This window comes from Lactuca serriola, chromosome 9 (assembly GCF_051521515.1).
Source record: "Lactuca serriola cultivar US96UC23 chromosome 9, Lser_US96UC23_V15, whole genome shotgun sequence".
In the NCBI taxonomy this organism is placed as follows: Eukaryota; Viridiplantae; Streptophyta; class Magnoliopsida; order Asterales; family Asteraceae; genus Lactuca; species Lactuca serriola.
In genome coordinates, this window is record NC_136416.1 from 133,189,261 (window position 1) to 133,261,349 (window position 72,089).

At 38.0% G+C, this 72,089-nt stretch overlaps 1 protein-coding gene and 1 pseudogene across 1 annotated transcript; both read right to left on the reverse strand.

The window, feature by feature from the left end:
* Nucleotides 1-26,299: 26,299 nt before the first annotated feature.
* LOC145076752 (GATA transcription factor 25-like) lies at nucleotides 26,300-30,202 on the reverse strand. Its single transcript, XM_079022544.1, has 7 exons — nucleotides 29,844-30,202; nucleotides 29,327-29,410; nucleotides 29,112-29,242; nucleotides 28,169-28,291; nucleotides 27,955-28,063; nucleotides 27,528-27,602; nucleotides 26,300-26,579 (listed from the first exon to the last, which is right to left on the reverse strand). Exons 1-7 carry the CDS (start codon nucleotides 30,153-30,155, stop codon nucleotides 26,526-26,528), a joined length of 888 nt encoding a protein of 295 aa, XP_078878670.1. The 5' UTR covers nucleotides 30,156-30,202; the 3' UTR covers nucleotides 26,300-26,525.
* A 4,858-nt stretch (nucleotides 30,203-35,060) lies between these two features.
* LOC145076105 (uncharacterized) lies at nucleotides 35,061-41,350 on the reverse strand (annotated as a pseudogene).
* Nucleotides 41,351-72,089: the final 30,739 nt, after the last annotated feature.

Below are 72,089 nucleotides of genomic sequence, written 5' to 3' on the forward strand. Positions count from 1 at the left end.
ACCCACCTTCGCAATCAGAATCAACATATACTTACTTTAAGCTTCCTATCTTTTCTTTGATTCTTAAAAACATCAGCATGTGACCCATTCACATTATGTAATAAGAATCTCCAAATAGGAACTTAATAGAGTTAGACAGTGGACTTTACCCGAAGTAGAGTCAAACCTCTTGACTTGATCAACCTTATGACCTTTAAGGTGAATAGGGCAGCTTCGCAACCAATGCCCCTTCCTTTGGCAACAAAACACATGGAACCTTTGGTAATGGCACATGAGACTATCTCAGACTTAGCCTTTCTCTTTACCATTTGGTCAACCGAGTTGACTATAGCCGATCCCTTTCCATTGGGAAGAATAAACTTTTTTTTTAGATATCCAATGCTACCATTGTCAATGTCCATTTAAGACTTTGGGAAGTTGTTCTTTTAATCAAATTTGCTTTACTGGTGTTCCGAATCATTGCTGATTCCACAACACCAAGCAAATAAATAACATCATTAAGGGTCATGTCATAGTCTGTCTCATAGTAGTCCCAGAGAGACTCACTATGTTACTAAGAAAGTGATTGAACATCCAACTTTCAGGAGACTTTGACACCCAACTCTCCCGGCTTGTCAATATGTGACTTTATCTCCAATATGTGAGCACACATAGACTACGCTTGCCAATAGGGATTGAGTGACTTTAAACTTTTCAAGAACTTGTGGGTGAGGGAGAATAATTGGAGGAGGTGGAGGAAGTGAAGCATGATGTTGAGGGACACCATCTTCAAGAGATTTGGGAAGATCATAGTTGTCTGAACCAGACATCTATAATGGGAGAAAATCAAGTTAGTTGATTTAAAGTCCTCAATATAACACCCAATATGAAATATTAAGGCTAGGACCCAACACAATATTTTATAATTTGGAAGAGGGATGCCGTAATCCAAGCTATAAAATATTTGAAGGTAGGCGAATGACGATTCACCAATTTCCACCATGAAAAACGAAATAACTTATTAGGTTTTAATTGGATTTGAAATTCCTAGATCTTTTGAGATTCATTGAACTTTTCAATGGCATGTTTCAATCTCGAGTGTGCCCTCTCAAATTTTGTGACTGGGATGCCGAGGATCACAAAACAAGGTGTGAATAACCATACCAATTCACTTGGTACCCTTAATATTATCACCCAATCAATGTGCCGGTTAACCACACACGCTCCATTGATCTATGACAAACATTAAGTCACCCTTCTTGATCCTTACTAGTCCAAGTTAGTGTGTCGGTTAACCACACACGCTCCACCAATGACTTGGTAAGGTACAAAGTGTGAATTCCATGGGCTAGCACCAAATTCACATTTTTCCTAAAGTAACTAAGATTGGGAATTAAATAAAAACATTTAGTTACTTTATAATAATCATTATACTTTTAATGAGAATTTAACGTCATTGTCCTACCCGTTCGGCTAACGACCCTCCACCAGTCAAGCAAGCGGTGGGTGAGAGTGGACACCCATTAAGTTGCCATTTTATAGGCAACAACCTTATACCCACCTTATAGACCGGCTTCGTGAATGAGGCCTACTAACGGTAAAACGACTTATTCTTATACATATACATATATATAATAATTAACCATTAATGTTATAAATAGTATAAGTGTCGAATTTTAACTTTTAAAACTCTCGGATGTGGAATGAAAGTTTGTGTGAGACTTTACAAATTCCAAAACTTGAGGGCAAGTTTTGAACAATTCATAAACTTTTGGATATTCATAACTTATGAGTTTTAATTAAGTGTTTTAAATCTTTTAATGAAGAGTCTCTTGGAAATCCATAACTTGAGGACAAGTTATGGAGTCCATAAAACATTTATGGGAAAAACTCTTCAAGAAAATGTAACCTACAACTTCTTAAAAAAACATTTGAAAGAAAACCTCTTGGAATTCCATAACTTGAGGACAAATTAAGAATTCCATTAAAACACATTAAGATCAAGAATTAACTAACAAACAATTTGCAAATAATTCCTATGATCTAACAAAACTCATATGAACATGAACATCCTTATCAACAATTTCAAGAATCATATGAACACATATAAAATTGAAATTTTGATTATAACTTTGAAATTGGTCCACCATCATCATTACCACATCAAAAACAGGTTTTATGAGTCCAAAATAGTTTAAGGTAATGATTCTAGACCAATTCCAGCACCAAAACTCGAAGATATGTTGTCTGGGGTTCCAACTCGTCGAGTGCATGAACCAACTCGCCGAGTTGGATGAGTTTTGCCTTGGACTCGTCGAGTCCCTTCATGGACTCGGCGAGTCAGCTGTGCAGACAGCATAAAATCTTCGATTTTCAACAATTTGCATCAAGTATTCAAACAAGCAAGCCTAGGCTCTGATACCACTGTTGAGTTTTGAGCAATCTAACACTTCCTAAGTGTGCATGCAACCCTAATAAACCTTGGATCTATGTTTGTCTAAATACATGCAAAATAATAATTTTCCAAGGTTCATAACCTATCTAACATGGCATGGGGTACTTTTAAACATAAAAGAATTAGATGAGATTACATACCTTTTGGTGATGAGTTTAATTCCTAAGGAGTTTGAGGGCCAAGCACCAATAGTGTGAATGCCTCAAATGGAATCAAAAATCGCCACAAACATTTGGAAAACTTTAAGAGAGTGTATACACACATAAAAATCGGCCACACACAAAGTCTCACACAATTAGTGCCACTAGTGGGTATTTCATGCAACATAAGCATGCTTATATAGTGTACATGATTAGGGTGAAACCCTAATAACCCATGACCTTTCCTTTTCCAAGGATCCATGGATCATCCATGGACTTCCATACAAGCCTAACCCATTAACAAATGAGTATTAGCCCACACCATATAAAACAATAGCCCACAATTTAATTAGTCTTCCTTTTAATCTCTAAATTAATTCATAATTAATTTAAGACTAAGACTAATTAAATAACATGACTTCATATTAATATATTATAACTTATAATATATTAATAATCATATGTGTATAACTCTCATAAAATTATCCATAAATAGTTTGGATGAAATGCAACCCAAATGGACCATGCCGGGTCGGGTCAAGTATATACCAAATAAGTTACGGACTTAGACACCTTATCCAACACATTTCCTGGATCAGCTTCAAACCGGCCTTCATTAACTTGGTTAAGGAAGTACAAGTTGCCGTAGGGATGGAATTCAGCCATATTATCTATGCGAGAAAAGAGATATAAGAATCTAGCACATAACTAGCTTATAGTATCACAAAATACTCCTATAGTATTTTAGATTTAGGTTCTATTGTTCTCGTTGTGGTATTGTGGGTAAGTTTTTAGACTTGTTGCAACCTCACAACCACACTTAGGCACATGCTAGTCAACCCTCGGATAATATAGTTGATCAGGCTATATCTTTTCAGTTTTAACTATATGTCTCTAAGTCTACTTGTGCTGCCCAACAATCGTAATACTTTTGTATTGTCCTAGTGACACTGATTTTAGTATGAATGCAGGCACGTATACTTAACTAAATATTTTATTATTTAAAGTATAAACTCTTGGTAAGAGTATTTTAATCCCATTGTATTTATAGTTTGTATATCTTTTATGGGTTGATATACTTAATTCACTATAAACAATGCTCTGATACCAATCTATCGCACTCCAAAACCAGGAACGGAGGAAACGTTCTAGGGCGGAGGACGTCATGTACAGTATCACAACAATGAATAGTAGTAAACAAGCAACAACATCATCCATTACATTAATAATATAATTTTAATACAAGTATGTTCTGACATGTTTAATAGACACTAAAGCATAAATCAAAATGAAAGATGAGTCTTGAACGAGCTCCATCTTCTCTAAGCCTTGCATTGGTACCTGTCTACTGTTGACCTGAGGATACAAGTTATTTTGAAAGAGAGTATCAGCTTTAAAGCTAGTGAGATCATAAGTATTTTAGTGTCTGAATTTGTAAGAAAGTATTTGTAAGTATGTGAAGTGGAAGTATGTAAAAGTGTTGAACCTCCTAGAAAACCCTATGTTTCCTACTAAAAGTAGCCTTCTACCAAAGCATCTAGTATTTGTGTGTGTCTCTTGTAAGAGTGCGTATTTTCCCAAATCCGACTACCATTAACCAAAACCATAGCTTTTACATTACCGTGCATCGTGTGAATGTTCACGAAGTGAATGTAATGGGAAATATATTATAGTACTGTAGTATTGTAATAAGTAACTACTGCTGTACTAACTACCTTAAACCAATTGTAATTTAAAGTACCATGTGATCGGCCTGTATCCTGCTACCGACACTAGTAAAACGAAGATGTAAGATGCCATAAGAAATGACATTTGGCACCCGTAGACTTGCAAGTCCCACTGAACCGAGCAGCAAGGTGTAGGATAGTCAATCCAGTATAGATCTATACACAAACTCATACGCTCCCCAATTAAGGAGATTCTGGATACAAAAACGGCCATGGCAGGTAGTGCCATGCCCCGTTTAGTGGCTCACATAACTGCATGAATGTATATGTAATGAATGTTCTAGTTATATTGTATATTCTCCCTCTGTCTAGCATGTATGTATTGTAATGTTCTGTGTGTACTAGCTGTAATGTGTGTTCTCTCTCTATCTAGCAAGTATTGAAATGTACTAAGTGTACTAGTTGTAATGTGTGTTCTCTCTCTATCTAGCAAGTACTGAAATGTACTGTGTGTACTAGCTGTAATGTGTGTTCTCTCTATCTAGCAAGTATTGACTCATGAATGAACTGACTCATTGTATGATTCTTTGTTCTAGTAATAGTATTAGTAACTTCCTAAACTACGCCTATTGTAGTTTACTAGTAATATGAATTGTACGTACGAACATGAACGTATACCCTTGTTACCCAAGGGTATTGAACTGAATGATAGTACTTTTATGTCTATATATGTATACATAATATATAACTAATATTTAGACGACTTTCTGACGGATAATTGATGCCCTAAAGCCACATCCCAACGAGGAAAAGGAGATAAAACTAGCTAGCCTTCCTAAGTCCTTTAAACATTACTTATATAACCATACATACATAGGCATGCATTTGACAATATAAAAGTATAAAAGAAGTTTTGTAAAACCATTGAAAAGTTTAGCAACTAAGAAAAGATGACTTGATGTCAGTTTGTAAAACGGTTGGAAAGCAGTTTTTTGATAAGAACAGTTTTAAGTATAAGGAAAACCTTTGTTTTGAAACACAATTGTAATAGGGTTTGAAAAGAAACATTCAGTATGTAAGACAGTTTAACAAAGAGTTTTAAATGAGTAAAAATGTTTTGGAAAGCCATTTGAAGTAATCTGTTTGGTAAAACAGCTAAAAGTGTAGTAAATCCATTTGTATGCTAGTTATTAATCACATGTGATTGATATAATAACTAGCATGATTCAACTTGTATCCCCCCATAAAAGCATTTAAAAACAATTAAAAAGTTGATTAAGGGGTATGAACTCATCTGTAGTGAGTGGTTTGGCTGAACGGACTGTATAGGATGCTAAGTGTCAAGTGAAGACTCGGACACGTACAATGATCCTAGTTAACATATAATAACACATATATGTATCCAATTAGTCTTTAAACAACTAATTAAGAAATTTAAGACATCCTAAGACATGCAAAACACCTTATATAGGTGCTATAAGTCCTAAGGATTTCATCTAAGTGTAGGAGGACATTGCTATTGAGGTTAGGGTTCAAGGGAGCCCTCTATTTGAGTTAACGGTTTTTAGACCATAACTCATTGAGTTTAAGGTCGTAAACCCATGAGTTTACGGACGTAAACTCATGCTTCTGTGACCACTTTGAGTTTTGAAGCCTTATAAGTCCTTAGAAGCAATTCTACTTGAAGCATAAGTCTATGGAAGTGTTTGTGGCATCAAATAACTCCTATATGTAGTTTACGGCCCATGGACCACTATTCCCTGTGTTTACGGTCTTAAACACATATGATCTAAGGTCTTTTGATATTTTCAAGTCCTAAACACATCAAGGAAGGGGTCTAAACTAGTTTCCAAAGCTTGAGAAGGGACTAGGGTCACTTTGGCACACTTTTTAGGGTTTACGGTCCAAGAACATTTTGGACCGTAAACAACTTTGATCTTCACTTTCTTGGGTGTTTTCTTGATATATGGAAGTATAAGAAGCCTTAAGATACCCTAGGATAGAAGTACTTACAAGATAGAGGCTTGAAATGGTACCAAAAGGCCAAGAACACTAGTGTGTGTTCTTGGTGAAACTTGAAGATCTAACCTTTTGGAACATTTTTATGGATGGAAGTGTGTTAAAACACTAGATTAAGTGATATACCAACTTAAAAGGGTTAGAAACACTTACTAGGTTTAAGATCTAGAAGGAAAATTTGAAGCTATTTGAGAGAGAATTGAGTTTGGATCTTTAAAAGTGAAAAAGTGATTTAAATGGCTAAGTGCCATATATATACTCTTGGGGTTTACGATCCAAAAGCCATTTGGGCCTCCAAACTCTTGGAGTTTTTGGAACTTTATTGTTGCACAATAAACCCTAGGGCATCCTCTCTCCTGATATCTCCTAAAGGGTTAATCCTAACATACTCAAACTTATTCCAAAAAGCTTGAAAGTTTGCAGAAATTGTTCTGACTTCTATTTAAGTGAAGAGTTTTACAGAATAGAAATTTCGGGTTGTCACAACCGAGTCTTATGTGCTTCATTCATGGCAACGTCTCGGAACCCACCAAAATTCGGTGTCCAGATCCGAGTCTCGAGATAACGTGTTCCATCATCCTTGACTTCTATGTTTTTATCCATCCCTCTTAATGCCTCACCTGTCACATTTTCTGGTTTCAAGGCTTCTAGTTGAGCTTCCTTGATTTGCGTGGCCAGGTGGGAATGGATTGTCATGGTGAAGGATTTTACTCGTCAGTCCGAATATTCCTTCCTGCTTAGGGCATCGGCCACTACGTTGGCCTTGCCCAGGTGGTAGCGAATTTCGCACTCGTAGTCATTCAGCAGCTCAACCCATCTTCGTTGCCGCATGTTGAGCTCTTTTTGTTTGAGGATATGCTGAAGACTTTTGTGATCGATGAAGATAGTGCATTTTGTTCCGTAGAGGTAGTGGCTCTAGATCTTTAAGGCGAACACTACTGCTCCCAGCTCAAGGTCGTGGGTAGTATAATTAACTTCGTGTGTCTTAAGTTGCCTTGACGCGTAAGTGATGACCTTCCCTCTCTGCATGAGCACGCATCCGAGGCCTTGATTTGAAGCATCGCAATATACCACGAAGTCATCAGTTCCTTCTGGAAGAGACAAGACCGGTGCGCTGCACATGGCTTGTTTTAACGTTTGGAAGGCGGCCTCTTGTTTATCTCCCCACTTAAAAATCACACCTTTTGAGTCAAGGCGGTGAGTGGTTTAGCGATCTTGGAGAAGTTCTGTATGAATCTTCGGTAGTATCCAGCGAGTCCTAAAAATTGTCGGATTTTTGTCGGCGTTGTAGGTGCTGACCAGCTTTCGATCGCTTTGATTTTTGAGGGATCCACATGTATCCCTTTCTCGCTAACTACGTGGCCAAGGAATCCCACTTCTCGAAGCCAAAATTCGCATTTTGAAAATTTAGCATAAAGCTTCTCAGTTCTTAGAGTCTCCAATACTAGTGGTAGATGTTGTATGTGCTCTTCTTTGCTTCGCGAATAGACCAGGATATCACCGATGAATACGATCACGAATTTATCTAAGAAGGGTCGACACACTCGGTTCATCAGATCCATGAACACCGCATGTGCGTTTGTTAGACCAAAGGGCATCATCACAAATTCGTAATGGCCGTAACGCGTTCTGAAAGTTGTCTTAGGAATATCATCCTCTTGAACTCGCAGTTGATGGTAACCCGACCTCAAGCCGATTTTCGAAAAGTAGCTTGCTCCTTGAAGTTGGTCGAAGAGGTCGTCGATTTTGGGTAGGGGATATTGATTCTTGATGGTAAGTTTTTTTAACTCCCGATAGTCGATGCACATGTGAAAGGATCCATCCTTCTTTTTCACAAATAGGACTGGTGCTCCCCAGGGTGAAAAGCTCGATCTGAAGAACCCCTTACTCAAAAGTTCTCTCAATTGAATACAAAGTTCTTGCACTTCTGCCGGTACGAGGCGATATGGTGCTTTGGCTACGGGGGTAGCACTGGGGACCAATTCGATTCGGAATTCAACTTGTCGTGCGAGCGATACACCTGGCAGATCTTCTGGGAATACGTCGAGGAAGTTGCACACTTCAGGAATGTCTTTGATATCCTTTACCCCTTGTTTCTTATCTACGACGTGGGATAAGTGTTGGATTAGTGTCTAAGTCCATAACTATTATAGTATGTACTTGACCCGATGGTGCATGGTCCTTTTGGGTTGCCTTCACCAAAGCAACTTGATAGGATGAATTATGGAGAGAAAGGATTAAATATGATTTATTAATATATTATGAGAATAATATATTAAAGGATAAATCATATTGTTTAATTAATATTAGTCAAGAATTAATAAGAATTAAGTTTGTGACTAAAAGAGATTAATTAAACTTAAGGGACTAGAATTGTAATTATAAGATAATTGCAATTGGGTCATGGATTGCCTTATATTATAAGGTTGGACGAATTCTATGGGGAAACCCATTGGAAATCGTCCAAGGCCTTTAAGGAAAGGATTCCATGGGTTGCATAGGGCTTAAGCATCCAAATTAGGGTTTCCTTGTTAGATAACCCTAATAGCCTCATTATATATAGAACCCTTATGCCCCAAAAACGTGGTGAACTTGTTCTCTAGGGTTTCCACACGTTTTGGGCAGCCTCCTTCTCTTCTCCTCTTCATCCTCTTGCTCTTGGTGTTTGTGAACCATTAGAGGAATGACATTTGTGACTCTAAGCTTTCTAAAGTCATTACAAGAAGGATTTCAGATTGTTATTGCTACATAACAATCAAGGTATGATCTAAACCCTAATTTATATGTTATATTGATTATCATATGCTAGATCTAGGGTTTATAGTCTTGGATGAATTGCATGTACAATAGAGAAACCTAGATCCAAGCATTAGGGTTTGTATGAGCACATAGGATGTTTTTATGACCAAAACCCATCAGTGGTATCAGAGCCTTGATTGGTTTCTATTGTATTGATGCCTTGTATGTGTGTTCAAGTTGAAAAATTCAATTTTTGTGAAACTGCCTGATGAACTCGGCGAGTCCCATTGTGGACTCGGCGAGTAGGCCCCTACTCGGCGAGTCCATATGGGTACTCGGCGAGTTCGAGCGTCAGAAAGAGGGGATTTCGGGATTTCTTGCTGTTTTACTCATGGATACTTGCCTTATCTGTTTTAGATCATTAAAATCTGATTTTATTCATATTTTGAGTATATCCTTGATTAAACAAAAGATAATCACCAATTGATTAGATAATAACTTCCTTATATGATAAAGATTGGTTTATTTGTATTAATTGGGTAACTTATTTTGCAAGAAATTGAAATTAGGTCAAATATAGATAATGATGAAATTAATTGTTTAATTTATATTATTTGTTATTTGATCCTTGTGTTATGAAAAGTTTCATATTTTCCCCTTTAGGATTTATAGTTTAAATTTGAACTCAAAAGTTTAGTTTTGAAATTTAAATAGTTGAACACCTAAATGTTATGAAATGTTTCAAAACTTGCCCTCAAGTTTTGGAATTTAAATTTTGATTAAAAGTTTAATTTTGATGTATATTTAAATTCTAAACCTAAATGTTTTGAAATGTTTCAAAACTTGCCCTCAAGTTTTGGAATTTAAATTTTGATTAAAAGTTTAATTTTGATGTATATTTAAATTCTAAACCTAATGTTTTGAAATGTTTTAAAACTTGCCCTCAAGTTTTGGAATTTAAAAGTTGATTAAAAGGTTTAATTTAAGAATGTTAAATTCTAAAACCCTAGTATTGTTTTGAAAAGTTCAAATCACACCCTTATGGTTTTATTAATTAATTAAGGTGTATAATTAAAGGAGGTTTAATAAATCCATAAAAGTTTTGGTTTATAGTTTAATTGAATTAAAAGTATAATTGTTAAATTAGACCACCTACTATTTTAAAAGTGTAAAATACACCCTATACTATATATAACATTAAAAGTCTAACATTATATATATGTATGAGTAAAAGTTAGTCTTACCGTTAGTAGGTCTCATTCACGAAGCTGGTCTATAAGGGGTGTTTAAGGAAATTGCCTATAAAATGGCGATTGAATGGGTATCCACTCTTACCCACCGCACTCTTGACTAGTGGAGGGTCGTTAGCCGAACGGGTAGGATAGGACACAAACCTTCCATTATAAGTATAATGAAGTACAAAAGTAACTAAATGTTTTACAAATTCCCAATCTTAGTTACTTAGGCAAAAGTGAATTGATGCAATTCCATGAAATTACAATTTGTGCCCTTGCGAAGACGTTAGTGGAGCGTGTGTGGTTAACGACACACTAAATGGTTCTGAGCAAAGGTAGAAAAGTATGACTCAATGTTTGTCATAGTTCGGTGGAGCGTGTGTGGTTTACCGGCACATCAAATAGATGACTGTAACATGTGAGGGAACCATGTAAGTTTGCATGGTTATTCACACCCACTTTGTGATCCTCGGCATCCCAGTCACAAACTAGAGGGGCATATCGAGATTTAAACATGCCATTGAAATGTTCAATGTATCTCAAAGGATCTAGGAGTTTTCATAGATTTAAAACTTAAGTTTCTTTGTCATTTTTCATGGTGGAAATTAGTGAATCGTCATTCACTTACCTTCAAATATTCTGCAACTAGATTACGACATCCCTTTTCTAGGTTGTAGCGTATTGTGTTGGGTCCTAGCCTTAGTATCTCATTTGGGTGATTTACTAAGGACTCAATCAATCAACTAACTTGAATTCGTTTTCTCCCGTTTTGTAGATGTCAAAGTATGACAACTACGGTCTTCCCAAATCCCGTGGAACAAGCATTCCGCATGAAGATGATATTCCACGATTCGATCGAGGAACAAGAGATCATGCTTCGCTTCCTCCACCTCCTCCAATTATTCTCCGTAACCCACAAGTTCTAAGGCTTGAAAAGTTCAAGCTCACTTAAGCCCTTTTGGCAAGTAAACATAAAGAAGGAAAGTCGGTGTGTGCACGCGTCCTAGGGATGAAGTCACACATTGATAGGTTAAGAATGTTGGGATCCGTTGTCTGTGAGGAGATGGCTGTTGATTGGGTTCTTCAGTCACTTCCTAACTCATATAGTGAGTTCGTAAGAGAGTACTATATGATGAATTGCGACGTGACCCTTATAGATCTCACCTATATGCTTATTGCCGCTGAATCAGCAATGGTTTGGCGCAATAGAAAAGCAAAGTTGATTGGTGAATCTGCCTTCAAGACCTCTATGAATATAGACAACGGCAACGAAAGACATGCTATGATCGAAAAGTTTGATCATAAGAGAAAGGCAATGTCTGAAGTAGTTCCATGTCCTGTTCCAAAGGAGTCAATTTGCTTTTATTGCCAAGAGAAGGGGCATTGGAGACGAAGCTGCCCTATTTACCTATGAGATCTAAGAGATGGGAGAGTCAAAACGTATGGCTCTGCTTTAGGTAAAATCCATTGACTAACTCTTTTAAGCTCCTATTCTAGATTCTTAATACATAATGTGATAAGATTACAATTGATGTTTTGTAGGATCGAAGAAAAGAGAGGAAGCTTAAGGGAAGAAGTAAGCAGAATCTAACCGTGAAGAAATGGATTTCGATCGCATTACTTGAAGATTAGATTCTTGATCTCCTACTTAGAGTTAGAATTAGATTGCTAAGAAATATGTACTAGCATAGTTTTTCAATGAATTGCATTGTAAGGACAAATTTTTCCGCAATAAAATAAATTTCTGATTTTATATTATTTATTTATCCTGCAATGGCATGCATGAAAATTGATGTTTGAGGGTTTCTAATATTAGCAATAATGGATTTGATTCTTAATTATGTTGTTTATGGAAATGTCGAGAATTTACCAAATAGGGAGAGTTTCTCATCGCCCAAGTTTCAATTGGACAGAAACTTGGAATCATGCAACATGGTTGCACGATGAATGAGAATTTTCATATTTGGAAATTAGACTAATTCATTGACAAAGTGTCAAGTGAAGGACGAGGAGATCGAGTATACAAAGTTGCATGTTGATCAAGTCCACCATAAGAGTAACAAAGATATTTGTCATGATTTACTAAAGGTTTAGTAAATATGATTATACTTATAAGATTAAGTGTAATTCTGAATTGATTGAAAAAGTTTAAATCAATAGCAGAACGAATAAGAAGAATCAAGTAGGCAGAAAGATAAAAGTTTCTCCATTCTAAGAAGAAGGGAGAGTACCTTTTATGCTTTATGATAGGTCTTAATGATTAAGAACCATATCTCAATTGATCCTCTAAGTGAGTCTTAGTATAATTGTATGTCTAAGAAGAGGAATCAAGAATTGAAGAAATGGTTAAATCAAGAAGTCAAGCATACTTCATTCCAAAACAAGTCTTAGAGTTAAGATTGTGACATTGAGTGATAAATATTAAGAAGGTTTATAACATTCATCAAATGTGGAAAGTTATGATGTCTTGGACAAGACAAAGACCAACTAGGACCAATTTATGAAGTGTTTTGATAAAAACTACACTAACTCTTGAATATTTGTTTGTCAAGAAATGTTTATTGACAAGAGAATATTATATGTCAAGGAGTCAATGGGAGTCTTTATGGTCTTAAAAGGTTTCAAGAACAAATCAAAATAAACCTTATCGATCATCACTAGCACACGAGTTGAGGTTTACAACCTATCGTGTTGACACTATTTTGTTTATGTGCCATTCCAATTGAGTTAATTATGCATGTGAGTTCTATGAGTTCTCATTTGAACGCATAAAAGGCGGGTACCTTGATCAATGGAAAGTATATTGATAGGAAAGGGTGAGCTGCTTAACTACTTGGAAGACATGGTGGGTGGCTGTGTTACCATAAGGCAAGAAATCAAGATTAAGAAAGTTTGGTCCATATGAGTTAGAATTTGTCGTAAACTTTGGTTTTGACAAATTCACATGGATAGGAACACATACACCATTAAAATCTAAGTGTCATAAGATTCCCTCCTTCATGAAAGTGACTGTGAGGAAATACTTTCACTAAGAGAGATTTTAAAAAGATAGTGATTGTGAAAATTGGATTCTCGAATTCGATTATGGTTACGGTATCCCTTTCCATGATTCGAATTATGAGATTTGGCAATTGGTCTGAATTGTTTAGACACACATATGAACTATCTAAGGCAAATGTGTATAAATTTAAGAAGCCTTGATAAAATATTATCAAAGCATTGGGTATTAGAAACATGAACTTAAGAAATTCAATAAGTATTGTTTTTCTGGAAGTTAAGTTGGTTTCTGAATACATGTCAAAGCTAGTGGGAGCATAAGTGTTATGTTTATAATAATCATCATGATAGTGGGAGAATAAATGTTATGATTGTATGATTATTATGGAAAGTATTGCAAGTTAGCAATATTAATTATAGAAAACAAGAGTTATACCATGCAAAGTCGTAAGGGTTGTAAAGTTGTTTTGCTATAATTAAGGGAGAGAATATTATGCTTCATTTCAAATCTAAAGGCTTAGGTTGTGGAATGTTAATAAATTTAGTCAAGGATACATACTGTGTTCTCAAATATCGATTATGATTACGGCATTCCTCTTTATAGTTTGAATTTTGAGAACGCAGCACATAAAATATTATGGCAGAAGATTGATAAAGTATCAAATCTTTATGTCAGACATTATGCATCGTGTCCCATACGCTTCGGGTATAGGATCGATTGCAAATGCTATAATATTTGACCATTCTAGAATTTTCCAAATGTCTAGCGCATTTAGAGGGAAAAGGACAAGAATCGGTTTTGACTAAGATAACTAAACAGCTATCAAAGGACAATCCAAAGTTCGCCGAGGATTGGTCGTTTGTGAGTAGTTGGAAGTATAGTATTGGATGGACCATATCGACATTATTATGAATAGAAAAGATTCTATTAGGAATAAGTTGTCATATGGAAAATACAAAAACGTGTCCATATTGGGAATTGAATATTGAAAATCTATGTCTAGATTAGAAATTTTATGCAAAAGGATGTTCAAAGGAATGTACTTTGAGTGAGAGACATCATATCTAAAGAATTGTATTGTAACAATCTCCGATAGAGAACTTTGTAATATCATTGGCAATAGTCATTGTGACTTTTGTGCTATGACATTACAAAAGGATCATTGCACAAAATGTTAGAATCTAGCATATTCCATAAGTGGAAAGAATTTGATATTCTTTCACTTGTGAAAAGGATTGGGAGTTGTGAAATGAGTATGATTGGAAATGTGTTCATTTGATCTATTTCACAAAGTAAGAACCATAGATAAACATTGTGTGCATGCTAAGAGCATGGGACAAGTGTAGTAATAATTCAAGTAAAAGGTTGATTACCCGAAACAACAAATAATGAGTAATCGATATGGTGATAAATAAAAGGTGTTTTATTTATGCTAAAAGGTATGAGGCCATATGGGATTAGTATTATGCTTGTGTTTCACTTTGCATGTTTTGACTTCCTGAATAATTTAATTGGTTTAGAACAGTCAAATTATTCGAACAGGCCACAGTCGTTCATATGTTGGAAGTAGGTATGAATAAAGACTATCGTGAATTGGTGTGTGGATTGTCTAAAAGGTACTAGACATAAGCAAATGTTTTCTGCAACGTTCATGAGTGCTTTTGAATATGATTTGAGCATTGGATTAAACCCACGCATACTTGGATCACTTCATGAATTGTATCACAAGTGATTGGTGAGACGATAACATCTTATATTCTTGAAACCGAGATGTGTGAGTTGTATCTTGCAAATCGGTTTCACATTGATAATATGTAAACGCACCAGTAACTTGGTGTTATAAAACATATTGTTGTGTGTGATTCGGTGAGTAAGTGCAAGCGAGCATTGAATCAAAGTTTATCCGTTCCTTTTATTCAAAGTAGGATAAAAGCGATATCTTTGGGCCCCTCGATGATTTACTGATGACAAACATAAATGCTCGGCCGGGCTAGGGCTAATTTGATTTGTTTAATTAGTCAGTCGTCATAAATCGGAAGTCGAGAAATAGTATAGAGAGAATGATTAGAAATCATGTCTCATACGATATCTAGAATGGAGGAATATATGATCCCTTATCTAAAGGACACACATATCTGATAAGATCAGAGTTGACAACGACTTTGGAAATCTACGATTGCAGATCAGGATCTGAAGTCATACGCATAATAGTTATTAGACTTATCCAAGTGGGAGACTGTTGAATTAGTGTCTAAGTCCATAACTATTTTGGTATGTACTTGACCCGATGGTGCATGGTCCTTTTGGGTTGCCTTCACCAAAGCAACTTGATAGGATGAATTATGGAGAGAAAGGATTAAATATGATTTATTAATATATTATGAGAATAATATATTAAAGGAGAAATCATATTGTTTAATTAATATTAGTCAAGAATTAATAAGAATTAAGTTTGTGACTAAAAGAGATTAATTAAACTTAAGGGACTAGAATTGTAATTATAAGATAATTGCAATTGGGCCATGGATTGCCTTATATTATAAGGTTGGACGAATTCTATGGGGAAACCCATTGGAAATCGTCCAAGGCCTTTAAGGAAAGGAGTCCATGGGTTGCTTAGGGCTTAAGCATCCAAATTACGGTTTCCTTGTTAGATAACCCTAATAGCTGCATTATATATAGAACCCTTATGCCCCAAAAACGTGGTGAACTTGTTCTCTAGGGTTTCCACACGTTTTGGGCAGCCTCCTTCTCTTCTCCTCTTCATCCTCTTGCTCTTGGTGTTTGTGAACCATTAGAGGAGTGACATTTGTGACTCTAAGCTTTCTAAAGTCATTACAAGAAGGATTTGAGATTGTTATTGCTACATAACAATCAAGGTATGATCTAAACCCTAATTTATATGTTATATTGATTATCATATGCTAGATCTAGGGTTTATAGTCTTGGATGAATTGCATGAACAATAGAGAAACCTAGATCCAAGCATTAGGGTTTGTATGAGCACATAGGATGTTCTTATGACCAAAACCCATCACTAAGAAGGCGTGGTATTCCTTTTGGAGGTACTTTTGAGCCTTGACGCAAGAAATGATTTGTAGATTTGTACTGGGTTTATCGCCGAAGACGAGAAGGGTTTCGCCATTTGGCAGATTAAGGTGGACGGCTCTTTCGTAACATAAAATGTCGGCACGATTAGAACTTAACCAATCCATACCAATGATGATGTCGAAACTTTTTATTGTGACTGGCATTAGATCGATTTTGAGCGAATGGTTGTCTAGAGTGAGGGTACACCCTATGTAAATATCATTAGTGCGCTCAACCTTTCCGTTTGCCATTTCTACGACGTATGAATCTTTTAATGATTGGGGAGTTTGTTTAAGTAAATGTTTGAATTGGTTGCTCACGAAACTCCTTTCTGCCCCACAATCGAAAAGTATGCATGCATAAGAGTTATTGAGGAGAAACGTATTGGTAACCACTGTAGGATCTTTGACTGCTTCCCCGTGTCCTATTTCCAGGACTCTCCCTACACCCCCAGCATTAGAAGCTTGTGCTTTGGGGAAGTTTCTCTTGAAGTGTCCTGCGTCACCACATCCATAGCAGGTTTGGCTTGCCCCTGTATTGGCAACTTAGTTGATCGGTCGTGCTGGCGCTTTACAGAAACGAGCGGTATGCCCTTTCCTGTCGCAGTTTTTGCAGTGCATTTCCCGACAAGCACCATTGTGGTGGAAGTTGCACTTGTTGCACTTAGGGAGATTTCCAACATATTGCTTCGGTGGTGCTGGAGTGGTAGCAGTAGTGGCAGCATGGACAGCAACAGTCCGTTGCTTCTTGGCGTGGTCCTGTGCCGGTTGCTTCTTGTTATTGTTCCAGAACATCCTCTTGTTGTTCCCTCCTCTTGACTGATCGTGGGTAGTGGTTATAGTATTATGACTGGCTTGGTGGTCAATGAGTTGTTGTGCCAGTTCCTTGGCACTATCAAAAGTAGTTGGCCTTGAAGTTAAAACACTACTTTGAACTTGAGGAGATAGTCCCCAAAGGTATCGCTCCACCTTCTTCTCCTCTGGAGTGACCATTGCTGGGCAGAGGAGAGCCAAGTCATTAAATCGGGTGGTGTAAGTTTCAAGGTTGGAGCCCGACATCTTGAGGTTCCAGAGTTCTTGTTCCAGCTTTTGAACCTCGCCTCTCGGGCAGTACTCCTTCATCATCAAAGCTTTCAAGTCTTCCCAGCTTATGGAGTTAGCCACCGCGAGAGTGAGTGACTTAACACGACCGTTCCACCAAGTGAGCGCCCTACCAGTGAAAGTGAAGGTTGCATATTTGACTTTGCTTGCCTCAGGGCAAGCACACACACTTCAAAGACCGCTTCGGTCCTTTCGAACCATTGCATTAGTGTGATGACTCCCCCGGTTCCATCGAAAAAGTCGGGTTTTCCATTTGTGAAATCCTTGTAGGTGCATTCCTTTGTGCGCCCCAAACTATCGCCCTGGTTAGAGGGTGTAGCACCAGACCCGGATCCACCGTTGCCATTCGTGCCAATTTGTACATAGCTGCCGCCACAGCTGCTGCTACTGCAGCCTGGAACATTGTCGGATCAAATTGTGCAGGCGGCGGCGGAGGTGGTGGTGGAGGTGGTGTTGCGCTGCTAGATGGTCTAGTCTTCTTCTTTAGTGGCATAGTTCTGTCATAAGTTTTAAAGATGATAAGTCGGTAAGACTTCAATAGTGATAACGAGTCGAACGTTACTTGTTTTATTTCATAAATATTATGTCTCAACTTTATTGTAATAGCAAGTAATTCATAGAAAAGGTTTATGCAATTAAACTTATGAATTAAATAGTGGTGACTCAAACGGGGTCATGTGTTCGCTTCCGTGTCTGACCCACTCCTAAGATTCGCTCGTTGTGCCCCAGTTATGTGTAATTAAAATTTTAATAAGTTGTCGATACTAATGAGTCTGCCCTAAGTCCACAACCAAACAAGGAACAGGTCCTAAGGCGGACTCACCATTTCTAGGTTGATTACTTCTTTAATTACACATAACGACGAGGTACACTTAAAAATCTTAGAGTTATCAGTTGTAAATTGTTTGTAATACCACATAGTAAAATCTCATGTCAACATCAAATGAAGTAAAGCGCATGCCAAATTCATTGATAAACTTTTAGTACATATTGTTTTGAGGAAAAATTTGACCTCAAAGGGGTCCACATTACATCAAAATAAAAGATAATTTTTGGCAGCATAAAAGCCCTTTGACTAGTGTAATCACTTAGTCGCGGGGTCAACCTATTCGCAAGAAAGAGTAGCACCAACGCATACTCGAAATCCTAGTTTTATAACAAAACATGAGCAGTGCTAACACTACTCGCGGCGGGTGGCATCTGGTCCAAGGTGGCCCTGAGATGAGGTCAAGGCTCCCTGAAGCTTCGCAATTCGGCATTCGGCCGCGATCACTCTCTCCTCGAGAGCTGCATGCCTCTCCTAGTACTCCCTTACCGCCGCTCAAGCAGTGGTAAGGTCCTCGATAAGTTGGTCCACTGGATAGAAGTCCCTTTCCAATTCTCTGGTGCGTGCATCGGTGGCTGCCGTGACAACGTTGAGATTCCGAACTTGATCTGCCATTTCCCTACTCTGGTTCCCCAAATTTGTGATATGTTGGACCATGATGGGGAGGGCTCTGTCAGCCGGTCCCCCGTGGCTGAGGTCGTAGTAACCATGCTGGTCGCCATATGGTGATCGTTGGCGTTGTTGTCGGCTCCACCTCTCGATCATTGTTGCCCAACGGGGCTCAGGCCCATTGTGGCCAAAGTGGTTCGCAGGCACCCTGGTGATGTAAGGAGGGTTGAAGACTTCCTCCTTTGGTTCCTCCTCTTCTTCTTCCTCTTCAGATTCTTCTTCTTCGTCTTCCATTTCAACTTCCTCCTCGGGTTCTTCTTCTTCGTCAATCTCCTCCGGGTCCTCCTCGGGATCTTCTTCGATTAGTTCCTCGGGCTCTTCTTCAATCCAGCCGGCATTTCCCTGATTGGGAAAGTATGGGTCTCCTGGTAGATGAAATCCGGCCATGACGTCTGCACGAGAAATGGGGTGTAAGAAGCGTGTAACGGATAATAATAATAATAATAATACTGAGTTATAGCAAAGTAAAATACTCCTATAGTATTTTAAGTGTTTAGATTTGATTCTTAGAGTGTTCTGTATAGGGTGTAGTTAGGTGGTTAGATTTGTTGCCCACTATAACTATCCCCCGGTATGTGTAAGTCACTTCACGGACAGATATAGTTGATCAGGCTATATCCCTCCCAGACTTGATTCACATATACTAAGGCATACTCATAGTGTACAACTCCTCTTCTTTTACTTTATGTTCGCCTATTTATGACACTATGCAAGTATGTAATGCATGTATGTATACTTTAATCAAGAAAAACTATTTATTTTCTAAAAGTATAACCAATTGAAAAATGTTCAAATCATAGACTTTTAGTCCCAATTGTGTTTATAGTTTGTATATATTATGTGGTTTGATATACTTAATTCAGTATAAACCGTGCTCTGATACCAATCTATCACACCCCCAAACCAAGGATGGCGGAAACGTCCTGGGGTGGAGGACTTCATGTATAGCATCATAACAACAGTTGCAATAGTGATTTAAGCAAACACAACCAACATATATATAATTGAAAGAGTTACATCATTGTATGAATTACATCTTTCCAAATCAATTACAATATGTTGACAAAATGTGAAATGTTTGACGCCTTAACGTCCCATCCTCAAAAGCACTTGGTTACCTGTTTAGTGATTTCCTGAGAATACAAGTTGTTTGAAAAAGTGTCAACACAAAGGTTAGTGAGTTCATAAGTTTTTGTATGCAATTATGAAACCTTCTTCTTTTAAAAGTAGTGTCCGTTCCAGAAAATCCAATATTTTCCTTAATGTGTAAGTGTAGTCTTAAAACCCAAAGACCGGAATGTACAAATAATTAGTCATATTTATAGTAAAACAATGCGAGTTTAAATTGACATAAACTCATTTGATTTTGGTGAAATCCCGGTAATTCTATGTTTGTTAATACTTAATGTGAGTTATTATTATGACCTAGGTGGCCTGAAACGACGCTCTTCAGGCGTCGGAAATGTTATGACATTTGTCACCCTAGACCTGCCGGTCTAACTGTGGCATGCAGTTAAGGTGTGGGTTTGTCAAACCCAATATAGATCTATATACAACTATCACGCTCTCCCTCCAGGAGACTCTGGTTACAATACAGGACTTATTGGTAACTGTGAAGCGAATGTCTCACAAAGTCATTAACGAATTTAGTGTAATGTAAAGAAAATCCCCTTTGTATAAATGTACTCTTTTTGTATGAGTGTGTTATGTAATGTATCATAAACTATACCTATTATAGTTTATCAAAACAAGGGTAGTAGTGGTAATGTACATAAACTATACTTTAACATAGTTTATCCAAATGTTTGTATGTAATGGATGAACTTTGATTATAACAATTTGTTATTTTCTATACTTTATATAGCAAAATCCACTTGTTAAATGATGTGTATATAGTAAGACAAAATGTCATATATTGCAATAACATATAATCAGATAAAGATGTACACCTTGCTCAACATGTTACAAGGTGAGAGGAAACTGATAGCATTTTTCTATGGTTAACATTTTCTATTACTGTTCTTAGAAAATTTGTAGAAAACCATCAAAGGTCCAAATTAGAATCCGTAAAATCTAAGAGTTTGGAAAATGAGTCTAGTTTCTCCATAATTTTTCTCATGACTTTTAGTGACCTCTAACTTGTGTGAAAAAGTCCATAATCACAGACTGGTCCGGATTGATGTTTGAAATGATAGGCAATTTTGTAAAAATCACCATAAATTGTAGAAAAATCATATGGAGATGTGAAAGTAGCCATTTTAAAGATAAGGACTTGAAATACTTGCACCTTGTACAGTTTTGAAAGCTAAAATGGTTAGGTTATCCAAAACAGTCTGTGATTGAAGTCCAACTTTTCTAATGAAAGTTGTTAGAATAGTTTAGTGGTGTTCTTGATGATTTAACTTGTATTCCCCCCCCCCCCCCCCCTTAAAACTTAAGAAGACATGAAAATTTAAGGGTATGAACTCACCTTAATTGGTTTCAGTAGATGAGTGTTGGAGATGAGGAGTGTTCAACTCAAGAACACTTGAAGATGCCTAGAAGATTTTCGAGAATCTAACACCAAAGTGATGGAATTTGTGTAAGCAATCTATGATTGGAGTAGAATGAAGTGTAATTATCACAAGGAGGATGAATTATACTTACCAAGAGTGTAAGAAAGCTTGATGATCAGCCTTGGAATCTCGAAATTTAGGGAGAAAGTTATAGAGAAAAAGTTGAGTTTGATCTTTGGTGAAATGAGAGCAAGTGAGTAAGAATGAGGAGAGAGGATGAGTGTCCTGCTCTAAGAACGTGGGAATAACTTGTGAGAGAGGGAAAAAGTACAAGGAAGTGACAAGGTATGGAGGGGAGGTGTGTGGGTTAGTCATGGAGTGGGTGTGGTGGTTGCTTGTGTCCTAAATCAAAGCTAAGTCAACACTCCATCTTTTTGTACTTTACCCACTAATTTCTTGGATAATATTTGTATTAAAAACGTGGGAATTAATGATTTATGGGTTTTAATTGTTAAAATAAAGTTTTGGGTGAAAATCCCGCGTTAAAACGATGAAAAACGAGCTTAAAATGTAGTCGTAGTCGAAAACCGGGAAAAACTTGGCTTTCTGCGAGACCTCTCGGTCCTAACCGAGGTTCAGTCCCTTATGGACATGGAGCGAAGGTAGGAGGGTTCGGCCCGAAGGTGGCTTCGGTTCATCATGCGAGGTTCGGGCCCGAAGGTGTCCTCGGTTCGGTTCTCAGTAGGGGTTTCGCTTCCTAGGTGCTTTCGGTCCAAGAGGGTTCGGCCCTATAAAGGGGGGGGGGGGGGGTTTGAGTCTTTTGGGGTATTTTACCTGTTCTAACCCCATTTTAAGCGATTTTTGACCCGGTTAAGGGTCGGGATGACCCAAATGATTACGAAATGTTACGGGAAATTTTAAGAGAGATTCCATATTCTTGGAGAGATTTGGGAGAGATTTGACATACTTGGAGAGATTTCACATACGGAGAGAGATTTGGGAGAGATTCCATATTATTGGAGAGATTTGGGAGAGATTTGACATACTTGGAGTGATTTCTAATATGGAGAGATAGAGTGAAAGAGATTTAAGAGAGGTTCCATTTATGACCTTTTTAAGTATCCGGCTTCGCAACGCAAGGTCCGTAAACCCCGTTAAGCCATGTTTTAGTGTCCTACACACTCTCGATGAGTGTGAAATAGTGTTTTATCGCTTTGGTTCATTGTTTAGCACTATCGCGGCTAAGGAAATTCAAACACACGAATTTTCCAATTGATGTTTTCTCATTAAAATAGCGACTTGTACAGTAACTACATAACGTAAACCCTAATATACAAGGGTTAATTGAGTCGACCGGTTTGACTTGTTGACTTTGTTTGGCTTTGACTTCACCCGAAATTGACTATTGTCACACTTAAGCACCCCCGAACACCTGCTAAATGACGGCACGAGTAGTCGTCTCCGGTATAAGTCCCCAAAAAGTTATGTCCATATGGTATAAGTCACCATGGACACAAATGAAGAGGAAAGGTGTTACATGGCAACAACCAGCACTGTTGGACAATCTTTTAGATCCTACCATACACACTGTATATAAAGAATAGGATGGTTCATTGTTGTTTGGTCACAATTATTTGATCAGTTTTGTTATGCTTGAGTTTTGCAGGGGTGAGCAAAACCGAACCCGGAAACCGAAAAGCCGACAAAACTGAAACTGAATCATAAACCGACGGTTTGGGTTTAGAATTTTCAAAAACCGAAATTTTTGGTTTGGGTTCGGTTTTTGCGTTTGGTAAAACTGAAAGAAACCGAACCGAACCGACTTTCATATATTACATGTATTCTGTGCGTTATATATGTATATATACGTAGTCCTTGGATTATAAACACAAACTGAAGCACTGGTCTAGTGGTTAATGCGTTTGGCGATTGTAGGAAATGGCACAGGTTCGAAACTTGCTAGCGTCGTTTTTCTCGATTTATTTTGGCAACGAGTTAATTACATCCCACATCGCCCCATTACTGAAACTTAGCCAACATTCTCTTCTATATAAGCTCACCATCCTCTTTCATTCGATAATCTCTAACATTGATTGAGTCCTACATCGCTTGGGATATCTAAATATCACTTATCCTCACCATTATATAGTTGAGTTGAGGTAGGATTAAGAAATAAGTTTGAGATTTGGTTTGAATTATAAAACCAAAACCGAACCGTGAAACCGAAGTTTAAAATCAAAAACCGATAAATTGAATCCATTAGTTTGGGTTTCGGTTTGGGTTCAAATTTTCAGAAACCGATCATTTCGGTTTTAGGTCAAAACCGACCCATGCACAACCCTAGAGTTTTGGACATGGTTATATGTAAGCAATATAATTATTTTCTCATTACATATTACACTTCTAATAGCAATACTAACTTTACTACAAAAAAAATTTAATTGGCAGCACATCATGATGTGGATCTTATTGCTGCTAGAGCGTAGAACGGATGATGCTCGGTGGATGGTTGTGCCGTCAGCTTTCAACATTGATACATTTGACTAGAGTGACATGGCTGATGGATCTGTTTACCCAACTTGGGTAGAGTGTGATACGGTATAATTTTGTGTGGATTACATTACCTGAGTATTTATTTACTAATTTATTACTTTTAAACTTTTTGTAGCTTTACATCCCAATCAATATACTACATACTTATTGGTTTTTGGGTGCTTTGGATTTTAAGACATTCAAAATGACTATATACGATAGTCATTGGAAGGGTGGCTACTGTTCGGAAAATGATGATTGGTTTATAGGTATGAGAGCCCACATCCACAAAGTGCTAGTGGGAGTCAACTACTAGGATATCGAACCAACTGATTCAATCCCACTTGAGAGCTTCAAGATGACCATCGAAAAGGCCCCATACGTACTACAACAGATTGGCAGCAGAGGGGATTGTAGTGTATTTTTGTTGATTCCTGGAGGCGTTGATTACCGAGAAATTGATTTCTATAAAGGGTAAAACCATCGGTCCATGGGCTATGGGTTATACAAAACGACTAGCGGAATTTTTTATGGTACAAGGACAAAGATAATTTGAATATCGTATTTGTAATATAACCTACAAACACATCATTTATTTAGTTTATGTGTTTATTAGTTGTTTGTTAATTTTAATTGCACTTTATATTTTATAAAGCTAAAAGTTATACATTTTATGAAAGCAAAACTTATACATTATATTTTATTCATTTTTTATTTATAAAACCAAAACTAATCGAAAAGCCACAATGTTACATGCATAAAAAAAAAAGTCAAATATGTTTCGAAACCACGGTTTGGAATCGTACTCCAGAATTCAGAGACCTCTCCAAAATAATATGTTCCGAAGAATATTGTTACTTTACAAACAAAAAATAATAATAATAAAATGGTCATTTTTGTCAAAAATGTCATTTATAAGGGTTAAATTACTCAATTTCCCTTCTATCAAGCCCTTTGGTAATTAATTTATGATGATTTGATGACAATGAAGGTCAAATATTATTTTTAAAACAAGAACTTAATAGTGAAATTTATAATTGTTTTTATAGTAGTTTTTTAACAAACATGAAAATATAGTGATTTTTTGTACTTCGTCATCTATTATAATAAAGAATGAAAATTGGAACATTTTAATTGTCATGATTATTGTCTTTTTTTTAATGTTTTTTAGATTTAAAAAAAAAATTGCACCATTCTACTAAACCGGTATTCATGACAAAATTGCAAAAATGGTCCCTATGATTGTTAAAATCATGCAGTTTTGGTCCAAAAAGATTTGGTGGTGCACTAGTGGTCTAATTTTAGATACCTTTTGCAAATTTGGTCCATATGTCGTTATTTTTAACAGTTTAACTGTTAATTTTTTTTATAATGACTATTTTACCCTCAAAAACCATTTCTGCAATTAAGTCTTTTTACCAAACCATATGGACCATTTCTACATATCTTCTTTTTAACTTAATTGAAGTATTATAGATTTTTTTTAATTAATATTTTAATTTCTTTTTATTGGATTAATTTTTTTTATTGGATTATTATATATTAATAAATATTTTTTTAATATATAATATTTAATATAATAATATTATTATTTCATTGGAGTATTGATTTCTTTTAATTAATTCTTTTTTAATTTCTTTTTTAATACTTCAATAAAGTTAAAAAGAAGATATGCATAAATAATCCGTATGGTTTGGTAAAAAGACTCAATTGCAAAAATAGTCTTTAAGGGTAAAATAGTCATTTAAAAAAGTTAACAGTCAAACATGTTAAAATTAACGACATAGGGACCAAATCTGCAGAAGGTATCTAAAATTAGACCACTAGTGCACCATCAAACCTTATTGGACCAAAACCGCATAATTTTGACAACCATAGAGACCATTTTTGCAATTTTGTCGGTATTCATTGTATTCCCCTTATCTGTTGGGTATCTTTTTCACCCCACTTGTTGCGGCTTAGCAAGGACAGGGATAGTATTGGGATTGGAGGTGGGGTACAGGGATGGAGATTGCATCCTCCGCCAGTATCCACCCCTCTTTACATCCCTAAATGTATATCACTCGACCGCTTAAACTTAAAAAAATTAATAATAATAAATAAATAAAGCTTCAGCCCTTATACTTAAAAATTTTCAAATATACCGATTTGGGAACTAAATTTTTTGGCACTTCCATGAGGTATTTCATTACACCACAATCACATCATGGCCCTGAATTTACATTTATAAATGGAACCAACAAAACAAAACAAAAATGCATATAGCTGCCTGCATATTTAAAAAAAAAAAAAAAAAAAAAAAAAAAAAAAAAAAAAAAGAAGCCTAATGACAAGCAATAGAAGCAGAGAAGTATATCAAAGTTAAGTTTCAGTCTTTACTCAAGTATGCTGGGGATTTTTTAAAAAGACCCCAAGAGAGTAAGGAGTTTGAGGTCAGATTTGCGGATTAAATCCATCAAATGCATATGTACACCAAGTAAAGTAAGGTACAAAGGTCTATTAGTTTGATATTGATATATTTATAACCAACATATATGCAAGAGAAGAGAAGAGAAGAGAAGCAGGTGGTAATTGTATCAACTCAGTTACCAAACCCCAGCTCAGCAGCATTACTGCATCTAGGCATGTACTCATCCTACAACAACGTTACAACATGGAAATGGAGAGTCAGTCATGTATGTTATTATGTAACTACTCACGATACAACAGCTTGTTCTGTTGTACAAACTTTGTGCATTTGACACACTAAAAAATCTCCCACCAAACCAAAATAATGTAATTACGCATAATTCTATGATTCTTAAAGTGTGTGTTTGTGGGTGGGTTGGTGGGAGAGGGAGATTGTCTTCTTTTTATGGATTTAACAAAATGGTCGTTAACTTAAGTGAGCCATAGACGAAAAACGTTAAGAAACAGTTAAATAGGGACCAAAATGAAAAAAAAAATTAAATACTCTTTTTTAAGAAGAATATCCAAAAAACAATGATATAACACAGGGATCAACACTGCAGTTTACTTGAATCAAATATTCAACAACTTGTGGTCCTTTGTCATAGGGTGTGTTTGGTTTGCAAATTCCACCAGAATTGGAATTTGAGATTCCATTCCATGGTGTGTTTGGTTGTCAAATGGACACAACTCATTTCCATCAAAATCTTTTGAACTCCATATCCAATGGATTTCACCATTCCTAGGTGATGGAATGAACCCAATTTCAGTCTTTATTTTTCTTATTAAAAGACAAAAACACACTCAGTGTATATTGTAATAAATAGAAACAAAAACTCAATTATAGATGAACAACATATGTCTATAAAGATAAAATTTTAATAATTATTTTAAATTTTATTAGTAAATTCCATTCCATTTCCGGCCAACCAAACAGTCACAAATTGTGATTTCTTCAATTTCCAATTTCTTTAACGGATTCCATTTCTTAAAAAGAACATTCTACAAACCAAATGCCCCCTTGGTATTCTTGGAGATAGTTAGAGGCAAAAAGAGATTTATTGTATGAGCAGCATAATAATGGTGATATGTGTAAATGGCCTAAACTAGTAGTAGCAAGGAAGAATTATAGTACCTTACAATTGTAGACCTGTTGAGCTAGAGAAGAAGAATGATCACTGGATTTCTTTGAAAGGTCCCTCATTGTGCCCTGTCACGAAGTTTTTTTTAGGTGAATAATAGTAAAAAAGGAATAAAGCTAGTAGCAAAGAAGAAAACAAAATTATAAATCATAAAAGGAATAAAGCTTGTATTTGCATATTAGCATAGCAAAGGAATTGATAAAACTTTGAAAGCCAAATGTGGTTGGTATAAAGAAAATTGGTACTTTGTTTGCAAGCATTAGGAGCATGGGGAAGAAGATGATTTAATTATGGTGGTGTTTTTGTTTAGGCTCACTCTTAATTTCCCATGTGTGCAAAAGATGTTATCACTCTTAATTTATTTAAAAACCAGGAAAAATGAAAGTGAAACTTATAAAGGAAGAAATGAAAGATGCGAACCCTGTTTGCCCAGAAAAGTCCGCAGGCATTGCAAAGAGTCTTAGGACCATCTGGCCCTCGTCGCATCATAGGGGTGTCCTTGGACCGAATACCACAATGACCACATGATCTGAACACCAACACCCATTCATATTAGTATTAATATTCTCACATTCCATTAACTTATACATCCATGGATAATTAATGAGGGAAAACTTATATAAGTATAACTCACATAGTTGTGACTGCCATCTCATCTTCTGCTCCACCCTCAGCCTCTGCAGCAGTGTTCCAGGGACCAGATTCCTTTTCCTTTTCCTTTTGGGATGTTACAAATTGGCCTTTCTTACGCTTCATCCTGAAGATAACACAGATCAACTTTACATGAATATCTACCAAATGCTCCCTCATCTATATAAACAATAGAAAATTTTGTAACTATTATTAAGGTTAAACACAACAAATAGTCATTGATTTCTTTATTACTTTTATTTCTTCCGATTACAGCATTGTGCTTTCACGAATCTACCCAGTTATAGCAATGTCACTAAAATACAAAGTATATTTCAGTCCTACAATTGAGTAGATTTTTCCAAGTATAATGTCCTAATAAGCAAAATATCAAGTACAATGCTATAATTGGGTAGATTACAACAAATTAATAAGAAAAGCATTTGAAAGTACAATGTTGTAATATAATGCAACTAAAATGTTATAATACACAAAGAAAGAACTGAAGAAGTGAAAGTTAGTGAAGCCAAAATACAGGAAATAATAATATCAACCAAACTCCATGTAGAAGATACAACCTTCCGTAAGAGACAAGCAAATCCTACTATAAAAACATCAAACAAATGAAGCATCTATGTTTCTGCTAACAATCAAATAGGAGCTTGATTGAAACATATGCACAATTATTAGTAACTAAAGTAAAAGCAACCATATCTTTATATCATTCATCGGGCATATATTTAAACTCTAAATCAAGTAGTGAATAGTGATATAACTTCAATTAAGCAAATATGGTTTCTGCAATCAGTTGTGTTGTTTTTGTGTCTAGAATATTATAAAGTGCAAAGAACCAAGTCCCTTTCACATACAGGATATGTCTTTATATTATTTAAAATTTGAGAGCTAATGAATGGTTTTGAATACTAGATGTCATGTTATGTTGTTACCTAAGAGCAACTTCTTGACGAACATTGTATCTGATCTTCTTCTCAAAGCAACGTTCTTTCCTCTTTTGACGGAACCTGCTCAGAGAAGCAGCTCTGCGAGGGTCGCTACAGCGAGCAAGATAATCAAAATCCTGAACCGCAAAACAAATTCAATTTTAATTTTAATTACACATGCCAAATGCAATTAAGAATGGTATGCTAATAATAATTATTACTCTCTCATTTTGGTATGCTAATTCTGCACCTTGCTGACCAACTGGGAATTCGCATCCCCCAAGATGTAAAAACACCTTTTGCACCTGTCAATTGTCATCATCAATCAAACATTTCAAACCCACAGATAAAAATAAATAAACTCATCTTTCAAGATTGATCGCTCATCAGTATAGAGTTTTCTTTGTCAACATACCCTAACAAAACATTAATTACTCTTTCCAACAACCACATCATCAAAGTTCATAAATACAAAACCGCCACATTTTACTTGTGTTATACAGACTAACTCAAAACCTCCATCAAGGAACCCAAAGAAAACAAAGCGAATTCAGCTTGTCAAAACCAACATAACCAAGTAAAAAAAAAAAAAAAAAAAAAAAAAACTCCAAATTTTTTATTTTCTTCTCATTCTAGTTTTCAGTCAAAAATAGAATTATGATCCCACATACAAATTTTATTGCATAGAAACATTAACTTTACACAGTAAACGATGAAAACAAGAGTCAATATTTTGACCTTGTCCGTTGTGACATTGTCGAAGACGTAGACTTGGCCACAATAAGAGAGAGTGAGCTGGTCACCGGCGTCTCCGCTCGGCATTACGGAGAGGTCCGAGTAAACAACCCCATCGATTCCCTCAAAATCACAAATGTCATCACTCCCGCCGTCCGCGTCGTCGAGCCCGTATGAGACATTCCGGTTGTCAATCGAATCAACTCCATTGCTACCGACTCCATCGGGGTTGCCCCGAATTACTTCCGACTCGGTGGTGCTACTAACCACAGGCGGAATCCCACCAAACTCACTCACAGTCGACTTCCCGTACATTATAGGTTTTGAAGAATAGTTAGTACAAGTGACTACCTCTGTAATGTATAGGTTTTGAGAGGGGGGCAAACTAAAAACCAATTACCTTTTAAAAAAATGTATTTACAAAAAAAAGGTAAAGTAAAACGATTCTTGCTGCATCGTATAATTTATTATGGCATCCGACCCTCCTAAGGTATGAGTTGGTCGGGTTCGGATTAATCGGATTTTGGGGTGTATGAGTTGGTCGGGTTCGGATTAATCGGATTTTGGGGTTAATAGGGTCGAGTTAGTCGGGTTAATATACTAAACACTTAATTTAAACATAGTATATATAGTTTTTTCAAGAGTGAAACCATTTTTTTACTCTTTTCTTAACATCAAGAATACATACAAAATGAAATAAATTAAAAATAAAAGATCATGGAGCTCATGGTTATTACAGCATACGAGAAAGCATGCATATCACAATAGCTAAAAGAGTTCTTCCATTATAAATATTAAATAGATGAACTTTCAATCTCTAGTTAACGATCAACATCATGTAGTTTATTCATGTTTATAGTTAGTTTAAAGTAGAAATAACTATCAAAATAAAATCTTTACTTTCTCAGTCGCTCCAGTACTTTTGAGATGTGGAGGTTTTATATTTTTTTGAACTTTAACTTCACAAATGGGAGTTACTTAACCCTCATATGCTTCTAGGGTCACAAAATTTTACATTTTCAAAGGGTTTGTAGTCTTTTTGTACTGTTCAAGTAGAGAGCAGTGGAATATGTAAAGGTTGTGAATTCCTAACTGGGTTATTTGGGTAGACCCGAAACCCGATTTTTTTTTTATAAAAATCAACCATAAACCTGACCCTAACTACAAATCGGGTTTGTCGGGTTGACCCGAAACCCGATTTTTTTTATAAAAATCAACCATAAACCTGACCCTAACTACAAATCGGGTTTGTCGGATTAACCTGAATAACCCGATTTGGAATTCTAACCCTATTGAACCTGAACCTAATTACTTTATTCGGGTTAGGGTCGGGTCGGGTTAATCGGGTTCGGGTTTTTTTGACAACCCTAATTATAAATACAATTTTGTTATGTTTTAATTCATATTTTATTTTTTTTCCTCATTTAACATTGTATTTTAAAAAACGTTTTATTTTGAGCCCTTTGACCGGCCACCAACAGGTCATTATGACATGTCTGTTTTGCATTTTTTTCGATTTGTTTTTTGTCCCAACATTTATGCATGAGTTTTCATTTAGCCCCAACATTCACACATTAGTTTGTAATTAGACCCAAATTTTTTCCCCATTTGCCATTGCTTTTTAGAAAAAAATTCATTTTAGCCTTTGGCCAGTCACAAATACGTATTTTAAATATTTGGTTTCTCAACAAATGTCATTAGAAATAATCAATTGTTTCTTAGATGAGTTACAAATGAATTAACAATTTTGATTGACTTAAAGGTTCGAATGTCATATTAGATGTTACAGACTTATACAAAGTATTTTTTTCATTCATTTTAAAATACATGTGTACACCAAATACAACTAACACCGATAATACAAAAAGAAAAAAAAAAGTCATTGACTTACTAGCTAACACGCCCCGCCTCTCAAGGAGAAGTCACAATTTCAACTCTTTAGAAATATTTGGTTTCTCAACAAATATGTCACTTAAAATAACTAATTGTTTCTTAGATGAGTTACAAATGAATTAACAAATATTTCTCCTTGAGAAGCGGGGCATGTCACATAATTTATTAGAAATAACCATTTTATTGACTTAAAAATTAGCATGTCACAACGTTTATTAGATGTCTCGAACTCGAGACTTATACTAAGTTTTTTTTCCTTCATTTTAAAATACATGTTCACATTAAATACAATAAACAATGATAATACAAAAAAAAATGTCATTGGCTTACTAGCTAACACGCTCCACCCTTAAGGAGAAGTCACAATTTCGATTATTACCTTTGCTTTTTCTTTTTTTTATTTTAAGTTATTATGTTTTAAAATAACTATTCATGACTGACCAAGGGTTAAAATGAAATTTTTTCTAAAAAGTAATGACAAATGGGGAACAAAAAAAATATTGGGATTAAATGCAAACTCATATGTAAATGTTGGGGCTAAATGCAAACTAGGCCTCTTAGCCCACATCTGACTACTTATTAATGTTGGGGCAAAATGAAAATTGAGAAAAATGCAAAATTGACACGTCATCATGACATGTTGGTGAACGATCAAATGCCCGAAAATGAAATATTTTATACAATATAATGGAAAATGAGGAACAAAAAGTAATATTGTGACTAAAACAAAACAATATTGTATATATAGTGGCTTTTTGTGGCATAAACCCAAAGTAAAACAACATGGTATGTGATTCGTTAGAATCTAATGAAATTTTAGGAATTAATAACTTTCCATTGTTTAGTTTAACTCTAATTGGATTTTTAAATTAGAATATTTTCTGTAAAATGAATGAAATTAATTCGAATTTATGTGGAAAATGCAAGAATGTCATATTACCCTCTACCACCATCACTACCAATACCCACCACTACCGCCATCGCCACCACCACCACCCGTCACCACAACTATCATCGCCACCACCACCACCACCATCACCACTGATGTCGTTACCGCCATCGCCATTACCATTACTCGCCACCACTATCACCGTCACTAGCCACCAACGTCGTCGTCGCTACCACCATTACCGCTATGACTACCCATCGCAGCTACCATCACCATAACTACGATCACTACCCACTGCCACCACCACCGCTACGATTACTACCACCACTTACGACTACCGCTAGCATCCACCGCCACCACCACCTCTACGGCCATCGCCGCCATCACCTACCACTGTCTCCACCACCTACTGTCATCACAACCACAACCATCACCAACCAACACATATAACTTATGAAACAATATAAAATTAAGCAAAAAAAGCAATTATATCATTACATCATTCCAATTTTATTTCCTTCCAACCAAACAAAAAATAGAATTGGATTCCAATTTCATTTTATGTCAACCATACAGCCTATGGAATTTGAGTACCAATTCGTGACAACTTCCAATTCCTTGATATATTTCAATTTTTTCGTAAACATTCTATGAACCAAACACCATTATTTGGGGCAATTTTGTAACACTTGGTCCAGGTATGAAATAAATATATCAATTTTCAAGTTTTTGGAATGGAACTCGACAAGTTGGGAGGCTTCATCTCGTTGTGTAGAGAGCTTTCCAGCCGCGTGTCTTTTAGGGTCTACTCGACGAGTTGAAGGCTGAACATGAAACCCTAATTTTTAGGGTTTGCACACTATTTAAAGGCCTTAAGCCTCATTTTTAGCCTCCCTTATCGCCTCCTTTGTCCAGAGAAATCCTAGTTCGTGTTTCATCCCTCAATTTGTGTGTGTGTGTGTGTGTGAGCTTGAAGTGTGATTTTTGGTGTTCTTTTGGAAGGAACTTGAATCTTGAAGAGTGTTGATTGAGAGGAAGGTTGTAGATCCGGTGTGTACACTGTTGTAGCAGCCATTGTGAGGTATAAAGTCGATACCTTGGCCTTTTATTGCTTAGATCTCCTTCTACGGAAGTATTTTGCTATTTTTGGTTCATATTGGAGTCACTTTTGGAATGATGCATTACTTGAAGTTGCCACTTTAGATCTTGATGGCTTGTGGCCCCTTGGCCCTAAAGTCTCAAGCTTTATCGAGTATTGGCCCTCTTCCATGTCCTAAGTTCCTTAATGAAGCTTTGATGGAGTGTTTTAGCCCTTTGATACCATGAATGGACGTAAAGTTGGCAACTTTACGTGGTATCTCAATCCTAGGGGACCAGATCTATAGTTTGGGGCATTAGACTTGCTTAAAAGCGGCTGAATAAGTTAAGACAAGAAGAAGAGTTGGCTCGGGGTTTCCCCAATCTTTTGGACACTATTCAAACTCGACGAGTTGCTATGATAACTCGACGAGTTGACTAGGGTTTTTCCCGGTTTTCTGAGAGCTAAAGGAACTCGACGAGTTAGCAAGTGTACTCGACGAGTTGGGTCAACGTGGAATGTTGACCTTGCATGTTGACTTTGACTTTGACCATGGTTGACTAAGTTTGACTTTAAGGGTATCTTTGGTATTTCGGTATTTTGATGAAGTTAGTCACATGGTGGTTGTAGGCAGTTGAGTTTGGAGTTGTGAGTCAGGATTTGATCGTATCAGTTCAGCATTCCTTGAGAGGTGAGTAGCTTCACCATACCAAAGGGGTCGAAGGCACCACGGCCGGCCCATTCAGTTAGTTGTGATGGTTATTGTGGAATCATTATTGATATGCCTAGTATGTATGTGAATGTGTTTGTACCTTATTGATGTGATCTCACCCAAAATTGAGGTTTGAACACGTTTTGCCCGATCGTTCTTTTGGTTGCAGAATTGTAAAAAAAAGGTGGAAACCGCGACCCGTTGTCTATAAAGAGACAAGAACCTTGGTATAAAACGCCACAATCAACCCACCAAATTGTTTGATAAGTTTGAACGCCACAATCTATGAAAACCTGATAAGTTCTAAAGTTCACAAAGAACGAAAAGAGTTAAAAACTCACAAATTGTATTCAAAACATGATTGCTTTCAAATGGATACAAATACCACGTTTTTATAGTGTGGGAAGAGCACCTAAAGAGCCATGAATTAAAGAAGTGTCTTTAATTTAAGGCATTTAACCCCTAAGTTTAAAACTATGAACCTAGACATGGTTTATCACAAGGTTCATGTAACCTAAGACCCTTTTATCTTCCCAACACTTAATTAGGAGATATAAAAATGAAAATTACATAATAATATATAGAAAAAAAATGAAATGGGCTTATAAAGGCTCTTATTGGATCTTGTAAATCACTCTTGGACTTGAATTATGGAAATCCAACTTTGATTAGGTCCAATGGGTCTCCATGCACTTTCTTGAGTACAACTTCTCTAATCAACCCATTTAAAGCCTCTTTGAATGCTTTAGCTCATGCCCTCGTAACCGGTCCATTTGGCATTTGAATTTGATCCTTTGTTGACAGTTGTGGGTTTGCATCATTCCCCTCCTCTTGAAAAGGATTTGTCCTCAAATCAGAACCTACATCAAAAGGAGCTAGATCAGTGACATTGAAAGTTGCACTAACATTATACTCACCCGGCAGGTCCAATTTGTATGCATTGTCATTGATGCACTCTAAAACTTGGAAAGGACCGTCCCCTCTTGGAAGCAATTTTGAACGTCGTTGGGCTAGAAATCGTTCTTTTCTCATATGTAACCAAACCCAATCACCAGGTTCAAAAATCATCTTGCGTCGCCCTTTATTCACTTGCTTTGAATATTGCTCCGTTCTTCTCTCTATATTTAGTCTTTTTTTCTCATGTATCTGTTTCACAAAATCAGCCTTTTTGTTTCCACCTAAGTTAACCTGCTCAAGAAAAGGCAAAGGTGATAAATCCAAAGGAGTCAAAGGATTAAAACCGTATACAATTTCAAATGGTGACATTTTTGTAGCAGAATGAGTGGCATAATTGTATGCAAACTCAACATGTGGCAAACAGTCCTCCCATGTTTTGATGTTCTTCTTTATTAAAGCCCTCAACAAAGTGGACAAGGTCCTATTCACCACTTCTGTTTAACCATCTGTTTGTGGGTGATAAGTTGTTGAAAACAAGAGTTTTGTCCCTAATTTTGCCCACAAAGTTTTCCAAAAATAACTCAAAAACTTAGAATCCTGATCTGAGACAATGGTTTTTGGCATTCCATGTAACCTGACAATTTCTCTAAAAACAAATCAGCAATGTGAGATGCATCATTAGTTTTATTGCACACAATAACGTGAGCCATTTTAGAAAACCTATCAACAATCACAAAAATAGAGTCCTTTCCACTTTTGGATCTTGGTAGACCCAATACGAAGTCCATTGAAATATCAACCCATGGTTCACTTGGTAGCGGAAGTGAAGTATATAAACCATGATGTTGAACCTTGGATTTGGCTTGCTTGCACACAATACAATTATTACAAATTCTTCCAACATCCACCTTCATTTTTGGCCAAAACAAATGTTCCTGCAAAGTAGATAATGTTTTTGCAATCCCAAAATGTCCCATAAGGCCTCCACTATGTGCTTCTCTAACCAAAAGCTCACGCAAGGAAGATTTAGGAATGCAAAGTCTTGATTCTTTGAACAAAAAACCATTATGTAAGAAAAACTTTTCAAAAAGCATTGTTCACAAGCCTGGTAAATCTGCCCAAAATCAACGTCATTGTGGTATAATTCCTTGATTTGTTCAAATCCTAGAATTTTGAAATCTAGAGAAGAAAGTAGAGAGTGTCTACGTGACAAAGCATCAGCCACAACATTTTCCTTACCTTTCTTGTATCAGATGACATAAGGAAATGTCTCAATGAACTCAATCCACCTAGCATGTCTTTTGTTTAATTTGTGTTGTCCTTTTAGAAACTTTAAGGACTCATGATCTGAATGAATTACAAATTCTTTAGCCCACAGATAATGTTGCCATGTTTTCAAGGCTCGGACCAAAGAATATGTAACACCGTAAATTTTAAAACAATTTTTCGCATTTTATAAAAACATAATTCATTCATTATTCATAAAAACATCATTGTTTAAAACTCAATTCATAACATATATCAATCCCAAGATCTCATAACATAAAATCCCGTGTGTGTACTGATCAAGTCGGCGCCTTCCCGCGATCCTCACTAGTACCTGAAACACATAACACAAAACACTGTAAGCACGAAGCTTAGTGAGTTCCCCAAAATACTATATATAACACATATTAGCCACTCGAGGCTATAACTCTATGGGTCCGTGCACCCAAACTCTATGAACCTTCCGGTTCTAACTCTGGGAACCTTTCGGTTCTAACTCTATAAACATGCACAACATAAATCACACAGAAATATTGCAGTACAACACATAGCATACAATTACTCTGTCACATAACTCTGGTTACCTACTCAAGGTAAAGTATAGTGAGAAGACTCACCTCGGATATCTCAATAAATCTCTGACTCGGTAAACTCTGGTCTAGCCCCTGCCTAATCACATGAAATAAATACTCTAATTAATACAACCCTCAGGGCTAGGCTAATCTCTCTCTCTCTCTCTATACATCCTCTAGGAAGGGTAAAAGACTATCCTATCCTTCCGATGACTCTAAGGTCCAAACATTGACTAACCCTAAAAGTCAACGAAGTCAACGGTCAACCTTGACCAAACTTGCCGAGTGCACAACTGTGACTCGGCGAGTCCACACGTGTTCTTCACTCTCCTAGTCCTCATTCGACTCACTGAGTCAACCTCAACTCTGCAAATCATCACTGATCACAATCTGTGAAATGTCCCGACCCAACTCGCCGAGTCCGACTCCTAACTCGGCGAGTACCATCGTGCACCCTGTCCTCTAGATTCCCTCTGACTCACTGAGTCACTTCCCCAACTCAGTGAGTCACCAACTGTGTGATTATCGGGAAAACCCTCGTCCTACTTGGCAAGTCGGCTATCGGACTCGGCGAGTTCATGCCATGCTCAAGTTGAACTGACCTCCTGAGGTCAGATCCGCTCCTCTAAACTGTAGATCCAGCTTCCCAAAGCATTATAATCATGTAAAGCTAACATCTTGGTGCTCATGCAAAGGCTCAAAGGCCTTATTTGAAAATATGACCTCTAAAATGACATCCTAAGCTTATAACTCCCATTAACACTCATAAAGCTCAAGGGAAAAGGGTCTCTGGACCTCTTTGGGTCCAGATCTACTACACCAACACGAGAAGGGACCAATTACTCCATATAACCATCCTCTAAAGGGGCTAAAAAGCCCTAACTCTAGGAATTACACCATAAACTGAAGAAGGGTCGAATGAATACCTCAAAATGAAGTCTCTGAGCCCTAGAATCACTGGATTAGCACCCTCTTCAGCCTCCTCTTGTCTTGGTCCTCTTCTATTTGCAAAAACACTAACAAATGATCAAGAAATGGCTCCTTTCCTCTCACAATCGCTCTAGCTCACTTAGGGTTTCTCTCTGGGATCTGGTAGCCGTAAATGACGGCCATAAGGCCCTTTAAATAGGCCCCAAACCCGAGGAATTAGGGTTTCATTAAATAGAGTGGACTCACCGAGTCCAGCCATCCACCCGGATAATGATTCGCGTCTCTACTCGGCGAGTCTACGCATCAACTCGCCGAGTTCTTCCACAAAACTTGAAATACAACGAATAAATATAATACCTGAAATTCCGGATGTTACAGAATAAAGCTCTTTGTCATAAGTTGGGTAATTTAAAGTTGCCCCACTTAGTTTTCCACTGAAATATGCCAAAGGTTTACCCTTTTGCATCAAAACAACACCAATTCCAATTCCTGATGCATCACATTCAATTTCAAATGTTTTGTCAAAATTAGGCAAAGACAACAAAGGAGCATGAATTAAGTGAAACTTGAGTTGTTGAAAACCATGCTCTTGTTCTTTGCCCCATTTAAACCCAACATTCTTTTTGATGATTTCTGTAAGTGGTGATGCTAAAGTGCTAAAATGTTTGACAAACCTGCGATAAAAACTTGCAAGGCCATGAAAACTTCGAACTTCACTTATAGTCTTTGGAGTTGGCCAATCTTGGATGGCTTTTACCTTTTCTTCATCAACAGCCACTCCTTGGGAGCTCACCACACACCCAAGGAAAACGACTTGGTCGGTACAAAAGGTACACTTCTTCAAGTTAGCATATAGCCTTTCCTTCCTAAGCACACTCAAAACACATGTTAGATGCTCAAGGTGATCTTTTGGACACTTTGAATAATTCAAAATATCATCGAAGTAAACAACCACAAATTTGCCAATATATTCACGCAAAACATGGTTCATTAATCTCATGAAGGTACTAGGAGCATTAGTTAGGCCAAAAGGCATTACTAACCATTCATATAAACCATGTTTTGTTTTAAAAGCTGTTTTCCACTCATCACCTTCTTTCATGCGAATTTGGTGATACCCGCTTTTTAAATCAATTTTGGAAAAAAGTTTTTCTCCATACAACTCATCAAGCATATCATTGAGTCGGGGAATGGGATGACGATACTTTACCGTCCTTCTTTGGCATCAACAAGACTGGAACGGCACAAGGGCTCATACTTTCTTGAACCAATCCCTTTGCAAGTAACTATTCAACTTGCCTTTATAGCTCCTTGGTTTCTTCAGGGCTTGTTCTATAGGCTTGTTTGTTGGGAATAGACGCCCCAGGCATAAATTCAATTTGGTGTTCAATCCCACGAATTAGTGGCAATCCATTTGGAACATCTTCAGCAAACAAGTCTCCAAATTCCTGCAAGAGAGAGGTAACATCACTCGGAAGATTTCCGGCCGAAATGTTAGTGGCTATTGGAGCTTCTTTGAATAAAAGAAGCACAAAATGCATTTTTGATTTAAAAGCTTCTTTTATCTCACTTTTTTTCGCCAATGCAATATATTTATTTTCCTTTTTTTCTTTCCCTCTTTTTTTCATGTTTTCTTTGTTTTTTTCACTATCTTTTTTTGTTCACTTTCTTTTTTTGTTCATTTTCTTCTTTTTTGTCACTCTCTTTTTTTCCTTCACTATCTTTTTTCGCATCTCGTTGAAGTTTTACTTGATCTTGGTAAACTTGAATTGGTGACATTGGTACAAGATTTACCGGTTTTGTTTTGTAAACAAAAGTGTATTTGTTGGTGAAACCGTTGTGACTTACGTGCCTATCATAGTGCCATGGTCTACCTAGTAGCAAATGAGTAGCTTGCATAGGAACAACATCACACAACACCTCGTCTTCATATCTTCCAATCCGAAATGAAACCATCACCTATTTTGTAACTCGCACCTCACCACTATCGTTGAGCCATTGGAGTTTGTATGGTTTTTGATGCTTCACCGTGGGTAGACCTAACTTTTCAACCATTGAAGTACTTGCAACGTTAGTACAACTCCCACCATCAATTATAACACTACATACCTTGCCTTGAACATAGCAACGAGTATGAAACATATTCTCCCTTTGGGCATCGTCTCCCTCCTTGGATTGAATGTTTAGAGCTCATCTTGCAACCTACAAATCACCTTGAACAGCCACCTCTTCATCATCACTACAATCTTCCGGTGAAACTATAGAATCTGATTCATTCGTTTCGATCTCGCCATTTTCTTTAATCAACATGGTAAGCCTATTTGGACATTGACTCGCAATATGACCCCTTCCTTGACACTTGAAACACTTTATGTCACGATTCCTAAGAGTAGAAGAATCAGTTTTTCCTTTTGAAGAGTTTGTTGTTTTAGGATCAGATTTGGAATTAGAAGAAGAAGTAGGTGTATTTTCTGATTTTTTTGAAGTACTAGCCCTCCAAGTGTTATTTCGAGACCCGCCACCTCTTTTTAATTGTTTTTCAATTTTAACAGCCATATGGACCATGTCTTCAATTTCAACATAATGTTGCATCTCAACGCGATCACGAATTTCAAGATTTAGGCCATTTAAGAATCTGGCCATGGTTGCCTCAGGATCCTCCTCAATATTGGCACGAACCATCATAACCTTCATTTCTTTAAAGTAATCATCAACACACTTGTTGCCTTGTTTTAAGCTTTGAAGTTTATTGTGGAGATCACGAAAGTAATGACTTGGCACAAACTGTCTTCGCATGACACTCTTCATTTCATCCCATGTGTCAATAGGCCTTTCTCCATTTCTCCGTCTAGTGATTAGAAGTTGATCCCACCATGTTAGTGCATAATCAGAAAACTCAACTACGGCTAGTTTTACCTTCTTATGGTTGGAATATTCATGACAATCAAATATGAACTCCATTTTTGTCTCCCATTCAATGTACGCGTCTGGGTTTGATTTGCCTTTCAAAGAAGGAACTTTCATTTTAATAGAACTTAAATTGTCATCTCTTCGTGACCTCCTTCTATTTGGTCGCCTTTCAGGTTGCCAACCATCATCCTCCTCTTCCCCGTTAGAAACCTGTGATGATGCTCGAGATCGAGTTCTTTGTACTTGTGCCTCCATTCGGTCCATTCTTTCATGTACTTGGTTAAATTCATTTGTCATCAAACGTCGCATCTCATCCATCATAGCTTGAACTTGAAGGTTTGGTGGGGGGTTTTGATCACCCATCTTATATTTCTGCCAAACAAAAAAAAAATTACTTCCTCCCAACACTCGCTCACGTGTTTCTCTCAAAAAATAGTTCACTCAACCCTCGTGTATCCCTTGAATGGCTTTTACCCTCTTTTAGTCTCACCACACAGCCTTTTACCACTCCCTTTTAACTCTTAAAGTTCTAAACAAACTAAAGAAGCAATTATCAAATTTGAACTTGTGGCCTTGAGGAATTCAAACTTACCAAACAAATCAAAAGAAATTGTATCCAAATTAAAGTAACCTCAATACACGAAAAGAAAGTCAAACAAACTTGGTTTTGCTAATGATGAAACAAACAATGGCTAATTTTTTTTTTTTGAGAAAAAAAATGACTACACTTGGAATTCAAATTGACTATATAGAAAAAAAAGGCTTTACTTGTTCCTTCTCTTCTTTTTTTTTTCCTTTTTTTCGTTTTTTTTCTCTTTTTTTTCTTTGTAAATCTTTTTTTTTTGTAAATATTTTTTTTGCTTTTTTTTTCTCTTTTTTTGCTTCTTTTTTTATGTTTTTTTTTTTGCTTCTTTTCGTTTTTTTTTTGACCTTTGATTTTTTGTTTTGTTTTTGAGGAAACTAATAGCCAAATGAAAATATAAAGGAAACAAAAAGAAATGTAGAATATAGATGTTTGACAACTTAGAAATTCAAAAGTCGGTAGCAAGAACCTTGACAACTTGTGACATGACCCGCTACCAATATGTGTCTTAGAACTCAAGTAATCAAGAAAAAAAAACAAAATAGATATGCAACACAAAGAACTGGCTCTGATACCAAATGATGTGATCTCACCCAAAATTGAGGTTTGAACACGTTTTGCCCGATCGTTCTTTTGGTTGCAGAATTGTAAAAAAAAGGTGGAAACCGGGACCCGTTGTCTATAAAGAGACAAGAACCTTGGTATAAAACGCCACAATCAACCTACCAAATTGATTGATAAGTTTAAACGCCACAAGCTATGAAAACCTGATAAGTTCTAAAGTTCACAAAGAACGAAAAGAGTTAAAAACTCACAAATTGTATTCAAAACTTGATTGATTTCAAATGGATACAAATACCACGTTTTTATAGTGTGGGAAGAGCACCTAAAGAGCCATGAATTAAAGAAGTGTCTTTAATTTAAGGCATTTAACCCCCAAGTTTAAAACTATGAACCTAGACATGGTTTATCACAAGGTTCATGTTACCTAAGACCCTTTTATCTTCCCAACACTTAATTAGGAGATATCAAAACGAAAATTACATAATAATATATAGAAAAAAACGAAATTGGCTTATAAAGGCTCTTATTGGATCTTGTAAATCACTCTTGGACTTGAATTATGGAAATCCAACTTTGATTAGGTCCAATGGGTCTCCATGCACTTTCTTGAGTACAAACTTCTCTAATCAACCCATTTAAAGCCTCTTTGAATGCTTTAGCTCGTGCCCTCGTAACTGGTCCATCTAGCATTTGAATTTGATCCTTTGTTGACAGCTGTGGGTTTGCACCACTTATTGGTTAGGCATAGAAGACCCTGGGGGGAGCCTGTGGTAGTTGGATATCAGACCATGGGGGAACCCATGGCATTCCAGGTAAAGACCATGGGGGAGCCCATGACACATAAGTATAAGACCCTGGGGGAGGGGGGAGCCCACGACATCCTGGAGTAAGACCCTGGAGGGAGTACATGACATCCCTATATGTTGATATATGTGTTATGTGGTATGCTAGTTATTTCTGTGATTTGTGGTATGCTATTTGACTCTGTGTTATTTGCATGGAAGACCCCGGGGAGGAGCCCGTGGAAGTTGGATGTCAGACCATGGGGGGAGCCCATGACATTCCAGGTAAAGACCATTGGGGAGCCCATGGCATTCCAGGTAAAGACCATGAGGGGGAGCCCATTTCACATAGGTATAAGACCCTGGGGGGAGCCCACAGCATCGTGGAGTAAGACCTTTGAGGGTTTCCATGACATCCTTACCTATTTATATGCATGGCTTATGTGATTGATATGGTTATGTGATTATGTGGATTATGTGGGGTATGCTCTGGGGAACTCACTAAGCATTAACTTACAATTTGTTGGTTGTTTCATATACTTCAGGATCTAAGGGCAAGAGCCCGGCGTGATGGCACGACATGCACTCTCTGGCGTTTTATTCGGGACACTATGATATTATGAACAATTTATCTGATGTTATGGATTTTGAAAACAAATGTGAATGGAATTTTATATCTTATGGAAATGATTTGGTTATTTAAAATGAAAATTTTTATTGGAAATTTTGGTTGTTACAAGTTGGTATCAGAGCCTTGGTTTAAGGGATTCGGCACACTCTCGGGTGTGTCAGGACTCAAACTGAGGAAATGGTAAAATTGTTTTCAAAAATCAAAAGTCAAAAACTTTTTAAAACCAAAAAAGGGAGAGTGCAATACGCGTAATCGGCCGAACTCAAGTAAGTGGTTCCCCAATATGTTAGCCATGTTATATTGATATTTGGAATGTGATAGTCGGATGGATTTTGCTATGTGTATGCTTAAAAAATTGTGTACGGTTAGGATCTTATAGCCTTAGAATAATTGATTTGGCCTTATTTCATGTTCCTAGTCTGGTTGTGGTCCTAGGGTAGTGTTTTTTATTCGACAGTCTATTTGATCCTGTTATGTGTATAATTTGCATGCATAGGGAAACCTGTTATGATTGATTTGAGTTCTGGATTGATGGGGTTGAGCAAATCTTAGGATAGCCTAGGATTTGAGTTATATAGTAGCCTATGAGATATGTTGTGTTCTGGGACGAATTAGAGTTATCAGGTAGAGCCTTGGGGGAAGGTAGAAGTAGGTCTGGAAGTTAGTATTGGGCTCGTACTACTGAAAGCACAAGACTTGTACCCGAACCAATGTTAGATTTGGAAGCTCTAAGGAGACCAGTGCAGAGGGATACCATTTTGAATATCTTAATCATTTTGTTGTATGGTATTTCTCTTCGGTTCAGAATGGTGGTGACACGTCATGGAGTAGGGGGATTAGGATCAAGATCTAGGTCAGGCTATGGTACTGAGCCTATTGACGAGAGGCTGCGCGAGCTTATTATAGCCGAGGTTATGAGGGGAATCCTTGACACTACCCCAGTGATTTTTGGGACCGTCAAGGAGGGAATGATGGAGATGATGGAGGAGTGGCTCAAGTCTTTCCGAGCCGAGATTGCTGTGGGCCAGGTCGGGGCCGGAACTCCCTCATTCCGGGAGTTCAAGGCGTGTGGGGTGCCTGAGTTCTTCGGGGTCAGGGACCTCATAGTTAGTCGATGTTGGGTGGCATACATGGAGAACGCCCAACGTACAAGCTCTTTCCCCGAGGTAGCAAAATTGGGGTTGGCTTTGTGCATGTTGAGGGACCGATCCAAGGACTGGTGGGAGGAGGTGACCCACCATGTGGGATCAGCTAGAGTGGCTGAGATGTCATGGGAGGAGTTTGTCAAGTGTTTTGATTTGGAGTTTGCACTATCCATTGAGGTGCAACGGTTAGTGAGGGAGTTCCAGGAGCTCCAGCAGACCACCGAGACTATGGCGGAGATCACCACCAAGTTTCGGGAACGAGCACTATTGATTCCGCAATATGTTGCAGATGAGGATATGAGGAGGGCAAGGTATTATTCCATGTTCATGGGTGATATCCGTGAGTTTGTGAGCTTTTTGGGGTGCAAAACCCTGAATGAGATGGTGGAGAAGGCCCGGGAGCGGGAGATGGAATTGGAGCACCACACCAAGTGGAAGCCAGAGCAGGTCAGCTGTAGGTCAGGCTAAAAAGCCTAAGACCTCTGATTCTTCAAGTAGGGGCCAGCAGGGTCATGGCCGGTGTGCAAAGTGCACTAAGCGGCATAGTGGGGCTTGTCGAGCAGCGGGCTCGGGATGTTACGTGTGTGGGCAGCGGGGCCATATGAGCAGGGATTGCCCCAAGAAGGGCTTGATTTGTTTCCACTGCAACTAGACCGGCCATAAAAAGGCCGATATTTCGAGGTTGCAAGGAGGAGGAGGAGGAGCAGTGGCGGCGCTTGCGCCCGCCATAATGAGGATCACTGACGACCACCCTGCTAAGGCGGACGCTCCCGCGGTGAAGAGCCGCACTTTTCAGTTGATTACCGAGGAGGCTTGGGCAGCGCCAGACATCGTGGCTAGTATAATTTATTTTCCTACTTGATATTGATTTGTTATGCTTATGTATTTATGTGCTCTTGTATAGGGACCTTTTTGGTCAATGGTATATCAACTCATTTTTCTTTTCGACGCAGGAGCTACTCGATTATTTGTATCTGTTGCGCTTAGCAAGAAGTTTCAGGATGCTCCAGGGACTTTGGATTCACTGCTTTAGGTTGAGATTGCGGATCTGTCACACCCTCGAACCAGGACGACGGAAACGTCCGGGGTCGGATGACGTCATTGTATAATATCATAATAATTGAATATAAATGGACATAGTAACCCACACACATACATTAAGAGATACAAACTTACCTTTTTACATAGTGTATTTGTTCAAAGTTTACACGGCATTAACTGAAAAATTAACAATTCCAAAATGCAACAAAAATCTAGTTCCGAGGACTTAAGTACTTGCTTACTGGTTCCGTGAGAATACAAGTCATTTGAAAATCGTCAGCATTGAATGTTGGTGAGTTCATAAGCATTTTGTATGAAAAACGGTTTGCATTTGTCTTGTTTGAAAAATATTGTATATTTCCAGAAAATTCGATATTTTCTATGATAGTAAATTGCATGTCTTATACCAAAGATAGAAAATGTATGCATGCATGTTTCAATGTATGTTCCCAGAAAATCCAATATTTCCTGATGTATGAAAAATTTGTAGTCTTAAACCCTAAGACCAGAATAGTATCTTGAAAAGTAGTATGTAGTTTTATATTTTATAAAACCAATGAAGTGTAAGCTTCCCATAAACCAAGATAGTATTGTTAATCCCTAAGTGATTTATTATAACCATGCTAAGGTGACTGTTATGCATGTACGATGTTCTTCAGGCGTCAGAATCGGGAAGATAAATTGTCATCCTAAACTGGTCCGTCTAGCTGTAGCGAGCAACTTAGGTGTGGGGTTGTCAATCCCATATACACAACTATCTCGCTTTCCCTCTAGGAGACTCTGGCTATAATGCAGGACTTAAAGTGTACGCTAGGTAAGTACGGTGAAGAGTACGCCTCACTAGAGCATTAACAGATTTATGCGAACTATGACTCCCTTTTTCTTGTATACCAAAGTACTTGTACTATTTGAAAAACTTATGAAATGAGTTTTATGACACATAAATTATACTATCAATAATTTTTCTTGTATGTTTTTGTATAAAACTATTTATATAAACTTTATATAAATATCAAGTTGAAATCTTGTCTAGTATTAATATATGTTGTTAAAACATAGTATTATTGGGTTTTAACCCACCAAAAAGTGATGACTAAAATATGATCACTTCTACTAGAAAAAACTATTTTTAGCAAAGAGGGTTACCAAAACTTGTAGTTTTACAACTCTATTTTCTTGTTGGTACTAGTATCACATAATGAGTTTTATTTTTGTACATCAACTTATATACACAATTTTTGTGTAGATAAAATAGTGTCAAGCATATCTTATGCAAATATTATTTCATATTCAAATAATAAAGACGAAACTAGCAAATATTCATAAGATAAACATGTTTGACATGTATCCCCCCCTAAAAGCATGAAAAACTCAAAAAATGGGGGTATGAAGCTCACCTTGGGTTAGTTTTGTGGATGATTTGAAGAGTTATGAAGAGACTTCGAGCCTAAACACTCGGATGCTCTTGATGAACTCCTTGAAGCTTATAATACCCTAAGAAGGTTAACACACAAATTTTGTGTGTAAATAGGATGAAATTTACATAATAAGGTGTAAAACACTAGGAGTTGTCGAAATTACTTACCAAAAATCTAAGGACCACCTAAATGATGAAGATTTTTGGAAAGGTCTAAGGTTGTTCTTGAGAGAACTTCTTGTGGAGAATGGAGATGATGAGAGGTAAGATAGTAAATGAAATGGTGTAGAAATTTCCTTCTGGACGTGGTTTAAATGAAATGAGTGAGTATGGATATTTGATAGGTATTTGAGTGTTGTGCATGGTAGTTTGCTGGATAAAATCATGTAAAACTGAAGTATCAACTTTTGAGGTCAATACCTTATTATTTTAAGTTGTCATCATACAGGAACTTGCTGGAACTCTTTTATGTGACCGAAATCACCCCATCCCTTGGGGATTTTGGTCCTAATGGTTCTAGAATGGAGTTTGCGGCCAAAGTATGGTCCATTAGGGTGTTTTCGGCCAAGCTATGGTCCATTAGGGTGTTTTCGGCCAAGCTATAATCCATTAAAGGTGTTTACGACCAAATGGGTGGCCTATTGAAGTGTTTTTGGTCTTGAATGATTCCCATGGATGTGTTTATGGTTCTAGTTAATTGGAAACTCAAATATGGTGGCCTTAGAATTTGAGTGTCCAAGGTTGTGACCAAATTACAAAATTTTGTGTTAACACCATTTTATTCTTGTTTTATTGCATTTGATTACTTAAGGCTTATTGCAACATGATTTCCAAATGTATATTATAAAACATCATTGTATCAAAGTTAAACATTGCATATACACTTACATACAAGACCCTTTAGTCTTGGTTTGACCCTAAATTTTCTAGTTGTCACATCATCCCCCCGTTAAAAGGAATTTCGTCCCAAAATTTGTTCTAGTGTTGGCCCTTAAGAACTAGGGAAGAGATGTGGGTACTTCTGCCTCATCTAGTCTTCGCGTTCCTAGGTGAACTCAGGTCCTCTTTTGGCACGCCATCGAACCTTCACAGTAGGGATGCGACTTTTTTTTGTTCGTTTCACTTCCTTATCCATTATCTCCATGGGTTCCTCGATGAAATGGAGATTTTCATTTACCTTAATCTCATCAAGCGGGACAACGAGAGTTTCGTCAGATAGACATTTCTTCAGGTTTGACACATGAAAGACAGGGTGTACATTGCTGAGTTCTTGTGGCAACTGTAGTTTGTAAGCCACCAAACTGATCTTGGCAAGGATCTCGAATGGTCCAATGTATCTTTGATTCAATTTTCCCTGCCTTCCAAAGCGTATCATCCTTTTCCAAGGAGATACCTTTAGTAGTACACGCTCACCGACTTGAAATTCCAGAGGCTTCCGTCATCTGTCTGCGTAGCTCTTCTAACGGTCTCTGGACGCCTGGAGTCGTTCCCTAATCTGAATGATCTTCTCAGTTGTTTCCCTGATAATCTCGGGCCCAATGAGTGTGTTGTTTGGTGCTCGCCCTTTTGCCAATTGTGTATCCCCCACCTCGGCCCAACAGAGAGGTAATTTGCATTTACGTTCGTATAGAGCGTCAAAGGGAGTGAACTTGATGCTTGTGTGATAGCTATTATTGTAGGAGAATTCAATCAATGGCAAATGGGCATCTCATGCCTTGCCGAAATCTATCACACAGGCCCTGAGCATATCCTCCAATGTTTGGATGGTCCTCTCACTCTGACCATTTGTTTGGGGATGGTAGGCAGTACTCATATCGAGCTGAGTTCCCAACAATCTCTGGAGTGACTGCCAAAACTGAGAGGTAAATCTACTATCTTGGTCGGAAATAATAGATTTTGGCACACCGTGTAATCTCACGATCTCTCTTATATAGGTTCTGGTTAACTTCTCCATTTTATCTGTTTCCCTTATTGGCAGGAAGTGGGTGGATTTTGTTAATCTATCGACATTTACCAAAATGGTGTCAATTCCATCCTTTGTCTTGGGCAATTTGGTGATGAAATCCATCGTTATCCATTCCTACTTCCACTCGGGTATTTATGGTTGTTGTAGTAGACTCGAGGGCTTCTGATACTCTACCTTTACTTTGGTGCAAGTCAGAAACTTGCTTACGTAGGTAGCAATTTCGGCTTTCATATTCGGCCACCAACAATGTTGCTTGAGATCCAGGTACATTTTATCCAAACCTGGGTGGATGGAGTACTTTGTCTTTTGGGCTTCATTCATAACCACGTCTCTGAACCCACCAAATTTTGAGGACCAGATTCGGTTCATGAGGTAGTAGGTTCCGTCCTCTTTGATCGCAAGATTCTTGTCCATCCTATTCAAGGATTCATTTGTGATGTTTTCTGATTCAAGGCTTCCAGTTAAGCCTCTTTGATTTGCGTATACAAGTGGGAATGGATGGTTATTGTTAGCATTCTTAATCAGTGACCCGAGTACTCTTTCCAGCTTAGGGCATCAGCCACCACATTGGCTTTGACCGGATGGTACCGGATCTCAAACTCGTAATCGTTCTGCAACTCGACCCATCGTCGTTGCCTTATATTCAACTCTTTCTGGTTTAGGATACGTTTGAGGCTTTTATGATCCGCGAAAATGGTGCACTTTGTACTGTATAGGTAGTGCCTCTAGATCTTTTGCGCAAACACGACTACTCCCAACTCCAAGTCATGTGTGGTGTAGTTCACTTCATGGTTCTTTAGTTGCCTTGACGCGTAGGCTATGACATTCCCTCGTTGCATGAGTACACACCCTAATCCTTGATTGGATGTGTCGCAATAAACCACAAAGTCTTTTGTCCCTTCTAGGAGAGACAAGACAGGGGCGCTGCATAGAGCTTGTTTCAAATTTTGAAAGGCAGCCTCTTGTTTCTTCTCCCAGATGAAGGGTACACCCTTTTGAGTTCAGGCAGTGAGCGACTTGGCGATCTTAGAGAAATTATGTATGAACCTCCTGTAGTAACCAGCGAGGCCTAAGAATTGCCTGATCTCCGTTGGGGTTCTTGGGGTTGCCCAACCTGCAATTGCTTTGACCTTGGAAGGGTCCACATGTATTCCCTCCTCACTGACCACATGGCCCAGAAAATCCACTCTTCGAATCCAAACCTCGCATTTGAAGAACTTTGCATACAACTTCTCTACCCTTAATGTTTCCAGAACCTACTGCAGATGTTGACTGTGTTCTTCTTTACTTCGTGAATAGACGAGTATATCATCGATAAAAACAATCACGAAGTTGTTGAGGTAGGGTCGGCAGACTCGGTTCATCAGGTCCATAAATGTTGCAGGCGTATTTGTTAGACCGAAGGTCATCACTACAAATTCATAGTGTCCATAGCGGGTTCAGAATGCAGTCTCGGGGATGTCTTCTTCTCGAACTCATAGCTGGTGATACCCAGACCTTAAATCTATCTTTGAGAAGTTACTTGCTCATTGTAGTAGGTCAAAGAGATCATCGATCTGGGGAAGAAGGTATCGATTCTTGACGGTGAGTTTGTTGAGTTCACGGTAATCGATGCACATATGAAACGACCCATCCTTCTTCTTTACGGATAAGAACAAAGCTCCCCAGGGTGAGAAACTTGGCCTTATAAACCCCTTGTCCAGTAATTCACTTAATTGAATGGAAAGCTCTTGCATCTCCGTAGGAGCTAATCTATATGGCGACTTGGCAATTGGTGTGGCTCCCGGTATCTAGTCGATCCGAAATTCTACTTGTCGTTCGGGAGGTATTCCCGGAAGGTCTTCGGGAAACACATCGGGAAAATCTCACACCTCCGGGATATCTTTAATGTTCTTTTCTTGTTTCTTTTTATCAACCACATAAGCTAAGAAGGCGTGGTTTTTCTTGTGTAAACACTTATGTGCTTTGATACACGAGACAAGGCGAAGGTTCGTACTGGGTTCGTCGCCATATATAACTAGGATTTCATTGTTGGTTAGGTGAAGGTGAACAACCTTCTCATAGCACATAATATCGGCACGGTGGGGGCTTAATGTGATAACCTAAACCCTTTTCTAGTTTCTGTTAATTAATTTCCGTTAATAAAATTTTATTTGATTGGGTTTCGTCAAGTTCCTTCGGTTTGGAAAATCATTTAATTATATATTTTTGACTTCTATATTTGATTCGGAACCAAAACCACACGAAATTTTGGGAATTCCTTCGAACAAGACCAAGTTCACGGTCGTACACCCGTGTACGGCCGTACACTCGTTTACGGCCAATATCGGGTGGACCCCACCGCCGACCAACGACAACCCCTATAAATATGAGACCCTACCCCTCATTTACACTTTTCTGGCCGAACAACCACTTCTTCTCTATCTCTAAACTCTTGACCGTACACCCCTAAAACACCCTTATTCTTTCGTAAAACATCAAAAATCACCATTGGGGATCATTTTGGAGCATCTAGAACACATTTTTCATCGATTCCAACACTCTTGTTCTTGAGTGTATGACTGTATACCTTCAAGTTCATTGACCGTACACTCATTCACAGCCGTACACCATTCAAGAAGCTATTCACAATCGTACACCCTGTTCACGGTTGTATACTTGTTCATGGCCGTAAACCCTATTCACGGCTGTACACACTTCCTAAGTAGTGAATTAGATTGAAAACCCACTTTCCTCGATTCAATCAAGTCCCGGTAACATTCCTTAACCGAAAAAAGTGTTTTTCTAACACTTTACCTAACGAAATTGCTAATTTAGATACATATATGTATTTAATTGTTAATAGGATTCCGTTAAGTGCCATACGCTACAACTCGAGGGTCTTCATTCCAATTTGTTGATTTGACGTTTGCACACAACTAATAGTGAGTTCTTACCCCTATGTTGTAACACCCATAGAATTCAAGCCAATTTAAAACTTTTAAAACATTTCCAAAACCATTAACCATTACAAAACTTGTTTTCAAAATGTATCATATCAGAGTATCCCAAAAACAAAGTCATAAAAAGCGAGGAGCTGTACGTTCACGCCTTTGTGTTGGAACCTGAAAGTGAACCTCTAGCAATCCCAAGGCCACATTCCGAAGCTCAGACATTCCAGAGTAAGTGTTCCGGAGTCAATAATGAAGGAGTAGTCCGGAACATTATCTGGACCAGAAAAGAAGTGAAGAGAAGACTGAAGACATTCCAGACACGTCCGGAATGAACACTGATCCGGAAGAACCTTATTTTGTCTTAAAGTATTTATTGTATTTGTACTTGTTTTGATGTAATGTTTCATAAGACTTAGTCTATTATCTTATTTGGACAATCAAAATGTCATACATATTTCTTTTGTCCAGTCCTATGTAAACATTGTAGTTAATTCACTATAACCTTTACTCCTATTTATAGGAGCATTCAATTCAATTCAACTACATTTCTTTCATTCACTTTTGGCATCTTTACTAAGTTCATTCAAACATTCTTCTTGTTCTTCATTTATTAACTTTACTTTGATCATTTACTATCTCATTCTTCATTTAATGTCTTGATCATTTGTTGAATATTCTATCTAAGACTTGACTGGTCTTTCCAGGCTAGACTTGAAATATCTTTAGCAAGCAGACATTGATCTTAAGCATTCATTCAAGGTTTGAGTTTTCAAACTTTGTCTCTGCTACAAGTATCCAAAGTGAACCTCTAGCAATCCCAAGTAAGTGTTCTGGAGTCAATAATGAAGGAGTAGTCTAGAACATTGTCCGGACTAGAAAAGAAGTGAAGATAAGACTGAAGACATTCTGGAGTGACTCTCATGTCTGGAATTAACAATGATCCAGAAGAACCTTATTTTGTCTTAAAGTATTTATTTTATTTGTATTTGTTTTGATGTAACGTTTTATATGACTTAGTCTATTATCTTATTTGGACAATCAAAATGTAAGAAATATTTCTTTTGTCCGGTCCTATGTAAACATTGTAGTTAATTCACTGTAACCTTTTCTCCTATTTATAGGAGCATTCAATTCAAGTCAACTATGGATCTTTCATTCACTTTTGTCATCTTTACTAAGTTCATTCAAACATTCTTCTTGTTCTTCATTTATTAACTTTACTTTGATCATTTACTATCTCATTCTTCATTTAATGTCTTGATCATTTGTTGAATATTCTATCTAAGACTTGACTGGTCTTTCCAGGCTAGACTTGAAATATCTTTAGCAAGCAGACATTAATCATAAGCGTTCATTCAAGTTTTGAGTTTTCAAACCTTGTCCCTACGCATCGATCTTGTTCTCACAATTGGTATCATAGCTTGAGTGGTTGTCCTTTGAATCCATAAATATCAGATTATAGTTGATTTGAAATCACCTTGGTGTTTCAATCAATTCGGTGTCAACGATAAAAGTTCTTTTATATACCACTTTAGCTTGAAGATATCTTAACTTCAATGGATGCTTCTAATCCTCAGCAAATGATTTCAATGCAAATCGCAAAAAGTATGGGTGGCCCTACACGTGCCCCATTACTAGTTGTGGAAGAATATGATCACTGGAAAGTTAGAATGGAAAGATTTTTATTTGCCACAGATAAAGGTGAAGAAATTTGGAGATCTATCACAAAAGGTCCACATGTTCCTGTAAGAACTGTTGTAAGAGATGCAACTGCTCAGCTCATGCGTGAAGATGAAACTCGACCAACTCCTCTAACTGCCGATGATAACGAGAAGCTGCATGCTGATCAAGTTGCTTTCTCAAAAATGGTGTGTGGTGTTCCTCCTTCACTCTTTGAACATACCAAGTTATGAAAATCATCCAAAGAGATATGGGACACCCTTCAGGACCTGCTTGAAGGATTTGAAAATATGAAGGACAAGCACCTCACCTTAGTTGTCAATGACTTTGACACATTCACCACCACTCCTGGTGAATCAGTGGCCTCTGCTTCCAACCGTTATCGCATTGTGGTAAACAACATGACTGCTCATGGGATTGTCTGAATTCCTTTGGAGTACAATCTCAAGTTTATAAACAGTCTGGGAAAAGGATGGGGAAATGTAAAATCTTGTCTCCAAAGTAATGGTTACTTGAAAAAGCTGAAGCTTTATCAACTCTTTGATGAACTTCAAGGCCATGAGTTCAATGTTGCTCAAACCATAAGGGAACTCTTCGGAGGTCCTCTTAGTCTTGTCAGTTCTTTTGAATCAACCATTCCAAACTCATCTACTTCGGATCCCTTTAAACCCATTGTTCAATCTACTCAATCATCCACACATACCTTACCCATACAAATCTACCCTGTTGATGACTCTGAAGCTGTGGACTCTGAACTCCGTTTGCAACAGGAGTTCGCACTACTTTCAATGAAGTACAAGCTTCCTTTTAATACTTCTTACAAACCATACCAAAACCGATTCCATGCTCCTCACTAGAACAATCGGCAACCATTTTCAGCTCCGGAACCCAAACCCTCCGAAAATCCTCCTGCATACAAACCGAACCTCCCTAAAACAAGCTCTACTTCGGAACCCTCTCATAGTTCAAAATCAGACAAACCAAAAATTGTGTGTCATAAGTGTGGACATGCAAACCATTTTGCTAAAGATTGTTTGGCTGATGCTCCACTAAAGCCAAAAGTCAAGGACTCTTCCTACACGTCCGAAGAGCACAAGAGATGGTTGAAAGTGAAAAAGTCTTTGTCACAACGGTTTCAAGAGATGTTGAAGGATATTGGTCCTCTGGGGATGATGATGATATGGAAACTAAAAGTAATATGTGTTTGATGGTGAGACAAACCGTTGAATGTGATGAAGGGTATTGGTCTTCTAGGTCAGAAGATGAAGACGATGATGCTGAACCTCAATATTGCTACATGGCAACCAACGATCCACCAGGTCGAAGCATCATTCAACAGGTAAAATCTATGATCTCTGATAATAATCTTGACTTGTCTCTCTGTGAACCTTATCTGACCCAAATTCAAACAGATATGAACACCATCTATAAAGCTTATGAATCTGCAATAGACGCGAGTGAGAAGAAGGAGTGTGAGTTAAATCGTATTAGGTTATGTTTCGAGGACAAAAAGTTAAAAATCGAGTCTTTAGAGCATGAAGTTGTAATGTTAAGTGATGAATGTATCATTTTGAAAGATAAATGTGAAATCACCTATTCCGAACGTAATGTTTTGATTTTCGATAATAAACGTCTTAATGCCAAAATAGATGCTTTGCATAATTCTATTGATATGCTTGAAGCTGACATTCAGATAACACATAATTTTCGTCATCCATGGTCTAAAGCACCTGGTCTCGGAAGCGAGTTTCCGAAACCAATTGCTAGTCCCCTGAAGGATTTGCAAAATTTGACATTCATGGGAGAAGTTTCGAACATAAAAAATTCGGACACTCATGTTTCTCCTTTGTCACCCCTTCCGGAGACTATAGACCATTTTGAGTCCCTAATTCCTGTGTTCAAACCAATTGTTGTCAAATATCCTAATTCTACGCAAATTTCGCCTCTGATAGACCTGGACCTGAATCGGACCACATAATTCCATTACAGTCTCCCAAATTGCGTAGACCATGTTCCTAGAAGCAATCACACTAACAATTGTTTTGTTGAAGAAATTCCTACCCTAATAACTGAAACTAATACCTCTGAGTTTATATGGGCATCCTTAGATGATAAAGTTGGAAAATCAAGCAGTGTCTCCGCTGATTCTAGTGAATCGGATTCCTTAGTTGTCTCAAAAACTAAGTTGGTTCCCATTACTCCTAAGTTTAATAATCCATCCACAGGACAATCCTCAAAGTCCTTGTCACACACTAAGATAAAACCAATGCTGAATAGGAAGGATGTTATAGATCCCAAAGTAGAAGCTAGAAATGCACTTAAGAAGGAAGTTAAGACTAGACAAAATTCCAGGTTCATTGCCAACTCCAAACCAAATATATCCAGGAACTCTCATACATCAAGTCATAGTCAAAAATCCTTTGCTCCCACTAAGATTCTCAAAAGACCTTCCATGTCTCATAGTCGTGTAGAACCTAAGAAAGCAGAAAGTTCTACTCAGCCTAAATCTCGTTTGAATGTCACAACACACGAAAACATCCCTCCTCGGACGAACTCATTAGTTTTCATTGCAAAATCTGATGGCAAAATCTTTAAACCAAAACCTTCAAAACCAAATGTGTCATCAAGCAAATCCACAAATCAAAAGAAAACTTCATCTTCAAAATCCTTAAAGGAAAATTTTGTGTGGAAAATCAAAACTCCCATTGATGAAAAATCAATTCCGGAAGTGACAAATGTTACCAAAACTCCGGAAGTCAAAAGTCCGAAGCAAACTATTCCAAAACTACAAGTCATTGAATATGACTATTGGATAGATGAAAAGACATTAGCCTTTTGTCTATTTTCAAAAGATTCAAAGAATTCCACTCAGAAACACAAAGTTGTTCCAAAATCACAATCAAAGTCCAAAGACAATTCCTATGTCCCAAAATCTAATTCGGAGCATAAAAACTCCATTACTCACTAATTTTGCAGGCACTTTGTGCTTCGTGTGACATCCCCAAAATCTCGGCCAGAAAAGACCGATTTTCATTTATGCTTTTAAAATAATTTCAGAGTAAATCCTTTTGATTTGAAAGAGTTGCGGAATTTGTTCCCAAAATCAAAACATGATAAAACAATGTTTACCAAAGCATTTCATTATAATCAAAACTCGGGGTGTCATGTTCCAATACAGACCAATAAGCATAAACGATAACATTACAAGTCATTCAACAAATATATACATATACAGACTTGTAAACAAAACAACTGATGGTTCATCCATCTCATGCCCTTGCGCCACTTCCTTTAATACAAATAAAACTGAGTGGGTCAGGCTTGGGAGCCTAGTGAGCATATAGGGTTTTCAACCCATAATAAATAATCATATTTAATTTTCACCAACCAACAATAACCCAATTACCCATTCACGTTATTCTCACTTTATGTCCCTAAGACAACTAAGATAAGGGACCTAGTCTAAGAATATTTCATCGGGGTGACAACACATGCTTCGGGGGTACCTCAGCAATATAAGTCAAATAAGGCAACCATGAGGGGGATGGAGTACAGCGAATGAACACCCGAGTTCATTAACACCTACAGGTGGCGAACCTGCTAATGTTTCCACAAGACTATCTAGAAAAGTCCGTGGTCGTCATCTAAACTCCGCTAGATGACTAAATCAAACAACAACGAGGCCCCTCATCTGTTTATTACACACCAACTATCTACCCATGTTCTACCCAACATATTAGTAGATAAAAATATACATTTTATACATAGTTTAAAAACCTGTATAGCATGCTTTAATCAACACATATTTCACATAACAGATGAGGCACACACACACATAACACATATCTCATAGAGAATAAATCATATCTATGAGTTAGAAGAAAGTGAATACACATTCACACATATAAACAACAATATACTTAATACACTCAAACCATACTTGTATTATTATCGTGTTTATGAAATGTAGTATACACTCACTTGATCAGAAGATGATCGGGCAGCACTACGACTTTCAAAAGTAGTAATCCTCAGCAGATCTGGAAGATCTTCACAAAAATCGAACTTCTTGCGGGCAGAGCTTCGGCTCGGGAACCGCACTTCTCGGGATCTTCAGGATCTCGGGACTTGCCTCGGGGCTCGAGAATGATACCGGGGCTTCGGGTATTTTTGGCACGCAAAACGGGAGAGAGAAGAGAGAAAATGAACAAAAGAATCGGCTGCCTTCGGATCCTATTTATAGGAGGCTGGAGCCTCGGAGTACGCGGGGCGTACAGGCCTGAAATTGTCATGGCGTTCGTCATCCGAAGACACTTGCTGCGAGGGTCGTCATGCTTCGCTGTACGCGGGGCATACTTCGGATGAGTCCGATGACTCGTCCTCGGATAATACCGGATTTTTCAATTAAACTTAAATACAAAATATTTAATAAACTTCGGAAATTCATATCTTCTTCATACGAACTCCGTTATCGACGTTCTTTATATCCACGCGAAGGTGAGACTATGCTCTACAACTTTCGTTTAGACTCCGTCGGCTAATTTTAACTTTATTTTTATTATTTATTTTTAATAGGCCGAGACAGAAAAACTTCGTTATAAATTCATAACTTCTTCGTTTGACGTCCGTTCTCGCCTAACTTTTTATTGCTTCGATACCAACAACGAGACCTTCGATCCTCGTTTAGATTGCTTCGGCTAAAAACCCCTCGATCTCAAATCGAGTATAACAGGCTGCATACCGCTAAGCCGAAACTTCGATAAATCATAACTTCCTCATACGAAGTCAGATTTGGGCGTTCTATATATATTTGGAAACCTCGTTTCAACTACTACAACATTATTCAAAGATATTAAGTTTATTTTACACTTAAATTTTGATGCTTATTTTTATTCTTAATTAATCAAACCACATAATTAAGCAATTAAGCATAAAACACATAATACTCAAATAATAAAATCTTATTATTTCAAAACGGGTTACAAAGGTTAACCTAGACTATTACATTGCTAAAAAAGGCTAGCCCGGAAACACAGGCGTTACAATTCTCTCCACCTTAGAATGATTCCGTCCCCGGAATCACACATCAACAAACAAATGCGGATAGCGACTCAACATGTCACTCTCCGTCTCCCAGGTGAGATTCAGCCCATTCGTGTGTTTCCATCGGACAAGCACTAACCCAACCATTTTGCGTCGCAACTTCTTAGTCTTTCGGTCAACAATTGCCTCTGGTTCTTCAATCAACCTTTTGTTCTCATCAATTCTCAATTCAGAAATTGGACTTATATCGGGTACTTCTCCCGTGAACTTTCTCAAATAACACACATGAAAAGTGTTGTGAATTCCATTCAGTTCTTCGGGTAATTCGAGCTTGTAATCTTGGTTCCCAACCCTTTGAAGAGCTTTAAACGGTCCAATAAACCTTGGACTCAACTTTCCCCTTTTACCAAATCTTATAAGTCCCTTCCACGGCGAGACTTTAAGCAAAACCGAATCTCCAACCTCAAAAGTCATCGGTCTTCGCTTTTTGTCAGCATAGCTCTTTTGACGATCCTGAGCTGCTAACATTCTTTCCCTAATTATTTTCAACTTTTCAGCAGTTTGATGAACCATCTCTGGTCCCATAAGCTGCTTTTCCCTAGCCTCAAGCCAACAAGACGGCGTACGACACTTCTGTCCATACAAAGCTTGATAAGGTGCCATCTTTATGCTCGAGTGGAAACTATTATTATAGGAAAATTCTACCAAAGGTAAATGTTCATCCCAATTACCTAAGAATTCCAAGGTACATGCTCTCAGCATATCTTCAAGTGTTTGTATCGTTCTTTCACTCTGACCATCAGTCTGCGGATGGTAAGCTGTGCTTAAACATAACTTGGTACCCATTTCCTCTTGTAGACTTTTCCAAAACCTCGAGGTGAAATGACTATCACGATATGATACAATCGTTAACGGAACACCGTGAAGCCTCACAATTTCCTTCACATAAGAATTCACAAGCTTTTCCATAGACCATTTCTCCTTGGCTGCTATGAAATGCGCACTCTTAGTGAATCGATCAACGACCACCCAAATCATGTCGTGACCATTCTTTGTTCTGGGCAGTTTAGTGACAAAGTCCATAGCAATGTCTTCCCACTTACCCATAGGCACATGCAATGGTTCTAAACTCCCGTAAGGTTTCTGATGTTGTGTCTTGACTCTCGCACAAGTCACACACTCAGCCACATATTTTGCAACATCAAGCTTCATCGTCGGCCACCAGTAGTAGAGTTTCAGGTCCCTATACATTTTAGTGCTACCCGGATGAATTGAGTACATGGTTTTGTGAGCTTCTTCCATCAGAAGATCCCTAATTCCTCCTGACTTAGGTACCCAAATACGATCTTGGAATACCTTCAGTCCATGACCGTTTGTACCAAACACCAACGTTTTACCCAAACGTTCCTCCTTTCGGTCATTTTTCTCAGAAGCTTCCTCTTGAGCTTTCTTTATACTTTCCACAATGGTCGAGACAACTTCAATTCTCAACGCTCTTGGCCTTTTCCTTTCAAGATTGACTTTCCGACAGCAACAACATTAGCTTTACCGAGGTGGTAAAGTATCTCGCACTCGTAGTCTTTAAGTAATTCTAGCCAGCGTCGTTGCCTCATATTCAATTCTTTTTGATTAAAGAGATATTGGAGACTCTTATGATCAGTAAAAAGTTTGCACTTCGTGCCATAGAGGTAATGCCTCCATATTTTCAGAGCAAAAACTACCGCTGCCAACTCCAAATCATGAGTCGGGTAATTCTTTTCATGCTCCTTCAGCTGTCGAGACGCATATGCTATCACCTTTTCTCTTTGGGTCAAAACACAACCCAATCCAACCCCAGACGCATCGCTATAAACAGCAAAGTCTTCAACTCCATCGGGTAGAGAAAGTATCGGTGCCTCGCATAGCTTCTTCTTTAACTTCTCGAATGCTTCTTTATGCTTATCACTCCAAGCATAAGTAGCTCCTTTGTGGGTCAAAGCTATTAATGGAGTAGCAATCGAAGAAAAGCCTTGGATAAACCTGCGGTAATATCCGGCTAATCCTAAAAAGCTTCGAATCTCCGTGGGACTTTTCGGTTGTTCCCACTTCATCACAACTTCAATCTTTGCTGGATCAACCATTATCCCTTCTTGGTTGACCACGTGACCCAAGAATTGGACTTCATGAATCCAAAAATCACATTTGGAGAACTTTGCATACAGCTTCTCCTTCTTCATAACTTCCAACACTTCTCGTAAGTGTCTGCCATGCTCCTCCTGGCTTTTCGAGTAAATCAGAATGTCGTCTATGAACACTATCACAGATTTATCAAGGAAAGGATTACAAACCCTATTCATCAAATCCATGAATGCTACCGGAGCATTGGTTAGTCCAAACGACATAACCAAGAACTCGTAGTGTCCATATCTAGTTCTGAATGCAGTCTTCTCAATATCTTGATCTCTTACTTTTAGCTGATGATATCCTGACCTTAGACCGATCTTCGAGAAATAGCTCGAACCTTGCAATTGATCAAACAGGTCATCAATCCTTGGCAACGGATATCTATTCTTTATTGTTGCCTTGTTCAGCTCTCTGTAATCGATGCACATTCTCATACTTCCGTCTTTCTTCTTTACGAATAACACCGGAGCTCCCCATGGCGATGAACTAGGTCTAATGAAACCTTTGTCCAATAACTCCTGAAGTTGCATCATCAGCTCCTTCATCTCCGTTGGTGCTAATCGATAAGGTGCTTTTGCTATTGGCGTGGTTCCTGGTAACAAGTCTATTCTGAACTCCACTTGTCTATCAGGTGGTAATCCAGGAAGATCCTCGGGAAATACTTCCGGATAATCACACACCACTGGAATGCTCTGCATCACCTTCTTTTCTTTCTTAGCATCAATCACAAATGCTAAATATGATGTACATCCCTTGGTCAAACACTTTCTGGCTTTCATTAGGGAAATGATTCCAGAATTCACTCTGCGTTTGTCCCCATACACCATAAACGAATCTTTCCCAGGCAGGTTTACTTTAACTATCTTCTTCTTGCACAAAATTTCGGCATCATTGGCGCTAAGCCAATCCATTCCCAACACGATGTCGAAACCATTTAGTTCGATAGGCAATAATTTCTCGTGAGACTTATTCCCATTAAGGTCGATTAAGATGTCTTTCATACGATGGCTAACAGGTACAAACTTGCCACTAGCTACTTCGACTAATAAAGCATTATCTAGTCTATCAACAGGCAAAGCTAGCTTTCTACCAAACTCATGCGAAATAAAGGAGTAGACGGCTCCAGAATCAAACAATATTTGAGCAGGTAATTCGTTTACGAGAAAGGTACCTGAAGCGACATCAGCTTCATCTTTCGCAGCCTCAAGTGTCATCTGGAAGGCTCTCGCCTTCGGCTTTAGTGGAATGTTGGGCCTAGCTGCCTCCTTCTTCGGACAGTCTTTCAAAATATGCCCCTCTTCATAACAACCAAAACACATCCTTTTGTTGTTCGGACATTCATTGGCAAAATGTCCGACCTTTCCACACTTGTAGCAGGTTACATCCTCGCTACATTTCCCAAAGTGCTTTTTCTTACACTTATCACACCACTTCGTTTCGCCTCCCTTTCCTCCAAACTTTTTCGAATCAGATTTCGAAAATTTGCCTTTCTTACCGGAACCAGATGTTCCCTCAAACTTTCTTTTCTCACCAACCTCAACCTTTTCGGTGGTTCTTCCCTTAATCATGTTCTTTACAGACTTGGCAGCCCAGATAGCTGCCTCTAGAGTAAGTGCCTGATGTATTGGCACCTCGTACTCCCATGGGAGTCCCTTCGCATACCGGTCCACCTTTGTCAGCTCATCTAGAATGATGTGCAAAGCAAACTCCATCTTATCAGTGAAGTTATTGGTGTATTCATCAACTGACATGCTGCCTTTCGTCAATGTCAGAAACTTGTTCTCTAGTTCCAACAGATTTTGAGCCGAGCAGAACTTGCGCTTGAACTGCACCAAGAACTCTGCCCATGACAATTGCAGTGGCTCATTAGGGCTCAAAGTCTTCCCTAGAGTGTTCCACCAACGAACGGCTCCACCTCGGAATTGACGTACTGCATAGATAGTCTGCAACTTACCTCTGCAGCCACAAGTCATGAAGGCTAGCTCCATTTCGGAGATCCAATCCATAACCCCAATCGGATCCTCCTTTCCATTGAAGGTCGATGGTTTGCAAGTTAAAAAGTCCTTGTACTTGCATCCCATTCCATCATTCCTTCCATCATGGTTATTTTGCCTAACTATCGGTGGGTTGGCTTAACCAACAGACCCACTGAAGTTTCCACCTTCCGAGTGCCCTTCATTTAATTCAGGCTCTTCCACACGACTTGACAGTTCTTCATGATTCTGCTGAAGCAACCGTCTAGTTTCATCCATCTGACGATCCAACATCGTCTGAATCATCATTTGCACACCAACCATGGTTATTGGCTCAGGTGCTGCTGCTACGACAGGTATTTGTTCAATCACTGGTGGTTGATTCATGTTTTCATCAGCATTTCCAACTCCACTTCTTGTTCTCACCATTTTGATCTACACATCGAATAAGGTGAAATTAGATCCTCAATCACGATAGATATTCAAATCATCCTTATCACTCCAAAATGTTTACATGCTAGTTCTAATATCGTAGACGCACGCTTAGAATCCTACACACATAAGGTTTCTAGATCCGGTCGGCAACAGACCATAGATCCGAACAAATAATATCATATATGGCAACATATAACATTTAGCACATAAAGCATTTTAGGCAACTTTCCTAAAATAAACTAGTGCTCGTGTCTAAAACACAGCAGACACACATCTCAAAATTTCACTTAGCATTCTAAGTTTAAGTCTAGAAATCCTACAAATTCCTAGTTCGCTTAAACTAATGCTCTGATACCAACTGTGACATCCCCAAAATCTCAGCCAGAAAAGACCAATTTTCATTTATGCTTTTAAAATAATTTCAGAGTAAATCCTTTTGATTTGAAAGAGTTGCGGAATTTGTTCCCAAAAACAAAACATGATAAAACAATGTCTACCAAAGCATTTCATTATAATCAAAACTCGGGGTGTCATGTTCCGATACAGACCAATAAGCATAAACGATAACATTACAAGTCATTCAACAAATATATACATATACAGACTTGTAAACAAAACAACTGATGGTTCATCCATCTCATGCCCTTGCGCCACTTCCTGTAATACAAATAAAACTGAGAGGGTCAGGCTTGGGAGCCTGGTGAGCATATAGGGTTTTCAACCCACAATAAGTAATCATATTTAATTTTCACCAACCAACAATAACCCAATTACCCATTCCCGTTATTCTCACTTTATGTCCCTAAGACAACTAACATAAGGGACCTAGTCTAAGAATATTTCATCGGGGTGACAACACATGCTTCGGGGGTACCTCAGCAATATAAGTCAAATAAGGCAACCATGAGGGGGATGGAGTACAGCGAATGAACACCCAAGTTCATTAACACCTTCAGGTGGCGAACCTGCTAATCTTTCCACAAGACTATCTAGAAAAGTCCGTGGTCGTCAGCTAAACTCCGCTAGATGACTAAATCAAACAACAACGAGGCCTCTCATCTGTTTATTACACACCAACTATCTACCCATGTTCTACCCAACATATTAGTAGATAAAAATATACATTTTATACATATTTTAAAAACCTATATAGCATGCTTTAATCAACACATATTTCACATAACAGATGAGGCACACACACACATAACACATATCTCATAGAGAATAAATCATATCTATGAGTTAGAAGAAAGTGAATACACATTCACACATATAAACAACAATATACTTAATACACTCAAACCATACTTGTATTATTATCGTGTTTATGAAAGGTAGTATACACTCACTTGATCAGAAGATGATCGGACAGCACTACGACTTGCAAAAGTAGTAATCCTCAGCAGATCTGGAAGATCTTCACAAAAATCAAACTTCTCGCGGGCAGATCTTCGGCTCGGGAACCGCACTTCTTGGGATCTTCAGGATCTCGGGACTTGCCTCGGGGCTCGAGAATGATACCGGGGCTTTGGGGTATTTCTGGCACGCAAAACGGGAGAGAGAAGAGAGAAAATGAACAAAAGAATCGGCTGCCTTCGGATCCTATTTATAAGAGGCTGGAGCCTCGAAGTACGCGGAGCGTACAGGTCCGAAATCGTCATGGCGTTCGTCATTCGAAGCCACTTGCTGCGAGGGTCGTCATGCTTCGCTGTACGCGGGGCATACTTCGGATGAGTCCGATGACTCGTCCTCGGATAATACCGGATTTTTCAATTAAATTTAAATACAAAATATTTAATAAACTTCGGAAATTCATATCTTCTTCATACGAACTCCGTTTTCGACGTTCTTTATATCCACGCGAAGGTGAGACTACGCTCTACAACTTTCTTTTAGACTCCGTTGGCTAATTTTAACTTTATTTTTATTATTTATTTTTAATAGGCCGAGACAGAAAAACTTCGTTATAAATTCATAACTTCTTCGTTTGACGTCCTTTCTCGCCTAACTTTTTATCGCTTCGATACCAACAACGAGACCTTCGATCCTCGTTTAGATTGCTTCGGCTAAAAACCCCTCGATCTCAAATCGAGTATAACAGGCTGCATACCGCTAAGCCGAAACTTCGATAAATCATAACTTCCTCATACGAAGTCAGATTTGGGCGTTCTATATATATTTGGAAACCTCGTTTCAACTACTACAACATTATTCAAAGATATTAAGTTTATTTCACACTTAAATTTTGACGCTTATTTTTATTCTTAATTAATCAAACCACATAATTAAGCAATTAAGCACAAAACACATAATACTCAAATAATAAAATCTTATTATTTCAAAACGGGTTACAAAGGTTAACCTAGACTATTACATTGCTAAAAAAGGCAAGCTCGGAAACACAGGCGTTACACTTTGGAGCAAGAAACAATATGGTATATTGATAGTGCTTTCTCCATGCACATGACGGGGCAAAAGGAATTTCTGCGTGACTTAAAGCTCACTCCAAATGCTGGTTACGTAACATATGGAAACAACTCAAATTCTCAAATTCGTGGTTATGAAATCCTCACTAATGGAAACTTCTCTATCTCAAATGTGGCTTATGTAGTTGATCAGAAACACAATTTGATAAGTGTTGGTAAGCTCACTGATTGAAATCGTCGTGTGGAATTTTGCAAAAAGTAGAACTATGTATTGACCGAAGACCGGAAAGAGTGCCAAATCAAATCACTTCGCAACAAGAACATGTACCCACTGGATATCAACATGATTATTGGCAAACCACAACTTTGCCTTCTCTCCAAGGCTGTTCCTGATGTCAGTTGGTTATGGCACCAAAGACTTGCTCATCTAAATTTTTGATACATGAATGATCTTGTATCTGGCGAAATGGTTAGAGGTTTACCTCTACTAAAATTCGAAAATGATCATTTATGTGCTGCTTGTGAGTGCGGTAAACAATCAAAGAAGGGTCATCCTGTTATCATCGAAAAATCCATTTCAGAACCTCTGGAGCTTCTACACATTGATCTCTATGGAGCTTCCACTGTAGAAAGTCTTCATCATAAGAAATACATCCTTGTGATTGTTGATGATTTTCCACGGTTAACTTGGGTCTTCTTCCTTCGGCTGAAATCCGAAACAACCTCAGAGCTCATCAATTTTGTCAAAGGAATAAAAGTTCTCATCAAATTCCCAGTTAGGAGAATCCGAAGTGACAATGGCTCTAATTCCACCATTGAAAAGTTCCTCACCGAAAAAGGAATTGACCACAACTTCTCAGCTCCCTATACCCCATAACAAAATGGTGTAGTCGAACGATGAAATAGAATTATTGCTGAAGCTGCTCGATCCATTTTGAATTTCACAAATCTGCCACTCTACCTTCGGGCTGAAGCAGTATCTACTACTTGCTTCACTTAAAATCGGAGTATCATTAATCGACGCCTCAACATGACACCATATGAAGCAATGTATGGTCGGAAGCCAACAATCTCGTTTCTACATGTCTTCGGATGCAGGTGCTTCATCAAAAACAACCGAGTTCCGCTTGCCAAGTTTCAACCTAAAGCTGATGAAGCCATCTTCCTTGGGTACTGCTCAAAATCGAAAGCTTACAGAGTTCTTAACCGGAGAACTCGTGTTCTGGAAGAAAGCTTTGATCTTACTTTCGATGACAACTTTGTCCGGAATTTTGGCCCAACTCACATCACCACTCATATTATGGAGTATGATGCTCCTCCGCCAGGATATCCGAACCCTCAAACTATCTTAGAAGTTGATTTTGAAACACTCTTTGGTCCTTCCGAAACAGCTCTTGAGTTGGAATCTCGATCAAAACCAAACCTCATTCCAATCCCCTTTTCGGAAGTTCCTGTCTCACAAAACGTCTCCGGTCTGATCCCAAGCCTCCCTCCATTTGATTTCGAACCATTTCAACCTTCTCAGGTTGAGGGAGAGAATGCTCACCCCTCTCGTGAATCAAATGTGGATGGATTCCAAGATGCAGCTGCTGAGTTTGATGACTATAATCCTCTTAATAATGATGAAAATGAAAACTTCTTTGAGTTTCCTTCTGATGATGATGTCAATCTCTCTGTTTCAGAAGTTTAGGGGGAGCATCAACCCAACATTCAAACCATTCAGGGGGAGCAAATCAACTCCACTATTGATATAGGATCGACTGTTGCACAAGAACTACCACGATTACATGTTTGGACCAAGGATCATCCTCCGAACCAAGTAATCGGTAACCCCAATGCTGGTATACAGACTCGTTCTGCTACAAGTGTCTAAAATGAATGCCATTTTTCAGCATTTATATCCATGGTTGAACCCAAATCCATCAAAGAAGCATTGGAGCATGCTGACTGGATTACAACCATGTAGGAAGAACTGGCTGAATTTGACCGAAATGAAGTTTGGACTCTCGTACCTCCTCCTCAGAATCATCCCATTGTCGGTACAAGATGGGTATTTCACAGCAAGCTAGATGATGCAGGATTTATTATTTGAAATAAGGCAAGACTGGTGGCCAAAGGATTTACTCAGATTAAAGGCCTTGACTATGATGAGACCGTTGCTCCGGTTGCATGTCTTGAAGCTATCAGAATCTTTCTTGCTTATGCTGCTCAAAAAGGTTTCAAATTTTACCAAATAGATGTTAAGAGTGCATTTCTTAACGGTGAACTTGACACTGAAGTGTATCTTTAACAGCCCCCCCCCCCCGGATTTATTAATCTCTATTTTCTGAATCACTGTTACAAACTCCGGAAGGCTGTCTACGGACTCAAGCAAGCTCCTCGGGCATGGTACGAGACTCTCACTGATTTTCTCAAACGCTCTAATTTCCAAAGAGGTATTCTTGACCCCACACTGTTCCGAAGATCAAATGGTAAACATCTCATGCTAGTGTAAATTTATGTAGACGAAATCATCTTTGGATCTACGGACCCATCTATGGTTGCTGACTTTGCTAAACTTATAATCAATCGATTCCAAATGAGCATGGATCGGGAGTTAATTTTTTTCCTTGGTCTTCAAGTCAAACAGACTAACAAAGGAATTTTCATTCACCAAGAGAAGTACATTTCAGAACCCCTTAAGAAATACTCAATGGACACCTGTGCCTCTGCAAAGGTACCAATGGGCTTCGGACACAAGATCTTTGCCAACCCTTCCGGTGTTCCCGTTGATGAAAAGAAGTATCGTGGAATGATTGGATCTATACTCTATGTAACAACCCGAAGTTGTTCATCGCCGAAAACCCGTTCTACCCGAATAACTCGTCGGAAATCGAAATGTCCCGTTATCGTTTTGGGCTTAATTAACTAAAATTTTATATCTATTTTCATTCAATGAGGGTCCAAATCATTTAGGAACTCATGAATTTAGCCCAAAACATTTATTTCATAAGTTTTAGAAATATCCTCGTCGGGTGACGAAAACTCAATCGGGTGCGACCCAAAGCATCGTTTGAAGCCGGTATCGGGTAGAATTCCACCGTGTCCAAGTTTTAGGAACTATATAAACATGTTTAAGCACTCATTTGAAGCTTTTTCCTTCTCTCTCTACTCTCTCTCTAACCTCTCTCCTAAATCCAAGGATTAAGTGTCCAAAACTCAAATTTAAGGCCTCAAATCCTTAAGGTACCTTCCTAGCCTTAATCTATAGCATGTTTAGCTTCCAAATTAGATACTTAATCATGAAATTGGGCAATATATGTGAGTTTACGGCCCAGGAGGCAGCCTAGGCCGTAAACATCATTTTGAAGGGGTTTTAGCCCTTAAACTCCTTCCTAGACTCAAATGGACTTTAGATATGGCTAAGGGACTTCAAGATATGGACTTAGAACACCTAAGACTATAGTTTTGTGGACTTTGAAGGAGTTTACGGCCAAGGCATAAGCTTGGGCCGTAAACTCATTAAAATGGTGTTATTCATGACTTTAAAACCTTCCAAATCACCCCTACAGCTTAGATATGAATTATAGGACTTTGATTCTTGCATTTGGACACTTGAAACATTAATTTTGAGGGACTTAGATGAGTTTACGGCCAAGGAGAGTTCTTGGGCCGTAAACTCCATAAAACTTGGCATAAATCTCATTCTAAGGTGTTAGAAAGCCATCCAACACCACCAAAAGCCTTGGAATAAATCAAGGGACCAACCAAAAATACTTTGAGGGCCTAAAACACAAAATTTATGGGGTTTCTAAGGGTTTACGGCCAAGACATGTTCTTGGGCCGTAAACTCCAAAATTTTTGGTGTTAGAATGCAAACTACATACCCCTAAGGCCCTTAGATGAATTTTAGAAGTCCTTTCATGCATGTTCTAGACCTTGAAACACCTTGGAACACCACACACAAGAGTTTACGTCCATGAAGGGGGTTTCATGGGCCGTAAACTCCATAAATCTCCCAAAAATCCCATACAAACTCATGTTAGGCCTTGGATTAATTTTACCAATCACATGTGATTTGTTCTAGCACCATTTAGCATCATTTTCATAAAGATTAAGGAGTTTATGGCCAGGAGCCTATGCTAGGCCGTAAACTCCCCGATATTAATCATTTTAGTGATTTTAATCCATTCCATGCATTTAGATCAAAGCCTAGAATCATTTCCCATGTCCATGTAAGCCATTTAAGCCATTTAAACACCCAAAACCACACCCACATGAGTTTACGGCCGTAAACTCATGTATGTGTGTGTTTTGTGGTTGTAAACTCATTTAAAAGTTTACTCATGGGGAGTAAACTCAAGTCCCAAGTCCCTAGTGTCATTTCCCATCCTTAAACGCCACCCGGGTCCTTCCAAACACTCGTATCGGAGTGTTTTCGCGACTTGAAGCAAGTGTCCCTATCATATAAATAAACTAAGTCCTAATTAGATACAAATGTGTATCTTTACATTATAATTAGGAACCTCGTGTATTTACAAGCCCCGGATCAACTCTTAGCATTCAAACCGTCCTACTTCTCGTCCGGTGAGTTCATACCCCTACGCCTTTTTCACTGTTTTTAACTGTTTTCAGGGGGGGAATACAAGCAAACCAAAACTGTTTTCAAATCATAACATTTATGTGTTTCAAATAATATCTGGCAATCTTATAAACTCTTTTACTCCTTATGTATTATGTTGAGCATAAGGAAAGATTTATCAATTACAACTAAATGGATTTTAGTTAAGAAAATAACCAAACTAATCAAATTATTATGGGAATAATTTGGGGTTCTATGTTTCTCTTTATATCGTGTACTGATATCTGTATTAAGTTATTAGATAAACTATGTCTGATTCAGTTTATCTCTGTATCATTCGAATGTTTTTGCCAGATAATTTCATTGTATGTATCTATTTTCAAATGTATCATGTCTTGAAATCTTTGTATGTTTGGTATCGTATGAGAATCCTGTGAATAGTTTAATACTAGCTTGTGAGATAGTCACTACCCTTTATGGATGATCAAGTAAATCCTCTCCGGAAGTGTAACCAGAGTCTCCTGGAGGGAGAGCGAAGAGTTTGTGAATAGATCTATTCGGGACTGACAATCCCACACCTTAACTGCTAGCTACAGTTAGGCGGGCACGCCTGGGGTGACAAATTCTGGATATCATTCGACGTCTGACTAACGTCAAGGAGGTCTCGTTGTCATATCAGTATGGTTACCCGACTCACAATACGTATTAATATAAACTTATTCACAGCTATGATTTCGTTTAGAATCTATATCTCGTTCGGGATGGTAATCCCATAGTTTTGTAATCTATATCTCGTTCGGGATGGTAATCCCATGGTTTTATGTCTATACCTCGTTCGGGATGATAATCCCATGATCTTGTGTCCATATTTCGTTCGGGATGGCAATCCCATGGTATTGAAACTAAATCTTATACGGGATGATAATCCCATGATTTTATCAATCTATCATATATCTAGTTTCGGGATAGTGATCCCATGGTTTATCAAACTATCTTATATCTACTTTCGGGATAGTGATCCCATGGTCTTTATCGAATTATCTTATAACTGGTTCGGGATGTAGTCCCAAGGTTTTCAAATACTAACTGGTTCGGGATGTTAGTCCCAAGGTTTTCAAAATACTTTCTATTTACAGTTTGTCCAAATTATAGTTTTGTGAATTAAACTATACTATGTGCTATCTAATCAATCTTACAATTAGGAAAATATGGGATTTTCCTGGGGTTAGCTATATCTGTAGCAGAACTGTAACGAAAGATAACTTAACTACTTTACATAAGAAAATATGGGATTTTCTCGGATATCAAATCTTTTCAAAAAAACTAAAGGAAATCGATACATTTTCACAAAACAAACCGCTTATGAACTCACCAGCTTTATGCTGATTTTCAAACCGCTTGTATTCTCAGGTCCAAGTTAGACAGGTACCCGGCGATATCTTTTGCTGAAGATGGAGTGCTCCGAAGACTCGTCTCTTTTGTTCATATGATATATGTATAACTTTTGTACAATTTACTTTTGAACCAAATGTAAACTTTCAGATATATGTAATGTAATGGTTGTTTACTGTGATTACTATGTACATTGGAATTGATACTCAACGTGGAGTCAACCCCGGGAACGTTTCCGCCTTTGGTTTTCGGGGTGTGACAGATTGGTATCAGAGCCCTTGTTTATAGTGAACAGAGTATACCAAACCTTACATGGTATAAAACTATAAACATTAAGGGGCCTAAGTGCTCTGAACTAAAAGTATCC

What these genes read in the sequence shown, in the direction of transcription:
- LOC145076752 (XM_079022544.1), bottom strand. Translation starts at nt 30,155, where the DNA reads ATGTACGGGAAGTCGACTGTGAGTGAGTTTGGTGGGATTCCGCCTGTG. An exon ending in GAGATGGCAGTCACAACTAT is followed by an intron (nt 28,064 to 28,168) that starts GTGAGTTATACT and finishes GTTGGTGTTCAG; the next exon opens with ATCATGTGGTCATTGTGGTA. An exon ending in AACAGGTCTACAATTGTAAG is followed by an intron (nt 26,580 to 27,527) that starts GTACTATAATTC and finishes ACGTTGTTGTAG; the next exon opens with GATGAGTACATGCCTAGATG.